This window comes from Ammospiza nelsoni, chromosome 5 (assembly GCF_027579445.1).
Source record: "Ammospiza nelsoni isolate bAmmNel1 chromosome 5, bAmmNel1.pri, whole genome shotgun sequence".
NCBI lineage: Eukaryota > Metazoa > Chordata > Aves > Passeriformes > Passerellidae > Ammospiza > Ammospiza nelsoni.
The window spans coordinates 43,232,481-43,304,569 of record NC_080637.1 but is presented as its reverse complement, the minus strand read 5'-3'; the positions used below and the strand labels follow the sequence as shown (position 1 = coordinate 43,304,569).

The 72,089-nt window shown below is 37.1% G+C and overlaps 2 protein-coding genes across 2 annotated transcripts in view; both read left to right on the top strand.

Annotated features, from left to right (window-relative positions):
- The first annotated feature begins 14,881 nt into the window (after positions 1-14,881).
- DCN (decorin) lies at positions 14,882-53,697 on the top strand. Its single transcript, XM_059471528.1, has 8 exons — positions 14,882-15,121; positions 19,151-19,386; positions 34,668-34,780; positions 44,706-44,919; positions 45,107-45,220; positions 46,341-46,434; positions 50,221-50,359; positions 52,189-53,697. Exons 2-8 carry the CDS (start codon positions 19,179-19,181, stop codon positions 52,381-52,383), a joined length of 1,077 nt encoding a protein of 358 aa, XP_059327511.1. The 5' UTR covers positions 14,882-15,121; positions 19,151-19,178; the 3' UTR covers positions 52,384-53,697.
- A 15,953-nt stretch (positions 53,698-69,650) lies between these two features.
- The window catches only part of LUM (lumican), a 10,265-nt gene continuing 7,826 nt past the window's right edge, over positions 69,651-72,089 (top strand). Inside the window, exon 1 of the mRNA XM_059472275.1 lies at positions 69,651-69,975. The gene's annotated coding sequence lies outside the window, so the exon portion shown is untranslated. The remainder of the gene's footprint in view (positions 69,976-72,089) is intronic.

Genomic DNA, 72,089 nt, shown 5'->3' with positions numbered 1-72,089 from the left:
CCCATAGCAACACAAAACAATGGAAAGCTGTCTGTGTACACATTGGAAAAGGCAGAATCAGAAAATTTTTGATTAGTGACAGAGCTCAAAATCACTAATCAGTAGCAAAATTGTTTGTTATTAATGATGAAAAGCACACTTTCTTTGGCAATTGGCCTAAAACTGTCAAGTTGGGGCAGACTCCCATACCCATGGAGAGGCCAAGATTCCCTGCTGACATTCACATATGAAAAAACAGTCCCCCACTGGAAAAAAAGGACAATAGGACATCTCCATGCTTCTGGCTTCAATTTAAATTCATTTTTTTCTAGTTATACAGCTTCCTGATTGCAGTTATATTTATAGTCATATTCTCTTATGCATAATTTGCTTTATTCTACTAAATATTTAAGCAACTGTCATAGCACAAGTAGTATTTTATGACTCTCTGTAGCCAAGATGCATAAAACTGCATTTCATTTGCTTTCTGTTAATCATTCCCAATTTTTTATCTTTACTCTTTGCTTGTCAGCTATCTGTTCATTAATTAATTTTAAGGAAGAATATAGAATGCTAATACGATTTTATTTATCAAGCCCTAACACTTTTTAGTAACTCAAACACTTTTCTTTTTTGTCTGTTTACAAATGATATTCATTGAGGTCCAGTAGAATTAGCAGCAAAACACTTCCAAAGGATGTTTATAAAGGTAGCATATTTGCAGTGCTAAAGGTGTTAAAAGAGGCATCTTACTGTCTCTAACATTTATCAGCAGAAAAACCATATATTTCATTAAACCATTAATAGTTTGCAGCCATCTATTTTTTTAAACCTACACTGATGTGGTCACAGCAATCAATGAAGAATGATTCAATGGCTTTTAAGTAAAATAAAGAGAAACCATCCATTCAACTGGATGCTCAGCTGCTAGGAAATCATTAGCAAGCTCCAGAAAAATGCCCTAATTTTCAGATATGGACAGATATGGTTCAGCAAGCTTGTTCAGTAATGAGCAAACCAGTACTGGGCTAAGATTTCAGACAATATATGTAATAATATGTGGGTTATGTTTTAGTGTTTAGAGGAAGAAAATTAGTCCCTGCTAATAATTTCAATTTCATTTTGTGTCCACACTTGGGCATATCTACAAAGTGGATCAAGAAATATGAATGTGCATGTCAAAACCAGTGTGTTACCTAATATTTACAGTGCATGGATTGACTAATATTTATGACCATCTTATAAAGTATAATTTTAACTCAGACTAATGCAAGCAATAATTTATCTGTGGGATCCTAGGGGTTGCCTGTCTCCATGAATCATATCCAAAATCTCAAACAGCTGTAAGCATATTTATAAAATGTGAAGTTGTTCCTAAGATTCAGCACCTGTCTATAGAAATGTCTGTCTGAAAAATCATGAGCTGGAAATTGCACACACCTATGGGAATTAAAAGGTATTTAACCAAGACTGAATTCTGAGTTATCACTGCATTTAGGTGCATATAGGGGCAAAATATTTTCAAATATTCAGATATGTTGTAAATTATTTTCCTTTTTTTTCTGTGTTTGTTTTTACTGAACATATATACATATGGAAGTTGGTTCAAATCAACATCTGAATGCTACCTTCTGCAGAAATTGCAACAACTGTCAATATATTTTAAAATCACTGAGAGAGAACAGTTCAAAGGCAGAAATTATCCATCTTTGAAAGGCAAGTCATATGCCAAGAATGTTACTCAAGTTTAGTGACTTTTGCTGTTTTCTGGTTGCTGCCTTAGTCAATATCTCTATATTTTTATGAGCGTTGCTAAATGCAAAGTACATATTCCTAAAAAATCGCAAGGATGGAACACAAAAACCAGACTTTCTTAAGCCTCATTTAAATATATATAATTCTAATATTATTATTTGTACCATAGCTCCTAGAGTACTGATTAGCTTTGATTTCATGTAACTAGATAAATATCTGAAATGAAACACTTCTAGTCAAAACCCAACAAAGTCTACAGCCCTAAATTTTCTATTGTTTCAATTTTTAGGTGGCAGAAATATGTTTTCTGGCATAAAAACTTTTCCTACTTGATATTTAGAAGTACTCCTAGTACACTGAAAAGCAATAAGCAAAAGAGTGATGCTGCCAAGAAGCCTGTGCATTCTCTCTGGATAATTTACTAAACGTGTTTCCACCACAAGTGCCTGGTACTCTGCCCATGGTAATAACATAAAACAGCATCATGAACACACAGCAGTACATCCCATGCTATTTCAAAGATATTCCCTACATCCCTACATGAAGAATGTCAGGCCCAGGAAGACTAATCTGTTAGATACTGGAGCTGGGAGATGTGAAATGGTGGCTTAATTATTAGTGGAGAAAAATGCAATCTGGGCTAAATCCATTATTAGTGAAATTAATGGTCCTTCTAAACATGTCCTGCAGAAATAAAAATACAAATCTTTATGAAAGTGTATGCAAGCCAACACTTTTTCAGTACATGAAATATTTGCTCACTCTTCCGCTAATGTTTTATTCATGCGTGATTTCATAGTAGCTTAAATTTTCTAATACAATTCCCAAAATATATGCTTATACCCAGATGTGTGGTCTCATTTCAGAAGGACAGAATTTTTCCACATGTCCCACTAAACAATCACAACTGAGCTGATGTGCAAAATTGACCTATTTATTTATGGTCTTATTCAAAACTAACTGAAATAAAGGAAGAAAATATCTTGTGTGCAATAAGATGAAGGAATTTGCTATATCCTTTAAATTTAAGCACTCACACAAAAGTTTGTCAAAAGAATCTTTCAAATACAAGAATAAGAGTGTGGTTAAGGAGTTTGGGTTTGGAGGAAAAGAATTATTTCTGATCATTGACACCTATTTTGGGAAATGTGTTTCTAAGTCTTTCCTATTGTAATTTATCTTTAATAAAAAGAAGTTGCAAAAAACCCTCTATATTACTGTATTTCTTACTCAGAATATCACATTCACACAAAAATTTTCCTTCCAAACTATTTGTGAGAAAAAAAGTGTTTCAGTGTTCTGCCATAGGGCAAAAGACATGTATCTGGAGAGTAATGAAAATAGCCTTGAGCAAATGCACTATAATAACATGAACAAATGGCCTATTATAATGCTATTCAAACTATTTTAATTTCTCAGCCTATTAATGCAGTGTGTTTTCTTCCAGCCCCGCCTATATCTGTTCTGTGTCTGTCTGAACAGTATGTGACTGAGAATGGTATTTATTTTACTTTTACATCATACTGGGAAGCGTTCATTGCCCTCTTTTAAATAAGCATTTTGAACTTCCTGTGGCTTGTGGAAAAAAATGTTTTCTTTTAAATTATGTGCAAAACTGGATGAGTTCGGAAGAAAAAAAAACACTTAGTGACTAACTTACTCCAAAGAGCAGAATTATTTGTTAAATAAACCAAATTAAATTTGTTAAATATGTGAAATAAATATTTGAGGAAAAATTCTTATTAAAAAATTCCAAAAAACCATGCAATGCCTATCTAATAAACAGATTTGCCTGCTAATTTATTATTATCTCTGAGACTTCTGCTTCCATTGGGGCCCATCCTACATAAGCTACAGGAGCTTTCCAACATGCCTCTGAGAGCTTCTTACTCTTCTGTTCTTATCTTGGGTTTCTTAACTCTGAGAAACCCAAAAACTACAACAAGGCAGCCCACTGAAATGTCCAGTCAAGGTCAGAGAGCAGAGAGGCTGCTTTTAGTGCCCTCTGTACCACATGCAGGCTTGAAAGGAGTCTAGCACTTAATGATGTTATTCCAGTGTTCATTCCACTCTGTCAGTTTTCTGCCATTTAGAGATTTTTAGGAAGTCCACTTTTTAATTTAGAAACTTGGAACACAGAATTTGCCTTGTAACAATATGGGTTACTTTTTCTAGGAGTTACCTGAGAAATTTGTTGGTGTGAGAGAAAGTAGAAAGAAGTATTACCCTGTGGGAATGTTTAAGTGTACATATTATTAAAGTCTCATTGGTGAATAATGGGAGAAGATATCAGAAAAATATATGTTTCAGGGGAGGAAAACTTTAGTGATCCAATCTGGTAAGCAATAGGTTTTTAATCTGTCTCCATCTAGTACTCTCCTTCCCCCTTTTCTGTCTTATCTTCTGATTTCCTCCTTTAATTTAGTTAATATTTTAATTTATTCCCATTCAATTATCTGCATGATGTATTTTTTCCAAAAGATATGCTTATTCCTAGGTACCACTCATTATTTATAGCACTATGTACTAAAGCATAAACTTTTCAAGACATACATATTTTTGCTTACTGGACTGCCTTACATTTAGTGACATTTACTACAAAATATAATAAGCACAACTACTTTGCCTTTTCCATATCCACCCTCCAAGAAGGGCTTTCACAAGCAAATATCTGGATTGCAAACAGTCTCCCCAATGCCAGAAAAAACCTGTGGTGTCTTTATATGATTCTACAGCCCTGTTGAGTTGAAACTTTTAAGTTGCCTGCCTGTCCTTTCATGCCTAAAAGTCACATAATTGTGTGTCTCAGCATTAATATGTTCCCCCAGTAACTGGTTCATGTGAAATGGATGGCTATAAAATCTGCATCCACGTTTTCATTGTACCAATGAAAAGGAAAACTTGCAAATTTACTCCAGAATTTTTAACTTCACATGCATCAACAAATAGGAATATATTTTCTTTACCAAATTAAACAAACCACAAGATTTATCTGAAATAATATGTGCTTCCCATTAAACATTTACAAATAATCTATGCAAAGCTAAAAAGAACTGAATCAGTCCAATTTAAATTACTGCTGTAAACCCAGTTATAATAGGTTGGACATAGCCTTATATTAAATTTTATTCTGCAATATTTACACCAGAGAAACTGAAGAAATCCAAGCCTGCAATCCCTCAAGGAGAACAGCAGTCTTTGTGCACGTCTAATTTGTTGTGAAGTCTCAGAAAACTCTCTTACTCCATTTGAAGTGGATGTCCAGTGTCATCCATTTGCTGTTAAATGCAAAAGTGTTCAGAAATAACCTCCCCACCATATGTATATTTTTGCTGCTGCCTCCAAGACACACACAATGGATCTTGGCTCAAATCTGATCAGAACTGTTTTGCTGGGTTCTGCTAGTGTTTACTGATGAGAAGTGCCTGTGGAGTCTTTGGAGCAGTCTTCCAGTACCCTGCTTTAAGATTTAAATAAGAGAATGCATGGGAGAATCATAAATGGTTTAGATTGGATGATACCTTAAAAATCATAAATAAAAGAATAAATGAAAAATCAGAACATTTGGATGAAAAGTGTAGCAAGCAAAATAGAGAATTAACAGTTTGGAGAACAAGAAGGAAGTGATGGCACTTCAAGCACAAAAAATGTTGCTGTGAAGAAGACTGTCATGAGATGTCTCACACAAAGTAGAACAAAGTGTGATTGGCTTAATTTGCAGCAGACACTCATGTTTGGGAAATATTGGGAAACCTTTGCTAACCATCAGTAGAGCTGAGTAACTGAGTTAGATGGGAATAAAATAAATGTGCTTGTATAGGAGTTACTTAGAATCCAGGAGAACCAAGTATTGAATGAAATTCTTTCCACAGAATTTTTACATGGAACAGGATGTAGAAAAGTGGTCTGTAGTAAGAATGGAATTTTTCATTGATTTTACATTTGATTGTGTTGGTTGTTTTAAAAATACTATACAACATTAATTTTGATTCTATTAAATATTATTGTACTTTTTCAACACACAATTTGGAAAATCAGATTTCCTCTCTGATGATTTTGTGTCTTTTTGCCTTCAAAGTGATAGATGATTATAAAGACAAAGAAAATTATATGCAGATAAAAAGGTTAATTCTACGGTTTCTAAAGCAAAATATTCATTGATGTAAAACCATTTTCATGGTGATAGAAAACATCCTTTTACCCAGTTGCTGCCTATATGGTATATGTTGTTCTCTAAGAGCTGAGAGATAGAAAGAAGAAAAGGATGCACAAAAGGATTCTTGGACTTCTGAAAAACTAACACAAAAATCCAAAATTCAGTAAGCAGTAGATCTAAACTAAAAATCAAGCTTTTACACATAAGATAAGCCTGGAAAGTCTGGGAGAAGGGCACACTGCAGGTCAGAGATTGGTAAAGCTGTTGCACATGTCACATCAGTCATTTCTGTTCACCAGCTTTATACAAACAAAATGAAACCATGGAAAAAAAGAGGGTTAGGTACTCTGAATGCCTAGAAATTCCGTATTTAATTAAGTCACATTTTGTACTAATTTACTATTAAATTGCCAGCTGCCCTAAGTCAAGAGTTCATAGTCAAAGGAGTCATAGGGTCAGCACAATATTTTTCATGGTCCCACTTATCATCCAACACAAGGCTTATCTATCCTCACCACCAAAACACAATTCCTTCTCATTTAGTCTACAAACTGGCAAATGCCTAAATGCACATCACATCTTAACCAGACAAGATGAAAATATAGCCTTGTGTCTTGGTTAAAAGCTAGAGTATGTAAAAGATAAAATTCACATTTTTCAGAATAGGCCCAGTAATTCTCAGACTGGTAAATATTGTACAAACTTCTGTCACAAAGCTGTAATTTGCCTCTCTTTTTCATTGATGAAAGATATTTAGTATTATTTTTAAAAGTTCTGACCTGAAATACAACAATGTGAATTTTCATCATCTACATCTGCTGATCTTTTATTACAAAGAGAAGGTCATATTATGGCTTTGGTTTTTAGAAATAAAATATACTGAGATATACCTTTTAAGAAAAGCTATAAAAAAATTGTAATCTAAAACAGGCTGAAACTTTCAAGATTCAAATACTTTTAAGAACTACAAAAGTCATTTTGTTATCTCCAGTTTATTTGACAATTACATTTCATACTTTTTTGGCATCACTAATATTGTTCTCCTTTAATCAGAAACATACTGTAATAAATTACGAGTTCACTATTTGAAAAAGAAACCATACAAAGAATGCTTGATTTGGAAAGTAGCACCAAACTGTTTTCAATGAACACAAGAATGGAGAGGCCGTGGGGAAACTTGCAGGAAAAAAGGGAAAATTTCAGTAGATGGTGCCAGCTCCATAACTCTGTATTCATTCATATAAAATGTCTGACCAGCAATATTTGTGGATGGGGGTCAACATATTCAGAGATGAGGCTGTGGGCCATGGGGACAAGGGGTGGCATTGAGATCTACACACAGAGCAATGTTTTGCTGTCATTGCAGGTGGATACCTGGGCTCCACAGAAAAATCAGGTCTTTGAGCCTCTCAGGCTGGCAATGCTTTCCCCTGTGTGTCCTGGGAACAGTAATAACAAAGTGGTGAAGAGATCCCGGTAACCTCAGGTTTAGCACTTCCAATCCATAAAACAAAATAAAGATGTATTAAAGTAATCCTAAACCTGAGTAACCCTGGCTTGTCCCTGCCAGCCTGCTGTAGTCCAAAATACAGATGTTGATTCTGTTAAAGCTGGGGGAATGCAACACCTCTGGGACGCAGGAAGGAAGAGAGGGTTGCAAAATGGAGGCATTCTAAACTATATTTGCTTCCATCCTGGATATTCCCTTAATAAATAGATGATGGTTCTTAGTTAGGCATCTCACACTAGATATCAAGTGTCCTTCAGGCTAAAATTGACTTAACCTATAGCCATAGTGAGACTTCTGGGGAAAAACAAACAAACAAACAAACAAACAAACAAACAAAATAAAGCCACAAAAATAAGGGTTTGTGAGGCCAAAAATGTTCAACAGAATTTATGAGCTACTAGCATTTTCTTGGATGTATTTTTAAAACCTGCTTTTCTCACACCTAATAATTTGTACAATAATTGTTTATTTTCTCTGACTTAATTCCATTGTTTCTTTTGTCAACTCTTTCTCATTTTAAATTGACACAAGAATGAACGGCATTGCAGACTAAAAGTAGGTTAGATACAGCCTGAACTCCTCAGAGAGATGAATTTTCTAATTATGACTGAAAGATAGGCATTTCCTCTTGTGTAGCTGATTCAAATTTTTTGAAGGAGGTGCAGTGTGCAGGAGCACACTGAACAACATTTTCAGAAAAAACTGTTCTAACCTATCCAAGTCTCAAAATACAGTTTGGAGTGGGTTTTGTTTTATAAGTGAACAGTCTCTGAATAGATTTTTCCTTGCAGGCACACGTGGCTTCTTCAGAGGCAAGCTTTCCATCTTCCAATAAAAAGTTGATAAACTCATTTTGAAACATCCTATGTAATTTTTACAATTAAAGCACAATATGTTGATCCTTAAATTTAGTATTTGGTATAATACACTGATCTTTTCAAGAGCTGTTAGATAGCATGGATGCTTTGCTGTTTTCTGTGTCCATCCTCCAGTGCATTATGCAACCCCTGATTTTCAGAAACTGCACTTTGAAAATCAAAATTTGTCAGAGGTATTTCAAAAAACTGTTAGTCACTTTTACTTCAGCCTTTAAGGGTTTGTGTTCCTCATATATTTTGATCGATGAGGATGAGTCAAGAAAATCAGTGGCTAGGTTCTGAAATGGCATAAAACACAGGATGTTGCAATTTCAATAAGAATAGTATGATTTGTGTCTTCTGGAGATGTGTCCCAGCATGCTCATAAATTCATTTATTACATATGCAGATCTAAAAAACAAACCAACCAAAAGACCAAAAGTGAGACAAATAAATGCAAAACAAGAATATTCATAATAAGAGTAGTTTAACTTTTATTCAGCTGGAACACAGCGGATGTGTGCTATCCTCTAAATTAAAATTTTTGGAACATAATATTCCCAAAGGTAACTGAGAAACTAATTGTAAAGAAGGAAATAAAACAATGAGTAATGTAGAAAAAGGTCTAGAAAAAAGGATAGCCTTCTTTATTTTTCTGTTTCCCAATTAACTTTCAGCTGTAATTCAGTAACTGGAGGAATTGCCATCACATTTAAAGTTTTGTCTTGTAGAATGAAACTCTGTTTCATTTAGTAAATCTCACTTTGTTTTATCCAGGTTGGCTATGGAAAATTTCTGTTGAGGAACATCAGTGCAATTTCTTAGTCAGCACAATCTTTTGAAGAGCTCATTTACAAGAATAAAAGTGAAATATATATGTACACTTTAAATAGTAGTCAAAGAAAAGCTCATATGTGGTTAAGGCAAGTTAAAGACTCTTTAGTTGCTTAAGGCAATACAATGGATATTTTAAAGACTCTTCCCAAAATACCCAAGACTTTTATTTTTAGGTCTTTATGTTGTGAATATAAATTTGAAAACTTCTACTGCATTATTTTTAAATGTCCATTTCACCTTTCTTTCCTCTTTAATAAGAAATCACAGTCCATACTGGTAAGTTTTGTGATGACATTTCTTATATTTTCAAAGTCGCCATTTTGTATGTTTGACTGAAGTTAGGATTTTCTTCCTCAACAGATTGCCAAAAATGAGCATTTTAACACAGAGAAAAAGACACAGTGCCTTATGTAAATGTTGGTTTTCTTCCTGTACCACTGCTTTTTCTGGACTTTCCTCAGTAAAGCAATCACTAGCTCCCCCTGAACAAGTTTACTCTGTGATGACTAAATTGGAAATCCAGGCTGACCCTTGTATTCACATGTTTTTCATAATCTGGGAATAGGCTGTTCAGAGCTGCACAGGATGTGCCTCATTTCGAATGCTGGTTCATAACCCATGACTAAAGGAGTACATGCAAGGAATACAGTTACCACATTTGCATGAATTACTGTCATCCTTTTCTAGGGCATTGTGTAATTCAGCTGGGATGACGAAGCTTATCCAGAGCATGATCTAAGGGCCGTCAAAATGAGAATTAAGGTTTGTATTTTTCATCTGAACCTTGGAAAAAGTTGGACTGCAACTCAAGATACTGCAAAATATAGAGAAAGGCCAAAATCTGATGAAAAAACTTCTAAAACTTCTCACTGGAAAGAAAATTAATCTCCTCTTACCTAAACTAATCCTCTCTCCTCTTCAGTCATCACTTCCTTTTTCACTGCCCACACTCCCAAAATTATACTCTTTTCTGGGAAAACATCTTTCTCAGGAACTTGTAGACTCCTGGAACCTTTGCTTATGTCAGCACACCCTTTCTTTCATACAAGAAATTTTATGGAGGACAGAAGGTTGCTGATGCTCTCCTAGAAATCAGGCAGGAACAAAATTTAATGCTGCCTGTCACTGAAGTACAGCAAATGGAGAACCTGAGTACTGATATTGTGTCTATCAGTGTGAGAGCAAATGTTTTTGCCTGCATTTTCAATTTCTTTAATTAAAGGTGAAGAAGCAAAGTCAAAGTGAAGTTCTGAGATCTTTGGTCGACAATCACTTTTATTTTTCCCCTCATTTTTTGCTTGTAGCATGGCTAGGAACTGGTGGGACTCATACGAAGTCTAGTTTTACCTATTTCCTGCATTTTTGAGGGAGAGAGGTAAGATCAATCTGAAAATGTACATCTACACTACAAAAACATGAGGATTAGGCAGGAATGTTTTCTCCTCAAGGGTAGAAGTTAGGTTCAGAAGGTTTGAAATCCTAGTAAACAGTAAGGCTGCATCAAATATGTGGTTAACTTCAACAGCTGCTAGAAAGACCTGGACAACATTATTTGATTCAGGAGAGAATAGAAAAGCCAGTGAAAATGAAAGCCAGTGTCCAGTTTAGGAACAGACAGGCCTTTCCAAAGAAAAGACACCAAAGTGAAGGATATGATCACACTAGTCCTCCAAAGAGAGAGCTCTGTCTTTTGAAGTTTGACTGCATTTTGTTCCAACAGTTGTACAAGTATTGCTTTTCACAGAAGCATAAATAAAATGCTACTGGTAGCACACATCCAAAGTCTGATACATTAGCTCTTTTGATCTGTAAAAATGTGAAGGAGTCCAGGCTGATAATTTCTGAGGTCACAGAGCACTGAAGGAAACTTTCATACTCAGAATATCCAGAAATTACATTTCTTCTCTTTAACTACCTTGTTAGGCTGTGCCTGGGTCAATATTTACCTGGATCAGTGTTTACTAAGCTGGGGTGCATATTTACTCACATTTTTAGTAAAGGGACTTCACTGCTAACTGTGAAGAACAGTTTATTACACTTAATGGGAAGAAATTATTATGCCTAGTGTAGGAAGAAGAGACAGTCTGTAGTACCTAGTGAATGTGGAAGGTGAAATGCTAGGAAGCTGTTCATAAAAGGCCAGGTGTGAGATACCAAGGAGGTGGAAAGAGTTCCCATGAGGCAGCCAAGCAGGAGATCTGTTTTCATCCCTTCCTGATGGGGATTGGCACTTACCTGATGGGGATTGGCACTTAACTCTCTGTTTTATGAGAGCTTTGAGGCAGACTTGCCTGCCCTTCTTTACCACAACAACCACAACAATGCTAACCTGACTTTGATCATCAAAGCTGGGATTTATTAGAAGGCAGCCCAAGAAAATGCCTTCTTCTCTAGTGAAAACTTAGAATTAGTAAGAATCTGTATCTCTGGGACACAGGACACCATGTTCCTGCAGAATAGATCCTGTCCTCCTGCTTTGGTTTCATTCCAGGAGCTTTCTGGATTGCAATAAATGTTACCCATTTTTTCCCAGACTCCCTTAAGAAAGCCTTTCTTTCCACACCCAGGGACAGATTATGTCAGTTCCTCTGAGGAGTCTTCAACCTGTTCTGGCAGCACTGAGTGCCTGCTGGACATGCCTCTCTTCCAGCTCAGCCACATGCTCCAGGAGCAATTTCCCCAGGAAATGCTTTCTCCTTACAGGGCAGCATTCACCTCTTTCCTGCAGAGATTTCCACTGGACCCAGGTAAAGCACTCACCAGCAGGCAGGCCTCCTGCCTTCTTTCCCACCACTGCCCTTTGAAAGGTCCACAAAATAAGCTAAGAGCAAGTGAAGCAGATGCTATCCATCAAAATTTAATAAAAATATTGTTATATAAATAACATTAACATGCAGTTGCCTGTAACTTTCTGGGAATCCGTATTTGGAGCAGCATGTAGCTCTAAAAGTTTGTTAAATTGGAGTAATAAAATCACATAGAAACCAAAACTGTTCTAATGATGATTTTTTATATTGACTAAGCAGTAGTCAAAGTAGGTCAGACTGGGAAGGATAGCTGATTGACACTGGGCCCTGTGTATGACCAAGGGCTGTAAAATTACATAATCACTTAATATCGTTCTTTGGTTGGCAGTTTTTTCTATGGTTGTTTATTTTCTGTGTGACACAGCAGGGGGCAAAGAGTGGGATTCAAGGAATGCTTGTATCAGAAAGGATCCGCATTCCCATGGAAGCACGAAAATATTGTGTGTGCAGAGAAGGGCAACGAAGCTCGTGGGGAGTCTAGAGTGTAAATCCTAAGAGGAGCAGCTGAGGGAGCTGGGATTGTTTAACCTGGGGAAAAGGAGGCTCAGGGGTGACCTTATCACTCTCCACAGCAAACTGATGGCAGGACCTAGCCAGGTGGGGGTTGGTCCCTTGTCCCAGGCAACCTGCGGTGGGATAAGAGGAAATAGCCTCAAGCTGCATCAGGGCATGTTCAGGTTTGACATCAGGAAGAATTTATTCATGGAAAGGGTGGTTTGGCACGGGAATGGGCTGCCCAGCAAGGTGATGGAGTCACTATCCCTGGAGATGTTCAAGAAAAGACTGGACTTGTCACTGAGGGCAATGGTCTGGTTGGCAAGGCAGCGATCAAAGTTTAGTCTCAATGACCTTGGAGGTCTTCTCCAGCTTAAACGATTCTGTGATTTCTTGATTCAAAACAATTATTAGGATATTACATCAATAATCTATGTCATAAATCCTCTCCCATTCAGTTGCTCTGTTCCACCTAACTCCACTTTGCATTTCAGTAAGGGCTGGCCACCTAACACACTAACTCTTCTACTTCTGGGTATCAACAGGTAAAATAAATGTTTTAATTGTTTCTAAAGCTCATAGCATCTTTTCCCCTCTGAACTTCTTCGAATGGACTTCGTGAAAGAAAACAGAACCCCCAGTCCATCCAGCAGACACCTTGTGCTCCACCTGTTACCACCTATATCTTCATATTTTGGTTTGAATCCTAATAATGCCTAAGACAAGGAGAAGGAGAGATGGCTGTTCATCCCCACCCTGCCTCCAAAGAAATTACTGAGGCATTCAATTACAACACCCTTCAACCCCATGACAGATATCAGAACAAATGTATTAAGGCTTTGCTGTGAAAGGATACGAATGGGTTTTGTGAAGCAAACTGACAACAAGTTTACCCTGACCTGTTCCTCATCAAAATCTTGCTTTGAAATGTTTTTAAACACCAGATGCAGCTGGTGACCAAGGTTCAAATAACTGACATTACTAAGATGCAGCCAAGATTTCAGCAAGCCTCGTGGTGACACTTCTGGACAAAGATAAGGCTTTGTTGTAAGCATGAAAGCTTGGAACACCACTAATCATATGTAGGAAAATGTCACAACAAAAACCATTAGCAGTCTTGAATCCAGTGGAGAGGCAGGGAAAAGAAGTTGGCTTCAGAACTAGGGGTGAATAACTGATCCTTAAGTTTTAGAGTGAGCTATATAAGGAATCTGTAATGTAAGATGTCTGATTACACCTTTGTTCTACAGAGACCAAAACTAACAGACAATTACTCTACCATGCTTTCTTCCACCAAAGGAGAACAATTTTAAGATCTGTTATAAGGGCTCTTCTTGAATTTAGATGAGAAGGACAGCTAAACTTTCAAGAGTCTATTATGTTTCTAAAAAATCCTGACTTCTTTTAAGCATCATTTTACAGGCTTTAATTTCAGATTTGCACCTGGTCTTTGCCTAGGGGCAGAAATAAAAAGGATGCAAGTCAAAACACAGAGACACAAGCCTTCAGCATTTAGATAGGACAGCTAACAGCACAGTGAAGTTACACATGTTCACAATGTGTTCAGTTTACTAAATAAATAGCAATTATTGTATTTTCTCTCATTTCAGTTCAGACTTTCAAAAGTATGTAGGAATAAAGATTTTGCATTTTGTCTTCCAGTGACATTTGCATAAAACCAGAAATTACTAAAATAAAATATAAATCTAAACAATAAGTCAGATGCCTCTTTCATCCCATATTTTTAAAAAAATCTCTTCTGTCTCTTAAAAAACCCTAACTAACCAAAAAAAAACCCACTAAAAAAATTAAAATATACAAAAAACCACCAACACAAAATCCAAACAGTTAAAGCTAATTTCCCCTCTGTTTTGCTGTCCTGGTGAGAAGGCAGCGAAGGAAAAAAAAAAAAAAAAGCAAAGTTTATATAAAGCAGCTCTAACCACAAATGTTAGAATCATTTTACTAATGAAAACATGATTTTCCTATATATCAAAATCATGCTGTCATTTGAAAAAATACATGCAAACTCTATTATTAGACAAGAGAATAATGTATTAAACTATATACTACTTAGTTTGACAATGATTATAGCATAAGCAAAGGCAGGTTGATATCTGTTTAAATAGTTTTAGTCAAAGCTAACCCTTTTCTTTTGATACTAATCTCTAGTTTGCCTAACTCAAAGATTAATTTTATATAATTTCCTTGATTTCCAAAATCTATAAACAAGAGAGAGAGCTAAACATTTTTTTCATTAATGAATCGTAAACCCCCCTGTAGTTAAAACCAAGAAAACTTTCCTAAATATATGCTGTGGGGACATAAATAAAGTAAGTAGGATGAATTACAGCTAAGAATCTGTCTTATAATGTGCAAGTAGTTTGGGATTGTAAACAGATGAAAGAGAAATAAAGCAAATGAAAAGGAAAAAGGAGGAAAAGAAAGCAAAAGAGCTGATAAAGTTTCTGGCTGCAATACAGGAGACATATCATTACCATATGATCTAATGTGGGTGTCAGCCTGGATTGTGTTCATTGAGAGAAACATTTTTTAACTGTGCTATGGAATAGAAGCAGGAGGGTTTTCCACCAAGTGACAGTCACTGAGCTGAATTTACCCCCTCCTCCTTTCCACACCTGCAAAGCCTTCTGCCTGGGTTGAATATTTAGTTTAATTACATCTCAGCTTTGAGAGCTCCTGTTGCAAATCCCTGGATTAAAAGGTACGGTTTTTAGTAATTCTCTTGAACTATGCTGCACTAATAGAACTTCGGGCAAGTCTATGGCAAGAACTATTTGAATTTTAAAAGAAGCAAGTTAAAAATCCTCCTAAATGTTTAGTAATGTTAAGTTTTCTATGCAGCACTTTTGTTTCTTGGAAACATGAGAATACATTCTCAAAGACTGTGCAGATTTCCTACCGTTTATTTGACTGTTCTGTCTCTTGTTTTGATTTGTATAAGCACTGCTGTAGTCCTTTCTTTTTCTTTGCTGTAAACTTTTACAGCAGTATATTCTCTGCAGTCCAGTGTTTAGAATCGGTGATATAGAGAGTGTAAAAAATCCGTGTATGCTTACATTTCTGCTCTAAACTGCGCTCTGTGATTTCTTTCTCCTGTGTTTCTTCATATACTTTTCAGACACTGATGAATATAATTTCGATTTCAGAGAAAAAAAAAGCGTAGTAGCAAGTTAAACGGGCTCTGTGTATGCCTTTGTAATGTTAGAAAGTGCTGTGTTACAGGCTACAAACAAGGGAATCATGATTAAAGAAAGTTCTTATGAATGAAATAGTGGAAAAGAAAATTCATGCAGTTGAAACTCCTGTTAACAGAGTTTTATTCTCTAAAACTTCTAACTCCTGTGTTTGCATATATAGACTTTATTGCACAAAATGGGCAAAACATAAAATGGAGGGGAATTTTTTGAATCTGGAACGTATTGTTTAGCTTGTCTTTGTGGAATTTTGAGAGATTTCTGACAGTAGGTGAACTAATAATTTACCCTTAATATTAAGGTAAACTGACAAGAAGACCACCAGTAGAGTGGTGACGTGAACTGATGGAGCATATTTTCAGGGGTATTTTAAAATGAAATGTGGCCAAGCTACATTTCAATCTATGGTATAGACTCCTATGCTTGTGGAAAGCTCTTCTTCATTGTAAACACATAATTAAAGGAATTTTAAACAGTTATATCCTGCAGACATAAATATTGTGTCACAGAATTCAGACTTTTTTTGTTCTCCCTACTCTTTTTTTTTGTAAGTGAAGTGTAAACATTTCTTGGTCGTACAGCTTTGTGTATATCTTTCCTTTTGTTTATGTTCAATTACACACGCAAACAATAGGAATAGATACACGTGTCTGCAGAATGGATGCCTATATGACTGAAGATATCTGCTCCTATATCCTTATCAATATGTGTCTGCTGTTTTCTCTGTTGTACCCTCAGATTATATAATTGATATCCTTTGTTGTCCGGCAGTTTTCCTTTATAGCCAACTCTTTCTGATTTCATTAAAGTTTTTACTAAACAGGCACCAAAGGAAAGGCCTGCTACAAGGTTTAACTGAGATAAATGAAGTCATCAATATTAATGTGAATAAGAAGCAAAGTGTGAAGACACTTCCAAAGTGCCTTTGCATTTGTTTTTCTTTTTTGGCTTTTCTGAATGGTAGCAATTAAACTACAGGATAAGATCCTGATTGTGCATTCTTGGGATGGGTGGTACTTCAGCAGTGACCCTGAGAGGGAATAAAGAAGTTTTAAGTATTTTAAAATGTTTTAAAAACGTATTAATACATAAAAAAAGACTGAGGATGATCTTTAAAGGTCCTGACTGCCACTGCCATTCAAGGACTAGCATGCAGCATTCCCATTTTTATTGTTGTTAATATATATTCTGAAAATTAATTTGCACTGGGGAAATGTTTTATTGGTCATTTTCACAAAGCAGTTTTTGTGATGAATGGTGATGGTTTAGCAAATTTTTCTTCTCATCTGAGATTATTAATAAATTGCATTGTTATTTTACAATAATTTGCACATGATGATTACTCTTTCAAAACTCATATTTTAGATGAAACCCTGGTAACAGCTCACTGCCATGCATCAACAGCACTTTGCTGTGACACCCTGACACGTCCCTGTGCACTCTGCCTGCCTGGCAGGGGTGCTGGAGGGAAAGGGACACAGCCCCAGTGCCAGTGGGGAGCCAGGGCAGGAGGAAGCGCAGGAGGATGATCCACATGGGGACACAGCCTGCCCCTGCTACGTGTCATGAGTTTGCACAGCTCTGGCTGACAGGACCCACTAAAACTCTCCAGCTGATGTTGGGGTCTGTGATCCCCCTCAGCACATGCTGTCAGTAAGGTGTCTGTTCCAGGAACAGAAGTACTTTCCTGTCCAACTAAGAAAACAAATATGTCCCTGAAAGAGGCAACATAAACAGTGTTTTACTCCATGTGGTTTCACTTTGAAGTCTTTGGGATGTCTGAAGATAGTAGACACATGTCTTCCTGTCAGGTAGATCACAGCAATATAGGCTATGATTTTAAGACACCAGCATATTTTATTAGGCAACCTAATCATCTTCTCAAGAAGCAGACCTAAAGGTTTCTGGAGAAATGTACTCTTGGCACCTGTAGGTAGAAATTCATAAAGGAAATGAACTCAGACACAACATATATTGTATCTAAATCCAGTCTCATAGCTTTTTTATGTATTTAGCTTTTTTCTTAACACTAACCATTCCTTTTAGCGTACCTGGTGGTAGCATGTTAGAAAGGCAGGCTTCAGTAAACTCTCACCTAATATCATCTGTCCATTCTTGTCATCTACCTGGTAGGTTCCATATGTCAAAGTAGAGAGGGAGACAGTTCTCCCCTTCTGCCTCTCCCAGTTTTTTATCCAACAATGAATATGGAGCTGAAAATTGCTCTACCACACCCCAAGCTGTTGGATAACTTCTTCTAGAAAAGGAAATAATCCCAGCTAGCACCTAGGCAAGGTGTTTCTAAGATATTGATCTGAAGATGCAAGTGGGCATTTTTGCTTTCATTACAAAAAGCAGCATCTGTATTTAGGACTACACCCTCCACTTTAAGAAAAAGCTTATATATAAATGACAAGTTTCCCTTTGTGTCACTTGGCAATTTGAAGGCAGATTTGGTTTTTGTTGCTTTTTTTTTTTTGGTTTTTTTTGGTGGGTTTTTAAAATCCATTAAAATCAATAAAGTATGAACTCCATTTTATAAATACACAGTAAAAAAATAATATTCAGAAAATTAGCTATTCTTTACAGCTTTGGTACAAAACCTGCAAACAGTTGTGCAATTTCTCCTTAATGGACAGCAAGACAGAGTGTGTTGAAATGCATCTAGGCCTAAGTCCTGAGAACATGTATTTAAGCAGCTTTTCTTGTTAATGTCTATGGCAATACTTACTTGTAAAAGTTGCTCCTGGCCATGAAAGTCTGCACAATGAAGCCCTGAAGTCCCATTAGAAATTGTGCACACAACACTTCAAGCATCAATTCAAATGCTTAGGCAGTGCAAAGCAGAGGCATCGCAGGGTGTATGTCAAAATTTAGAAAGAAAGCCAAGTATATTCAGTATAACACAACATTGTATTCCATTTTATTGTGCTGTTCGAACTAGGAAATAAGTATAGTGCATTTAAACAACTAAAGACCTTCCCCTCTCTTTCCACCCGGTCACTAAATCCTAATCTTTCTCAGTCAGTTTTACTAGGCTATAATTTAAAACACACAGCAAGCTGACGATTAAAAATATTTCTCAAGACATGAAATACTGAACTACAGTGAGTTTGGGAACCTCAGGTTTGTCCCCAGGGTCAAACCCATTGCTATGAAATAAATGCTAATGAAATCAAATAGACTGTTACGTTGGCAGAAGAGAGGCGCATGGAAAATGTGGCTTATTGCTTTGACTCTTTTGCATAACAAAGTTAACAGCGCTGCCTATTCCTAAAAAATATTACTCTAAATATGCTAACAGATGAGTTTACAGTTGCCTTCAAACTGCTCTGCAAAAAAAAAAAAAAAAGGCCTATTGACAAGCAGCTACCAGACTCCTATCACATAACTGTCCTATTTTTACAACTCAGTTTTCTTTTGTTGAGAGGAATGGTTATGCAATTGGTGGATGTGCTGGACCTCCTTCAGGAGGAACTTTGGGAAGCTTTGGGAAACCGCTACTTTTGTTGTTAATCCGCTGCTTTGAATCCTAGGTCCTGCCGGGCGTCCATGAACTGAGCCATGAGGAGGCTGGCTCTGCTCCTTGTGCTCCTGCTGCCAGCATGCTTGGCCAAGCCGTTCCACCAGCAGGGCCTCTTTGACTTTATGCTGGAGGACGAGGGCTCGGCTGACATGGCTCCGACGGACGATCCCGTCATCTCCGGCTTCGGGCCCGTGTGCCCCTTCCGCTGCCAGTGCCACCTTCGCGTGGTGCAGTGCTCGGACCTAGGTAAGCCCAAGGGCACCTGCAGAGGCTCTGTGCTCACACTCCAGTCACGGGCCAGCAGCTGGGATGGTGAGGCTGCCATGGACTGTCACTCCCTCACTGGCTTTTTGCAAAGAAATGCGCTGCAACTATCCTTAACCAGAATTTACAAAGTAGGCCACAAAGCCCTGGCAAGATGGGCATTGTTGTGACCATGGAGGATGTTTGATTTTTTTAAATGTATATTTTGAATGTGTACATTTCATTTGTTCTTTGAAGTGCCACAGATTTCTCTTGCGGAGAAAATAACTTTTCAAAGTATTCCTTCAGATTAATATTAAATAAATGCAGTGAGGTCAGATGTGGGGATGGAAATATTTTAGAAGGTTCTAAATTGTGTGGTCTAAGGTCCAATACCTTCAATCATACTGTCTAGTACCTCAACATAGAAGTCATCCAATTTCCATAGGAATATATAAGCATGAAATAAGCAACTGAATCCTGGAACCAGCTTTTTGGAGTAAAGAGCTTGGAAACTCACCAAAATAATGAACACAGCGTGGAATTCCTTATTAAATATCTTCCTGAGCCACTATATGAGCTGAAACCATGAGAACATTTCTCACAAACTCTCCTTACTCCCTTATGTAAGGGAGGGGCTTGTGTGCACAGTCAGAGTAGCAGGATATGAAGCCATGTCTGCCATCATTTGGCTTTTCCATGCAGAAAAGTCTCAAGTAATGAAGTTGACTTCACTGAGACTGTTCTTAGTTTAAACCAGTATAATTCAGTCTTAGTGTACCGTGCAGAAAATCAATTAGAGTTGGTTTTGCTCACAAGAAAACAGACAAATAGCTTCTCATGATTTTATAGAGCTTTTTTTTTTGTTGTTGTTTTAGTCATCCTAGCTCTTTAAATGCATAGCTGGGTGTTTATTTTTTCTTGTTATGACGTTGGCTTTGATAATTACTGTAAATCATGGCACAAATCCACCAATTAGGACCTGTGTCTCATTGTGTTAGGGGTTGTATAATTACAGAAAGGAGGTGAAACTTTAGCTACACCCCTAGAAACTTCTGTGAATTTATTAAACTGAGCCACGTAATTATGCAACGGATATGTTTGGCAAAGACCCAGTGAACAATGCAAGCCAAGCTGCACGAAACAGAGTGGGCTAACCTAGCCATAATTTCAGAAAGCTTCCACAGTACTGTCCCCCTTGAAAAATGGGGTTTATATTGTCATTTAGGTGTCAGAGAGAGCAAACATGGAGTGGGGAGTGGGGAGTGGGGAGGAGGTTGCCCCACATGCCATGAAAGCCTTAGGTTTTATTGTTGTTACACTTAGTAATGCTGATGGAATTTAAGTTATTTAGAGAACTTGTTCTCAGTCTGCTTCAGTTCTGCAGAATGTAATGAGCTTTCACTTGGTGAAAAAGTAGAGACATTCACACAGGGACCCTTCGCTCCTGTACTTGTTCCTGTGGTCATGCACTTCTTCACACACACATTGCATAAGATATTTCTGGGCTAGTAGAGTCCCATACTGACAAGGAGACTCAGAAATACAGCAATTAATGCCCCAGGTCAGTGTTTCCCAGATAATTTCAAGAGGGGTGAAAAGAAAGAGATATATTTTGAGCTTTCTATATACCCACATGCTGCATATCATGCAATTAAAAGATTGTGCTTTTGGATCAGCTAGGCTGATAACATCCAGCCATCTGGTACAAAGGAAAAGAGATCTCCCTGGGCTCAAAGTATGCATCCCTGAAAAATAATAAATAATATTTCCCTGGCAGAGCTCAAGGAAGTATTTATCAAGCAGTGCCAGCCTTGGCATTAAGTTCCAGCCATCTTTTTCCCAGCCCCAGATGGGAGGCTCATGGAGACACAGTTGTGCTGGCTGCCCTGCAAGCAAGGACAGGAGAGCTGTGTGCCACCTGCTCACAGGCAAACCTGCCATCTACTCTTCTGAATTCACTTCTGTGTGACACACCCGGGCAAAGCCATATTTGTACTGACTTGAGACAAGGCAGTTATTGGCCTTTTGCTGCAAACCGTGGAGGTGACCTCGCGCGCTCCTCAGCTGTGGGATGAAGGACGCTCGTGTTTCAGGGATCAGGAGCACAATTTGCACACATGAAAATAGCAGTGACACTTCTGCCTTTCTGTTAACCTGTGCTCCTGGCCTGCTTCTCCCTTCAGCTCTGGGCTTTTCCAACCCAACCAAATTAGCTACATCTGTCCTCCAAAATTGTCAAATTTAGTTATCTAGTCCCATGGGTACTAGTTGAAGAAAAATTTCAGGCACAGTAACAAGGGTCCTCACAAGGACATATTAAGACTTCCTAAATAAATTCTCACAAAGGAAAGTTGAAACCTGAATCAGGATCCTTTCCCCTACTCACTCTCTGGCATGGAAGGAGTGTTTACAGCCATGAGTCCATGGGTGCAGGGGACATGCCAAGCAAGGCAAATGGAGGACCCTAACATGGGCAGCATATGGAGACATTTCCTCTTCCTCAGCCTGTTTCTTTTGTGCCTAAATGGGCATTTGCTATTTGTAGGTTTTTGCTTCATAAGGAAAAAACCAACCATCTGACACAGGATTATGTGAATAAACCACAGGAGAACTATTGAATCCAGAGTCCAGAGATCAGGTTTGCCCCTTTTATCATGAGCATTGGATGGGAATAGCAAAAAAAAATAAAATCCAAGTTCAATAAAAACAGTGAACAAAAATTCCCAGTAGTCCAATTACACTCTTGTCAGCTGAATTTTTGCATTCTTATAGTCTTAAACTTCAGTCACATCCTCCTAAACACATACCTACAAATTAATTTATTTTTGTTTCCCAGCCAAGAGCTGAGTTGACAAGAAGGATAATGCTGCCTTCCTTCTCACATCCTCAAAAAGAATTCTGTCTAAGTTTTGGTTACTGATGGATCAAAACCAGAACCCCATTGCCTAGATTTCATGAGATGTATTACCTTTGCGAACAGGCTCAAGGATCTTATCAAGGAAGGCCACTGTGCTGTCATTATAAGAGTGCTGCCTTTTATTAATCTACCTCCTGTTGTTAAAAGGGAGCCACAGGTTCACTTTTTGATCATGCTTCACTATGAGGCATTGCTATGCTATACCCAGGCTTTCCATAGGAATCACAGGCATCCTCCTTATTAGAGCACAGTACAGGTGGGGAGTAATTGATGTAGCTGCTCAGAGGCCACTTTTCCTGCTCTAAAGTAATATATACAGGGAAGATGTGCAGTCAGCTGGGCAGGCAAACACGCCTCAGAAACCCCAGCAAGGATTAATAGTTCTGTTTAAAGTCTCATCCTCCCAAAGGGAGTCTCAAGCAAAGTTCATCCCAGAGCGTCCTGGTCGGCAGGAGGATGCATTTGTGATTACTCATCCCTGCAGCAGATGCAGGATGCTTCATAAGCACACTCAGAGGTGGTGGTCAGAGCTTTCTTTCACCTTCAGATAAGTCTGGCAGCCCATTCTAAAGGAGCAGTGTCTCTATACAGGATGCAATGAGATTGCCCTCCTTGGAGAGTTACAGGACATACTGGGGGGCTCTCCATCTGTGTCACTTGGAGTATCCATGGAGGTTTTGTGGTTTCCTAAAGGTGTGTGAGAGAGACACGCCAGCAAACAAATATCAAGTGGTATTACTTCTAAAATTCAAATCTTGCCCACACCTCAGAAATGCAGGGTTTCTCCAGCTTATATAAAGAAGAGTACATTAGAGCTTGGCATGGATGCTGGAGGGTGTGTTTGAAAAGCACTTTGAGATCAGGAGATGAAAGGTTCACAGATATGTAAAGTATTATCAGTAATTATTATCTGGTAACATTAGGCAGTTTATCTGAACACATAGAGTGTCTCAACATATCAACTGATGGCTCTTCTACACTTGAACCATCGTAACATGGCAATTTATTTGTTGGCAAAAGATAATTTATCTCATTGTAAGAAATCTTCCAGAAATATCTGAACAACCATTTTCTGATTTTGACTTCATGTGAGAATCTCATTTTTCACTATAAAGGAAATTATCTCCTTTACAATATACCATGTTTTGAAACATAATCTTTAAGGCTAAATGCTCAGCTCAAAATCCTATAGGTAAATAAACATGCAAAAGAAAGCATGGATTCTTAAGTGACCAGGCATTAACAAATACAATTTTTAAATAAAAAAGTTTTTGTGAATTTACGTCATCACTGATGGGCCTTTAGGACAAGTTATTCCATTTTTATGGTTTTTTTTTTAATTTTTCTTTTTTTTTTTTTTTTTCTTACAATAAAGATTAAAGTCTTACTCCTTTTATGTTTAATAGAAGCTGATACTCTCATGAAATCCCCTGGCTTCATAGAACTGGATCATTTACCAAACTATTGTTATTAAAAAGGAGCCATGAAATCTGGGAAAGTATTCTGTAACTTATACTGAGAATAGCATCTACACCACAAGACCCTGGCCTTAAAACTGACATTCTTCAGCCCAACATAACTAAGGCTGTCAGCAAGCACAGGCCATTGGGCATTCCACATGCTGACTGGGTGAACTCTTAAAGTGTTGGATGTCAGACTGGAGGATCTATAGGAATTATCATAGGATGTGAAGGATCTGAGAGTGGTCTGCTTCCCTTTCATAGTCATTGGGTGAGTTAGGCTGCCCATGCAGGGGTTCATCCTGCCTAAGGTAGATGTCAGTGACAGAAACACTCCTCTTGGAGAACCAAACTGCCAAGACAGGGCAATCACCACTGCAGGTTATAAAACTTCTTTCAGATTAATGAAGTTATGTTTTTTTAAAAAATTAAGGCAAGGAAAAATAAACCCACATTGCCGTCTTTGTTTAGTTATAAATTTGGCATGGATTATTAATTTTTTTGTATATGCTCTGGTTCAATACAATTTTGGGGACGCCCTGGAAGTTAAAAAACATTAATTAAAGCCCTGTGCTCAGTACATTCTGAAAATGTATTAAATGAAGAACCCAATAATTAGAAAACACTCTTGAAAAATTGTCAAGAAAAAAAATATTGGCCTGGATGTAGACTATTTCATATTAAGAATAAGCCATTATCTTTGCCAGCATGGCAGTAAAAGACAGGCCTTCTTGCACCACCACTTGAATTACTGATGTTCCAGTTTCAGCTGATAAACCTGATCCTAGATGAAAATTAAGCCTCTCTAAGTACATCCCTTCCTATTTACTGCTTACTCCAAGGTAACAGCGACCAGTTTTGTATGTTTTCTTTTTTGGTCTAAGTGTTTTTAGATTTGTTTGCTTGCTTCAGACTTGGAAATGCCATTTATGAAATCCTGGTGGCAGGAATGGAAATGCAGACTGCCAAGTCTAAGTGATACAAGAAGTGACTGTTTTCTGGCTTGCTCTGTCACAATTGTTCATTTCTAAAATCTCCCAATGCCATAATAAATAGCTAATAGATAGCTAGTAAAATGTGAGTAAATTCAAAGTGATTATAGGTCATTATAATGTTTAAACCATGCTAAATAAGCATTCCTTACATGACCTAGTGTTATGGACTAACAGGTGTGACTGGTATGTGTGTTATGTTCTTAACACATTTGTAGGGAGTGTTACTTGGTAAGGGATATAGCTATTTTAAAAATACCTGTGTTTTCACAACAAAAAGCCTTAGGTATTTAATTGTGGAGGGTTCTCAGCAGAAGAGTTCTCAGTAGAAGAGATAAAGAGACCAAAAGCTCCTTCCCAGTGTTCACTGAGAACCCATAGCAACAGGGAGGAGATCTAGGAAAACAGATCCTGTGTGAAAGATAACCAATGATAACAGCCAGAAACTTCTGGTATCAGCACCCAGGTCTCCAGAAAAACTCTGTTCACACAATCTAGTTACCATGGTATTTTGTAAATCGAATTTTAAGCAGATTTTCAAAACACCAGTTTCAAACCCAAATTGGATTGTCCCAGCCTTATCAAATTTGGATTTGGTGGTCTATAATTTGCTTTACAAATGCCCTGAATCTTTGATTCAAAGGAAGTGGTCCAAAAGAAGGTAATCAGGTTACAGGAAAATAAAATATTTTTCTGAATATATTTTATTCTTTTTCTAAAGTTCATATGAAAAACTATCTTTTTCAAACTATATTGTCATTTTTTAAAATCTATTCATCCTGTTTTCCATGTCTGCCCTGACAAAAAAAAGTATTTATAAATGCTGGAATTATATGTCTCTTTGGCTGTATTGTATTTAATATGCTTACACAGAGCACTGTTGTCCTTTACATTATGAAAGCAAAGTAGATAGATAACCACAGAATCACAGAATATTCTGAGTTGGAAGGGACTCATCAGGACCATCAAAGTCCAGCTCCTGGCCCTGCAGAGAACAGCCCCAGGATTCACACCGTGTGCCTGAGAGTGTTGCCAAGTTATTCCTGAGCTCTGCCAGGCCGGTGCTGTGACCCCTTCCCTGTGGAGCCTGTGCCAGTGCCCAAACACCTTCTGTGTGAAGAACCTTTTTGAATATCCAGTCTAAACTTCCCCTGACACAACTTCAGGCCATTCCCTCGGGTCCTGTCACTGATCCCCACAGAGAAGGGATCAGTGCCTGCCCCTCCTCTTCCCATCATGAGGAAGTTGTAAATTGCAATGAGGTCTCCCCTCAGTCTCCTCTTCTTCAGGCTGAAAAAAAGAGTAGAACTTGCTATAGGGCTTCTCTGCAAAGACAGAGGTGGAAAAAATAAACACTGAAACACGGGGATCTCAAAACCAAGGACCACGCCTGCATGGGTTTTTTGGGAGGAAAAAAAAATATATTTGTGTTGCAGTTTTCAACTTATGGAGCCAATTAAGAGATTCAAACAGCTCTCTACAAATGACCCTGATTTTAGTGAGATTTCATTTGCTATGCAGGCAACTCTACTGCAAACCTCACCTGCAGTAAATAGGAATTGAAAAAGGGGAAAAGCAGTATTTAAAGAATTTATGTACTCTCTGCATGCATACTCACGTGAGGGCGCATCCAAGAGGGAACCCCATACCATCTCTGTGTTTGTTACCTGTGACATACCTGGAGTGTTTTTAGTTTCTACAAAAACCTGTTAAGGAGTGACTGCTTACAGTTTTAATTTTAATAAGAAACAGAATGCAATAATTATATTTTACAAATAGCAGTGAAAGTGAGAGACCACTTCTGCCCACCTAATGGCAACTTTAAGAATTAATGGCAAAAAACTCAAATGGATAAATTATTATAGAAATGTCACAGCTTTTAAAACATTTGCAAGTTTAAATGGGGCTACAGTCTGGTCTTGTAATACAACATTATCACAACAAAAATGTGCAATAAAACATCTCAGAACCAGTTTCTGCACCTCCTCTACCACTTAAAATGTGAAAGCCTAGAATGATTTCAGTTTCTATGCTAGAGTACATATTTTCCCTTCTACTCTTCCAGAGTGGACCTCAGAAACTAAAGAGTTTGTAAATTAATTAATATTTTAGGGTGACGTGGAAGAAAAGTGTCTGTAGTGATGCAATAAACAAACTCATTGCTGAATATCTCTACCTAAGAGATATAGGAGCAAAGGCAAGTAATTGAATTAAAATCTTAACATTTTCAGGATTAGGGGATAAAATTTACTTTCTCTTCTTTATTCTTTCACTCTGCGGCAGAGTTTACATCTTTTGGGCTGGAGATGACTGGTAGAGTTGCAGAAGACCTGGGGAAGCTCTATCACTAAATGTCTCACAAAATAAAAGGAGTGACAAAGCATATGTGCCTAAGAGTTACAAGGGTATATAAAACACCTCTAGTAGAAAAAAGGAACTAGCAGGTCTGTAGATTTCCTGATTCAGTCAGGGAATTCTCTTCCAAAATTTGTTATTCACTGTGTCCAGTCATGACCACAGCAGCTTCTTCCATTTTATGATTGCATGACAACAATTCTAAAACATTTATGAAAAATGGCTGTGTTATGTTTAGAAGTACCTGAAATAACCAGGAACATATCTCTGCCCTCAGGTTATAAACTAGGGCTGTGTAATGACCATGTGGTCAGAACAGGAAGGGGTAAGTTTGCTTGAAACCAGAAAAGACCTCCCCCAAATGATTCTTTATGACATTATGGTAGAGCCAATTCTGGTAAATCTCAAGGTAAAAATTGAGGGAACTATCCTCAAATTGCAATGTGTTGCCTCTTGCTAACTTAAACTGCAGCAGAGGTAAACATCAAATTGCATTACTCCAAAGGGTCATTCAAAACATAATTTGCTATATAATGCTCACTTTTCTGAGTCACTGAAATGCTCTCTTATGTCTGCTGAAGGAATAAATGTTTCACCTTACTGCGTGAGCACTTGTAGATAGCACATCTGCCTTGCATCCCCTTTGAGTAAAGCCATTACACACATGGTGCTGGCAGATTGCATGAATCACACGGGTCACTTGCTGCTCTCTGATGGGATGTTTTATGTCTGCAACCACAGCAGTGGGAAATGTAACACTGATGATTCTAGGAGTTAACTAGAAAACTCATAATACTTGATTTTTGTTTCATTTAATGTCGTAATCCCTGAAGTCTAAAGATTATTTCAGAATATTTTTCTGCCTATCTAAAATGATAGGATTCTTCAGAAGTCATATACATTTGAGACCATTGTAATTAAAAGTCAGAAGTAGAAGTTACATGAATTTTAGCTTCAAAAATGTATCATTACTCTTAGGTATTAACTTTTGGAGCCAGGAGAATAACTCTATCTGTACCAAAAATGTTATGAATTATGAAAAATAATTCATAGCAGCTATGCCTTGCAATATTCGTTATGCTTTGAAATATGTGTTCACTACTCAGAGTGGGTGGAGGTAGAAAAGAGCAGAGAAAGCCACGCATTCACTTTTATACCTTTGCTAGGGCTTTTATCATTATTAGCACTATCATAGTGGAGAACTATGCATTTGATCTCAGTGTGTGTGATTTCATGTCCATTTTTCTGTGTTTCTCACCCTGTTCTGGGAAGCAAAGTTATAAGTACTTGGGGGAGGAAAATACTCCATGTAGTAATAGGTCAGCAGGTCTACCCTTGTGAGAGGCCATCTCAGCAGGGAATGGAGTTTGTTTTCTTGTTCTTTCCCATGGGAAGGGTCAGACATATACAAAACCTAAAATGGATCTTATGAGACTTTCAGACTGCCGAACAGGAAAAGTATCTGAAAAATGGTTGTGAATCATCCTCAAGAAGATATATTTTAAGAACCTTATTCATTCCATAGTGGTTTTTATATCTAATTTATTAGCAAGAGAGGAGAAGGTAGAGAAGAAACTTTTAGTTTGAAAGTGGGAGAGAGAAGGAGGCCATGGATACTTGTCTGTAGAAAAAGACAATGGTTTCTTATTTCATGGATGCAAATAATGAAATTACTCCTATTTGCAAATCCCACACAATAGAGAACAAATTTCCAGTAAATACTGTAGCACATTGCCTGAGAAAGTATCAGCAAACTTTTCTAAGTCAAAGCATTCAAGGCAGTTCCTTGCCATCCTTCCAGCAAGCAGTCCTCGGATCCAGCTATTTTTCCGTGACTAATTGTCCTGACCCTGTAACCTTGCCTGTTTCCTCATGTGCCCCAGAGTCCACTCGGGGCATGGCTGAGGTCGTTCACCCTGGGAGGATTGCTGCCCGTCAGTGGGATGCAGCAGAGCTGGGCTCGGGGCAGGAGAGCACACAGCAGAGAGCAGAGACAGCAGCTGGAGAGGCTGCCTGCACTGGGAGAGCCGCCACTGATGATCACGGCTGGGAATTACACACAGCTCAGCCCAAATTCCTCAGCTGGCAGCAGCTGCCTGCGGAAACTGAGAGAGCCTTGAAACGAGCCCCATTTTATGGCCCCTGTGATAATAATCGTAAGTGTTGCAATGTAGTAACACATGTATCCGAGCTAGAGCCTTCAGATGTCTCTCTGCCTTTTGGCCCGTGCTCTCCAGCTGGGAAAGCAAAGGTTTATTCAGAGGAATGAGCCCCATCCCTGCTGCTTGTAAAATGGATAGGTGAAGGAAAAGTCTACCAAAATACCCTCAAGACAGCAAAAAAATCAAACCACAAAATTGTAAAAGCTGCTTATCACTGTCACTGTTCACATATTTGTGACTTAGACTTTGTGGTCTCAGTCTGGGAAAGATGCAATTGTCAGGAAAGCGTCCTCATCTCTGGGCTGCAGACTCAGACTTCTACTTGCTTGGTTTCCCTCGCTGGCCCCATAAATCTTGCATTCCTTTTTTGCACAGTCGTATGGCTTCAGAAGAAGTGTGGCTCCATGCCAAAACACAGACTAACTTGTGGCTCTCGCTGCCGAGAAGCTGGAGCAGCGGGCTGAAACCTCTGCACAGCCAGGAGGGCTCACAATTCTCCTTTCTCCTTTGTGGTTTGAAAGATTCCATGGCCACTTGATCTCAGCTCCTGTAGCTGAGCAGGTTATTCCTTCAGCTGCAGAAATAATAAAGCCTGCTGTGTACACCAAAACCCATGACATCCTGACACTATTCCCAAATTCCTGCTGCATGTCCCACACCTGTTTGGCCGGCTGAAGAGCAGCATGTGCTAGCTGGGCTGGTGCTGTGCTACCCAGGAGAGGGCTAGCCACTGATTGATTCTCTCTCAGGGCCCAAACAAGGGGTGAATTATGCCAGTCTTGGCCCTTCTCTGCCTAATTTCCCATCTCATAACATCTCCAGGCCCACCAGCCTTCTGTCCTCTCCAGGAGGGGAGGCTATCACAGCAGAGCAGCCAGACACTGCCATTTGCTTAAGAAATGATGACAGAAGGCTACACCTCACAAGGATGAGATCCCACAGAGACAAGCTTGATTTCTGCAAAGTTACCTTCTCCAACCTCCCACTAAGCAGGGATTCCTGGTCCATGTAACATCTCCCCACCAAAGGTGACTGTGGATGAATCTTTCTTGTGTGAGAAAGAAATTGGTTAACAATCCAATTATTCTGGATTTTATTGAATAAATTTTGATGGTGCATGTTTTCTCAAAAATCTGTTCAGTAGCAAGGAAGTGTTCAAAAAAGTTAGGAAAACTTCTGTCATGAATAATAAAAGCTCATCTTATCCTAAGAAAAGAAAATACTCAAACTTCCTTACATAATTTTTTTTGCCATTTTGTAGCTCTGTGGCTTATTCTGTTCTTCATTTTAATATGCATATACATTTTTACACAAGTAAAAATATACTGGTGGGAGTAATTGTTTGCTCCAGGTTGACAATGCAGAACAGTAGGAAGTTTCTGCTTATAAAAATTCATAAGGGATATGAATAAGAGATCTGAGCTGGGCTGCAGGAACTGATGGCTGTTAAGTTTCTATAAGGAAGTAAGGATTTCTCCCAAAGAAATATTTTAGTGCAAATCAAAAGGGCATTTTGACTAAAATACATGAACTGGTTAATTAAACATCTTTTCTTTCCAGGAGCTTTAAACTCTTAATCTCAGTGTAAACAAGAATTTTGGAAGGGTGGAGCTATACCGTTTCCTCTTGTTTGTGAATAAATTTATTTTTAAAAAAATTATTTATCAACTTTAATTTTATTCAGCAAAAATTTAAAAGAAAATATATGTATTTTATACATATAAAATATGTATAAATACATAGATATATGAATATATGTATTTTCAATTTAACGTTAGAAAGGCAGATGGATCTAAATTTTTAATAAGTTATAAGTTAATTTTAGGAACTAGAAACCTGAAATTCTTCTGGGGAGTTAAATACCCAACTGTGTAGCACTGATTATTGACATAAAAGCTCAGACTGCTATGAGAGATTTTCATATGGCTTTTCAAGAAGCAAGTTTTAATGTACGGAAACATCACAGCTAAGAGCTGGAATATCTGAGTATACTGTTCTTAAAATGATGGAGAGGAAACTCAATTGATATTTTCTGACACCAATTTTCCTTTTGGTTGGCATTACATAAATTTCACCAGAAGTTATCAGTAGGTGGGTGTGTGATCACACTGTGCAGCATGGCTTCAGAAGTACACGGGCATCTCCTGAGTCTCTCAGAAATGAGTAGTAAGGACAGCCCACAATTCCCCTCTAAACTTCTGTCTCCCAGACAGAAGAACCAAAAAAATCTCTCTGGGACATGACAATTCTATCCCAGGAGCCATCTGAGCTTCCAGTGGGATTACAATTTTGTCCATTTGATTTAAACTCTGCCTCACTGTCACGTCAGTTCAGGCTCCCCACTCATCCGAACTGGCTGCTGTTGACCAGAAAGGTTTGGAGCTTTCCTCTCCAGGCTGGGAGCCTGCAGCACAGGGGTGAATTTGCACTACACCAGTGCTCCTCCCACATGGATCTCTCTGGAGGTTCAGCAGCTTACACAGAGACCTGGAGCTGCAGGCTGAAGCACAAGCCAAGGTAGATGTGGGTCTGGTTTACACCTCAAATGCGGTTTAGTCCTGAATTATTAAATGCTGATTTTGCAGGTCAGTGTCCAGGTTCACACATTTATACACTCTTCCTCCACTGAAGAGCTTTAGATTATGCAGGTTTCAGCTGAAGGATGTATTCAATTGCTTTCACATCAGTGAAATGCAAGATCTCCACAGCAGCTGGTATGCATCCTGTACTCGTCTACACTTTGCTCTTCAAAGCCCACACAAATCAATTAAAAAAAAAAATAAAAAGAAATATAATGTCTATAGCTAGTTTTGAAAACATTTTAAAAATCAGCTTAAGGAAATGCATTACAATATAGGTGGGTTAGGTAATAAAAAAAGCTCAACTCTTCAAGGGATGGCAACTATACTCCGCATGCAGAGCTATTATTGCATTGTACATCCATCTTAGTTTCTAGTACAAGACAGGAAAATTATGTTATAAATAATTTTCAGAAATGGATTTCTGATTATCAAATTTGTCTTATCTTTATAATAAGAGACATTAAAAAGTCTAACTTTATTGCTCTGAGAAATTATCAGTTCTACTATGTTAATGAATAACACTTAAGCTTTTAGAAACTGAAAATTACAGCTGGAAGTTGTGGGGGAAGTTTAGTCTCTGGCAAATTATCCCTTCTGTAGCAAGCCAAGTGTTCCCCAAGTGCTCTTACAAGGTGTGTTCCAAGGGCATCCCATAAAGCATGGCTGCATAGCTCTTGCACCCTTTTGTCTGCCATAACCCTTACTGGAGGTACCAGCCTACTAATGCTAACATGCGGACAACCAGAGCACACTAATGCTACTTTGAGTATAAGCCATTAAACCCTTCAGGTTAGGTTGTTTTGTTTTTTAATATGTGAAGAATGCTAGAAAAGTTGCTCGACTGTAGGAAGTTATAACAAAATTATGGTCTGGAAAAAGCAGAGTTTTTGGGAAAGAATTTTATAGTTGCTGACATCAGTCCTGTTCACTAAAGACAGAAACTGTCCAAAGACAACCAACATGCAAATTATACAGTATCATATTCTTATATGTTTGGAACTCTAGTACTACACTTCTGGAAGTAATGAGGGTTTTGCAACTGTTGAAGTAAGAACCAAGTCCATGCCTAAATGAGGAAAAGTTATTTTAGTAATATGAACAATCTTAATCTGTATCAAATATTTGTGCACTGAACACCAGTAAGGTAAACAGGATGGGATGTGAGTTTTGGCTGGTGTCAGTTTATGAATCTTTTATTAGTTCATCCCAGGCCACATGATTCTGCTTTTTAAAACCTTTGAAATCTGGTGTAATTAAAACTCAGATAAATTTTTATTGCACTCAGTTTTAATAAAAATGTGGTCAGAATATTTTAATATTTTTTATCTTACCACACTTTTCTCTTTACATATACACACATATATTCTAAGAAAGGATTGAAAGAGAATGAGCTTTGCTACACACAGCAAGATTTTGACAGAGAAACCAACATTCTGTGTGTGAGAACACATGTTTGATGAGCAATAAGTATCACAGAATCACAGAATTGTTGAATTTGGTCATCAGCTCTTGAGACCCTCTAGGCCACTCCCCTGCTTAGGGGGGTGCTTGGGGTGTATCCAGACAACTTTGGAGCATCTCCAGGCATGGAATCCCAACAGCCATGGTGGACAAAGCAGTTTTTCCCTGGGAAGCATTTCCCACTGTGTTTGCAATGCCGTGCTTTAGTATACAGGGATTAGTGTACAGGTTTAAAAAATAACATATATAGGTATATATCTTTCGTCTGAGAAGAATATTTTGCAGTTCACCATCATTCTGGGGAGACACTGGAAATACTTGCAGGAGATCTTTCCCAGAAGAGTTCAAAAAGAGCTTCAGGTATACTAGTTAAAACCTTTACTGGTAAAAAGACAATTTTACCCAGAGAAGTTCACTTCTGATACATGCCCATATAGAGACTTTATTAGTGTCTAAAAAAATTTTCCTAACAACTATTCATTTACCATTTCACATTCTGTTAAAAAAAAAAAAAAAAATAAAAAGCTAGTTAGGAAAGAACATTTTAATTTTGTGGTAAATCAGAATGACTGTAAAAGATTTGTTTTATTCCAAGTCACAGTATGAAAGGAAAGCTGGGTAAAGCAAGTGTTATTTAACATTAAATAATTTCATTTCCATGACTTCATCAGACTTACATATCAGCTATTCAGAAAATAGTCCCAAAGAGAGTCTTTAATTTAAACTGTCTGATGTTCTTTTGGCAGTTGTAGTGAAACCAAGAGATTTGTTCTCCAGAAAACTTGGACATAGTTTCAGTTCAGAGAAAAGGGGGGAGGTGGATTGGTAGTTTGGGGTTTTTTTAAGGTGGACTTTACTACAATTTACTCAGTTACTGTCAAACAAACTATTTTTTCTGGAAATTATTATAATTAACTATCATACTTCCTTCAAAAAGCCTAGTACACTTTAAAAGCAGGAAAGGTTCTCTGTTTGCGAAAGCTAACACCCAGAGAAAATAACAAATACTATGTCTCTGTCCAAAAGAATTTTTTATTCACACAATTCAGTGGAATAAAACATGTTAGAAATTATTTCCCCAAACTAAATCCTTTGCTTCAAGCCATACCTCAGATATTTTCTCAGAAAAGGCATAATGGAAATGTGAATAAATAAATGTTGGTTCAACTTAGCATAATAAAACTCTCTTTGACTGGCTGGAGACAGAAACACTTTCAAATAAGTCTTCACAAGCTGCTTCAGGAAATTAGTTCTAGAAATGGTGTTTACTGAAAGAAAAATGCTACTAAGAAAGGCACTGTCCCTTGTTTAAAGTTTCTTCCAAAGTTAATTGTTCTTTTCACTGTCACTAGGTCTGGAAAAGGTGCCAAAAGACCTACCCCCAGACACAACCCTGTTGGACTTACAGAACAACAAAATCACTGAAATTAAAGAAGGAGATTTCAAGAACCTGAAGAATCTTCATGTAAGTCTAAAAATGAACTGGTATTTACCAACAAAAATGGGGAGAAAATGTGACTTTGGCCTGGCAATGCATTTTTTATTGAAAACCAATTAAATAATTTGTGATCTTCCTCCACCAACCCAGCCTATTTATTTCTATCCCCATTTCTCTCCTGCAAGCTTTCTTGCCTAACGACAGAAGTTTCTCAGCTCTTTTCAGCTCTTCATGCCTGTCTCCTGTCCATTCAGTCCCTTGATCTCCCATCATAGCTCCTCTCACATATTTATTTATGTTCTCGGTCTCTTTGGCACAGTTACTTGGTAATTTCCATCTCAGCCCTGCCACCTCACTCCCTTCTTACTGTACTCTTTCCCCTCCTACCTCTGAGCTCACAGAGATTTCTGTGTGCCACGTTTGTCAGCAGACATTCTGCACTAATATTAATTCAAGAATCTTTCCAAATTACTCTTCTGCCCCTGGACTACAATGAAATTATGTTTTTGCAATAACCTTCTCCCTGCAAAGCTCCATCCTCATCCTTTACCTGCCAGTCTCTTCTAACACTTCTGTCTGGTTTCCTCTTTGCTGAAATATTTTCCTTCCTGCTTTCAGTGACTGGTTTTTTTTTCTGGTTCACCTCTTCTTTTCCAAGTTTCCATAAGACAGCTGCCTTCCTCTCTGTTTCTATTTTTTTTTTCTCTGTCTAAGGTCCTCCTCCCTGTCTATAGTTTTTATCAACATTTTTAAATACACACCTCATACTTCTGCCTGAATTTTGTTGAAATATTTTTCCTTACAGAGCAGAAAAAGGCTATTTTCTCTCTTTGAAAGTAATATCCTAATTCAGGCATACACCTGAAAATATTACTTTCTAGGCTTTCAAAAACTCATTTTATTCTGTGTATTCCTCCATTTGATCCTTTATTATTATAAACAATATCTTATTTGGCTTTTCTTGCCTGGCTCTTTACAGCCTATTTTAATTCTATTCTATTCTATTCTATTCTATTCTATTCTATTCTATTCTATTCTATTCCATTTCTTTCACAAACAAGAAGCCAACTCCCAATTTTTTATCCCTAACCGGTGCCAATATCATCACTCAAAGAATCACTGTTTAAAACAAGAATCTACATTCAGCCACTCATATTTGGAAAAAAAAACCTATAAAATTTTACCTCTTTTAATTTCTTCTAAAGTTCATCTTAAATATTTGTTCAAATGCAACATCAAGAAGATAATTGTAAAAATTATGAATGCCAGACTGTCCATAATGAAGGGATCTGCATGAGTGAATCATGATGAGGTTCATGTAATCTAATTTTAGCATAGGTGTCTATAGTTGATCTAGTTCCACAGATAACCTCTAAAGACAACAAAACATATTTTTCCACATCACATTTCAGCAGTCTAGCTTTAAGAATGAGATAATTTGTTCCCCAGATTTTTTTTTTTTCAGTTCCCTTCTTTGGCTACAGGACAGATTTGACACTGTAATTCCTGCCCGTTTGCTTTGGTTTTCTTCCACCTTGGAAAGAAGTCCTGTGTTTTCAGTGAAGTTTATCTGTGAGGTGCTAAAAGAGACAAAATTCTTATCAGTGAAATTAATCTTTTGGCAGTCCTTCTTCATGACACTGTATTAAATGAGTCAGAGCATGGCATTGCAGATGAAAATCACTCTCCCAGTGACTTCTACACACTTGGCATTTGGTCCAGGTTTCAATTGCACATCCTGCTGTGAGCTATGCTGTTGTGAACTTATTTTATGTCATTGAAGTTAACTCTAAGGGGTTTTCTTTATTTTGTTTTTTTTTTTTTTTTGGTTTTCCTGTTTTCTTTTTCTTTTTTTTTACAACAAATACAATTTAATAGTGAATTAAACATATAACTCCTAGGGAAGAAATTATTTGTTTGACCTACTCACAAAAGTACCCAGGAGATGCTTAAGGACCACTGGAAATCATGCATTAGCAAAAATTTTAACATGTAACCTTCAAAACTGCAATTTTCCTGGATTTACTCAAGAACAAATAATGATTCTCTCAAGGTCCCCTTCCAACCCAAACCATTCTATGATTCTATGATCTCCTCCCCAAAAAATAATTAAGTCATGCAGTATATTTATGTAACTAGGCACCATCTTTGCTCTCAGCAGGAATATTTCTGTGTAATATCTGGGAACGATTCCCATTCCCCAACTTTCAATTAAATATTTTTCAGAGGGAGTATTGTTTTCAGAAAGTAAAACTCAAAAGCATTGTTACTGACAGAGCTCTATTATCTCATTTATTTTAAAGATATATGAGTGTGTGAGGCACATATAAAAAATGCATGTGCTTTTTAATCTTATTTCCAGAGAATCATGGCTTGGGTTAATGCCACAGTTGACAGTGTGATGTTCAAAAATTTCTTAGACTTTACTAAACTTTCTTGTACTCTACTAAAACAAGAAGATTACTAAAATTTCTGTGACAAAATCTAAAATTGGAAATTGGACTTAATTGCTTGCATGAATGATCATTTAAAGGAAAAATTCCTTAAACCCCAATTTTCACAAATAGCTCTTGAAAAAAATGAGCAGCTTATAGAGTTTTTTACTTTTAAATAATCCATTAAAATACCTTCCTAATACTGAGAGATGTCACCAACCACAAGTGAATCAGTTTTAGAAGTGATTTTCATGAACAAGTTGGATTGAACCTAAGGTTTGGCTGGTTCTAAAATCCAGAATAAGTAGCAAGAAAATAAAGGTTTTACTCCTAACTTGTTCATGGCTTCTCTTTCAGAACAAATGTAACTGCTTATGCGACACATCACTGTGTAGTGACACAGCATGGAGGTGAAAGAGAACATAGAACCTACCAAAATATTTTTAGTATTGAAAATTTTCCTGAGTAGATTTCCCAAGTACAGCTAAAATTTGCAGCTGTGGAAATATGTCAAGCAATTAGAAGAGGGCACAGCTAAAGGAATATTTACCTGCAAATAATAGATTTCTGCCAAGAAACATCACAGTCAACAGTTACAGTGCACTTGATATTTTCATAGCTTTAAATTATCCAGGAAAAAGGGGCTAAACTATTAATGTTGTACTATTAAAACTCAGTGAGACTTCACTCTATTTGAAAATGAAAGATTGTTTGTTTGTGTGGTTTTGGTTTTGTTTTTTTAGCACAGGGATTGAGAAAACAGAGGAAAATGTGAAGACTTTTTAACGGGCTGAGGACCGAGTTTCACATTTTCAGAAAACTGTCTGATATTATTATATAAAAAAAGCTGCTTATGACTTAGACCTGTGGCAAAAAAGTCAGACAGGAAATCCATTGGAAAAGCCAGGAAAAAAAGTCTCCATTTCTATGAAACAGTAAGAATTTTCCAGGCAGACTGACATTTCTGGATGGAGTTCAGTACTTTGACCCCATGGACACAATAAAGAATCCAAAATACTGCATGAGCAAGCTCTCATGCAGAGTAAAGGAGGAGCCTGCACAAACAGCACATGGAGTTGCAGGCTGTGTGGCAAAGCCAAAGCAAACCAGAAGAATGCCTGCACCTGGAAAAAGAGGTGAAAGAAACTGCTCTGTGTTAGATCACTATAAGAACAGCACAAACAGCAGAATAGTGACTGCATACTTCTCCAACAAGAATTTTTCAATTGGCAGAGTGCTAGTGTAGTGAAAGAAGATGAGTGCACTATTGGCCTGAAATCAAATGGAACATTACCTAATTGAAGCTAGCAGAACTGTTTAAAGCCATGGCTGTGCATACAAAAATGCTAAACTAAACTTTGTTTAAACTGAAGGAAAAGATCTAAGAGATAAAAGATTTAAACTTGGAACTTAAAGTTATGACCACACTAAATGTGCAGGCAGAGAAACTGAAACTCTTTTAGTAGTAACAGCAAGTGGAAAATTAATGTATGGCACTAGAAAACTTAATGCCATCCTTTTTTTAAAACAAACAAAGAAACAAACAAATAAACAAAATAAAAATCCCAAAATACACAAACAAAGCAAACCAAACCTAAAGAAAAGTCTAAGATCTTTCAGAGATACAGAAAACCCCTGAGATCAAAAGAATCAATTAAATAATCCATTCTTCTGATGATTCATTACATTTTCAGTTCCCTTTTCCCAGGCATTAAAAGAAGTTAACACCTTGTCTCTGTAAATCACAGAAAGAAGAATCAGTCATCACCATCCTACTGTGGAAAAACTAAGACAGATATCTCTGTCCAGCTTCTACCTCTGAAGCCAGTTCCTATTATCATGAGTGGCATGACTGAGGTGCAGCTTTAGGTTCCTAAAAACTATTCAGAGAGGGGAACAAAAAGTTAATCTTTCTGAAATACGGCACTCCCTTAGAGAATTTTCACTTCCTCATATTCACCTTTGCATTATGCTTAAGAAACAGTGAGATTTTCCACAGAAACAAGTATAAAACAGACCACATGAACAGAAAACATTTTTCTTGTACAATGGATAAAGATTTTTTCATGTGACGAAAAAAACCAGGACCAAATATTTGAGGTCCTTAAAATTCTGGAGAGAGCCAGCATTCTAGGCTAATAAAAAAAAGGAAATTTTTATGGAATATAACAATTAAAAAATCAGATCAATTGTAATAAATTAAATGAATGATTAAAATTTCTTGCCACAGTAGACAAGGACAGGGTTGAATGAGAAAGGAAAATGCAGAACCACCTGTTTCCTCATCATCTGTGTAAGTCATGTTGCATGAGAGGTACCAGTGAGAGCTCAAAGGCCAGGCAAACTAGGTCTGCAGCAGGCTCCTTTGTTTGGTGAGATTATTCAACAATGTCCTGTGCACATGATTAAAGTGTTTTCCACAGGCTTCTGTTGTTTGTACTGACAGGCTGCTTCTCCAGTGCCTTGACATCTCCTTCCTTCACAATTCATTCATCTCTATTGCTTCCATCTCATCCTTTTTTCCTTGCTTTCCTTAGCTATGTCCTCTTGATCCTAGCTTTGGATGATTAGAGAAAAATAACAACTGCATTTCTGTGAAGTTCTGGTTTTTGGGGGTTTTGTTTGTTTGTTTGTTTTGTTCTTGAGTTGTTTGGTTTTTTGGTTTTTCCATAAATGTAAATACGTCCTTAATAATTTTGAAGAAAGTCTTCCCTCTATGTTCAGGTTATAAGTATGACTTAACTTAAAATGTAAGGTAAACAAAAGGGATGAATTTTATTATTATTTTTATTGGGATGCCTGGCTCCTGAGGTTAAAGTTCTTAAGATATAACTGTTCCTAGCAGAACTGTAATAAAAAACAGGTAATAATATAATACATAACCCAGGAAATTAAAGAAATTCCATTGGGTCAGGAATTGACTTTTCAGTTGAAACCCTGAAGGATGCATGCATCAGTAAAGAATTGATGTTAGATAAGAGTTCCATCCCCAGCTGGCAAAACAGGTGTATCACTATGTAATATGGCTGATGAAAGTTTGCTGGTAATTTTCCATTTTAATTCTGGTTTTGGCAAGGGTCTCACTTCTAACTATACTAAATTAAGATGAATGGGGATTGAAACGCCTCAGAACAATCTCCTGAGTTTCTCATATAATGAAATTACACCAGAAAATTTAATTCATCACCCCTAGACAGGGCAAAAATTGGAAGTTTTAGTAACCACAACAAGAAGAACCCTATGCTAATTCCAGCCTGCCTGCCACACGCTGCCTCTGCAGCTTGTCAGGCTGTATTTTGACAAAAGCCTGCCAACAAGGATTCCAAAATTTTCCTGAATTGTGAATCCTCCTTTTTGTGTTGGGAATGAATATTTGATGTAGAAACCAGGTCAGAGGGAGCTAAATGGCCAGGCTCCCACTGACTTCAACGTAGCCAGGGTCTATTCCTGTCATACAGTGGTTTTTATTTTTCTCCTGACTACAGAAATACCAGAGGTGTTTCACTAAAAGAGAAACTCATCTTTGGAGCAAAGCTTAATTTTTTTTTCCTCTCTGAATGCCGCTTAAACTGCTGGTCATGATAAGGTGGTGCAATATTACAACTGAGTCAATGTTTACTGTGCATTTTACATGCTATATTATGACAAAGGAAAAAAGCTTTATCTCAGGTAAATGAGGATGGAAGTTGAGTTTTCTCTTATCCATGGGAAATTGCTATGAAACATCTAATCCTAAAAAACTGATGTATTAGTACTTGATGTATTTTTGCCTCTTTCTTTTTCTTTCTTTCTTTCTTTCTTTCTTTTTCTTTCTTTCTTTCTTTCTTTCTTTCTTTCTTTCTTTCTTTCTTTCTTTCTTTCTTTCTTTCTTTCTTTCTTTCTTTCTTTCTTTCTTTCTTTCTTTCTTTCTTTCTTTCTTTCTTTCTTTCTTTCTTTCTTTCTTTCTTTCTTTCTTTCTTTCTTTCTTTCTTTCTTTCTTTCTTTCTTTCTTTCTTTCTTTCTTTCTTTCTTTCTTTCTTTCTTTCTTTCTTTCTTTCTTTCTTTCTTTCTTTCTTTCTTTCTTTCTTTCTTTCTTTCTTTCTTTCTTTCTTTCTTTCTTTCTTTCTTTCTTTCTTTCTTTCTTTCTTTCTTTCTTTCTTTCTTTCTTTCTTTCTTTCTTTCTTTCTTTCTTTCTTTCTTTCTTTCTTTCTTTCTTTCTTTCTTTCTTTCTTTCTTTCTTCTTCCATATATTTTTGTATCCATACCAGGTCATGCTGAAAGCTGTGCATTTGTTTTCTCAGTCACTTTTATTGTCAATTCATGATGTGCTTCAATTTTTTTGGACAGGGGAAGTTAGGATTAAGGGAATATATTTATTCTAAATGAAATATCCTTTTTCCTCCATTAGAAGTGAAAGTGTAGAAGAGGGTTGATTTTCAAATAAGGGCATCAGTTTATGTGACTTTTGTTCTAGGATGTCTTTTCTGCCAAATTATCTCACACCAGCAGCATTGCAAGTGGTATCTGTAACCAAGGGCTCCAGCATTCTTGAGCACTTTCAGGATGACCCTTATTTTTCTCTCCAAGTGGTTCTTGCCCTGTACAAAATTTTCATGTCCTTTAACACACTGAATGTAATGTCCCATGGTGCCATCTGGGCTTTATTCTGGATAGCTGGTCCTGTGACCTGTTTTTGCCTAAGATCCATTCCTCTGTAACACTGCCTGCAGATGTTTTCCCTAGGTTTTTGTCCCCTAGTTCTTGTTTTCATTGACCTCTAAGTCCCCTGAGTTTTTAATTTTATTTTATTTTGGTTTGGTTTAGCTTTTGTTACATGCAAACCATACGGGACACATTCTGAGGAAAGTAAACAGCCTTGCTGCAAGGCTAATAACTTAGTTCTTTAAGTAAGGGATATAATAGAGGCATTGTGAAGTGGGAAAGGAATCCAGGGCTATGGCTTGCCAGGTGCTATACTGGTGTGTTATCCTCATCATTTGTTGTTACTCTGGGAGACAGCAAAATGTCTCTTACAAACTGTGGTGTGTGGGTTTATTTTTCCTTCTTTACAGCTGCACAACAATGGAAAAATAATGCAGGTTTAAAATACTGGCAGCAGGGACTTGCAGAGAGGGCTCTAAGTGGGAAATATTATTCTGGTACAGAAAAAGTTCTAAATTCTGGCTTGTGTTACTTTCCCACCTTATGCCACCAAACACATGTTCCCACTCTGAAATTAGTGGCTTTATACATATCTTTGATAGAATACCATCATTTCTAAATGAGAGACTCCTTGAGTGTTTGAATAATAAAAAAATCTGTTTCTCCAAGATAACATTAACATATTCATGGGAAAGCATTGGAAAAGCATAATTCTAGGTACCTAGATAACTTCTGGGTTTGGTCAGGGGTATCAGTTCCACTCTGAAGAGATATAACAATCTGTTACTCAGAGAATATTTACAGTGCCTAGCTGAATGTATTCAGCTTGGTGTCCATCAAGAAATATTTGACACCAAGTCATCAGCTGTGATACCTGTTGCCCAATTTATTTTTTTTTTTTAATTTAAAAGATAATATAGTTAAAAGAAATGCAAAAAAGGCAGTCTTTTAGCTGAAACAAATGTTTAATCAGTAAAAAACAAGATACAGGATAAAAATTTCAAATATTCATAACATGAGCCAAAACTCATTGAGTGTTGACTTAGAAATCTATGAAAAAAATACACGGTGAAATTAATTAAAAAAAGACCAATGTAATTAATAATTAATACTCTACAGGTAGCTGAATCTCACTATGGGCAGAAGCTACATCTGTATCACAATTCTGGCAATCATGAATCAGAAAACCACTCCCAATGTGTATCCATGTGTTCTCATGTCAGATTTTATCATACAGGCCCAAATAAAAGGGAGTTGGTGCCAGGGCCTCCACTGACCAACATATTTATTTTGGGATGGGCTTACTGTTAGGGAAAAGCTCTGCTGAACTGTGGGCAACCTCTTCTCCCTCCTCTTGCATGTGAGTTATTTCTAGCTGGCGCCCCAAATTGAAACCAGCTCTGTTCAGCTTTACGTGCACTCAGTGAAACCATGTCCAGGACGCACTGCTGGCTTTGCCTAGGGTGATCTGCAAGAGTCCATCAGGGGAAAAACACATCACCATTTTCATCTTCCATTCCTCTTTCCAGTTTCCATGATGGAGAGCTGCTCTCACAGAGGCTGATAGTCTTGTCACTGTTTTAATACTTAACTGATTATGGAATGTCAGACACTCCATTTTCCTCCAAGAAACAGATTAAAGTGTAATTCTGAAAATATTGAAAATATGAAAACACTCTGAAGTTCACTATAGTATTTACAACAATTTTTGTCTTCTGTTTCTAAAACTAACACAATGGAGGTGGTGAAAAAGATGCCCTATTAATGAATATAAGTAGATATTATATCAATACTTAAATGGCACATTCTACATAATCCACTGCAAAAAATATGCAGCGCTGTAAATCTGATAAGTAGATAGCAAACAGATCGAATAGTAAGAATCATTCAAGTGTCTATTATATCTGAAATAATCTCCATTACTCTGTTATGTCGTGACAGTAACGAGACCCTCTCCCTTTTTGTGTCATGGTTAAATCTATGAGATTTAGAAGTAATGTAAAATTTCAGAGGCATGCAGAGAACACCTGTTACAGATAAGAGTGCTTTCATGAAGTTCTTTCTCTGCTGACTGTATAGAGAGATAATCTTAGAGTTACCCTGAGTCTAGATATCACAGTTGTGAGAACTGGATTAGGCACTGACAAGTAAGACCAAGTACGTGTGGTCCATGATTCCCAACAGCAGGGCCTGGAGCTTGATGCTTCAGATTGTTCCCCTTCCATACAAAATTTTTCATACCAAAAAGATAGCTTATATCTCTGAAAAAAAAAAAAAAAAAAGGTTGTTATTTGTCCAAAATCTAGTAAGTGCTGTTTTATAAGAATAAGAGGAATGAGGTGAAGTTATGCATATTTTTATTAAGCTGGGCTGTGCCTTCACTCTATTGAGTAATAGAATTTCCTGTTCAGGAGACACAGGTTAGAAGGGTTGTGTGATGATGGATAAGGTATAACAGTATCCTTAGGATAAACAAAACCAGAAAAAAAAAAAACCAAATAAAAATTGTATTTTTTGTGACTGTTCTGTTCTTCCCAGCTTTCAAATGGAATGATTGTACTTATTCTTAAACATAAATTATGGATGCTAACAGAAGCTGCATTGCAGTCCCAGCAATGAAGTAACACTTGCATTTGTTCTATAGGACTTATGTTTCACTGTTTCAGAAGTTTATAATCTTTTTTTTAGTACTGAATTATATTTACTTCAGCTCACCAAATTTGCCATCAGAAGACCTCAAAAGGCAATAGAGAATAATAATAATAGTAATAGTAATAGTAATAATAATAATATAATAATAATAATTTTAAAATGTTTCACCACAAAAATAACTTCCCTGGTGGTCATCTGAGATCTCCTTGATTATTACTCCACAGGCATTGATCCTTGTCAACAACAAAATCAGCAAAATAAGCCCATTAGCTTTTGCTCCTCTGAAGAAACTGGAAAGACTTTACCTGTCCAAGAACAACCTGAAGGAACTCCCAGAAAACATGCCGAAGTCTCTCCAGGAGATACGGGCTCATGAGAATGAGATCTCCAAGTTGAGGAAAGCCGTCTTTAATGGACTGAATCAAGTGATTGTCTTAGGTATGAGCATGAGAAATTTTAACAAACACAACTGAGTGTTTTTTTAAGATGCTATTTGTAGTTTGATCAGTGATTATAGTAGAAAGGCAACAAGTGCCCCAATAAATTGTGCCTCCAAATTAGCTTTTACCTGAAGAATATAAGTGCCTACACTGCAGCCCAGCTCACAACCATGTTTTGTTGGCAGAGCTCGGCACCAATCCAATCAAGAGTTCAGGCATTGAGAACGGAGCTTTCCAGGGCATGAAGAGGCTCTCCTACATCCGTATCGCAGACACCAACATCACAAGCATCCCAAAGGGTAAGAAATTCCATTAGTATTTCAGGAAATTGCACAGGTATAACATGAAAACTTCTACTCAGTTGGGAAAAAAATATTATGAAAGCTTCTTAAGTCTGTCCTTAAAGTATGTGGTTTTAAACCAGATTACTTTTATTAGTTTAGAAAATTTTGGCATTCGGTTACAAGAAGCTTCATGAGAGGTGCACTGTGAAACGTCATTTTATGTTATTTTGCTTTTGTTGTCTCATAGCTGAAATATAAAATGGAAGAATGTTTTCAGCCTCCAAGCCTGGTTATTGAGCCTGATTAACATTACACAACTGTAAACTCATGTAGAATTAGCTGAACTTGTACAAGCATAAAATCAGCCCTCCACAAGTCTGTGGGTTTGAAGCCAAAAATAATGTCCCTATAACAAAACAGAAATCTTTGCTATTTTTCAAAGTCCTTAATTGCAAATTCCTAGAAAATAAGAACAATTTCATTATAATTTATTAAAAACAAAACAAACAAACAGGAATTATTCTAATACAGATGAAATGATATTTAATTTATTCATACTTCAGTCAACAGATTGTTTGGAAATGGCTGAAAACTTTTTGAGAGATAATACTGATTTTTTTTTTCTTCCCATATTTCCTATTCTGGATATTCTTTTGAGGGATCTCAGTTAGGTAAAATGTGTTTCCTCTTTTGTTTTCCCTGATAAACAGAATTTGTAAATTAGTATGCACCCTAACTAAAATGACATTAAAATTATTTCACCTCATACTTACAGCTGCATTTTCTACTGCTGTTTCTTGTTAAATATCTAGGTGACACATGTTTGCACACTTAGGTGTATGGATAGTCTGGCTAAAATGAGAGATCTTTATAGGTCCCATTTACATAATCATGAAGGGTAGAATTAATAAATGAGAAGAATTTAATTTTTCAAGAGTTAACTGTTTTATGACAGTTAAGTGTTTAATGACACTAGGGTTGTGAAAGCTCTTTATTTCATTTAGTGAACAGTTCATGGGCAAGTTTAGAAATATTATTTTGTCAACCGTGAAAGAACCTTGTTATGGTACAATTTTTTTTTAAATATAAGAACCCAGTTTAATCAAAATTAATTTGATGGTGTTCTCTTTTTCAGGCCTTCCTCCATCCCTTACTGAGCTTCACCTTGATGGTAACAAAATCAGCAAAATTGATGCTGAAAGTCTCTCTGGACTCACTAACTTGGCAAAGTAAGAATTAATTTCTTCTTTTCACCTAAAATATTAGTTGAAATTGCAATGATGACACACACAATTATAAAGCATAAATCTGTCCTTCGTGAATACTAGAATCATTGAAATAATCATAACTTAGCAGGAAAGGCTTCTAAGGATTTGTGTGGTGATTGAAGAGAAGAAACACTTTTTTTTTTATTTTCCTGACAAAACTTTTCATCTGTTTTCAATTATGAGTGCTATATGCCCAGGATAACTGTTTATTTGATTTACAAAAAACAAAAAAACAAAAAGAAAAGAGAACAAAATGCACACACACAAAAAAAAAGCTGAACAAAAACCCAGAACAAAACAAAACAAAAACCCCCAAAAAATCCAAACAAACAAGAACAATTAGACTTTTTAAATTATATCATGCTTCTTTCATTTCATGTCCATCTTTGGCTTATGCAGTTTTCTTGGAACACAGCAATGCTCATGCAGTTTGCCTGGAAAATGAGGAAAAAAGTACATGGGAACCAAAACTTCTTTCAACAGTGGTTCCTTTGTTTCTCAAGAAGGGCAAGTCTGCAATGAGTCCAGGAACATGATTAAGAAAAAAAATAATAAAATTTAATTGAAAAATTGTTACTGTCAGAGTGACTTTACTCTGCTAGTCTGTGGTTATGTTGATGAATAAGTTTCTCTAAGTGTAGGAAAATAAAAAGGGAAATTCCCAAAAATCCCTTATACAGAGTGATTTGTGAATTCATTCACATCAAAAAACATGTATCAGAGCAAAATGATCCTTCACTACAAGTAATTTTTATAATTTAATATAAAAAAATTACTATGAAAATGGTTTTTAAAAAGACTGATAATCAGACTTCTAACCAGATCACTGCATTAGTGGATTTTCATCATTCTGCTTGCCATAATGAGGGTAGAAAATAGAAATCAGAGAGAGATTACTGAGTAAGGGGTGTTTAGTTTACAACTATTTATAGTTGCTTGAACAGTAGTTCAATGCAATGAAGTACATAGTAACCTAGTACTTATTTTGAATCTGAAAATTCCGAGATATAAGTTTAGAACTGCTTTCCAGATCTTATAAGTTAAGACATTTCATCTTATGTTTTATGTTAATATTTCATCACAGACTCAAAAAGAAATCTGTCCTAGATTTTAATGAAAAAATAAAAATATTATAAATATGGATTACAGGACTATGGAACAGTTATTGTTTGTTACAGAGGCTTAGAATAGATTATAAGATTCTTCAGAGAAATTATGAAGAAAACTTCCAAAACCAAAACAAGATGATAACTACTCAGGTAGAGAGTATTTACATTACTGGGGGTTGTGGGGCATGTGAGCTTTCCTGCAGATGACACAGTTTTTCTGTTTTTCTCATTCACACTTGGAAGACACCACAGGCAGCATCACATGGACAACACTGTTGGAAGTCTGCCTTCAGGCATAAAGTTTTAAACAGCAGGTGCCAGTGGAGTCCTAAAAATATCTAAGCTTGGGCTGCTCCTATTGCGGCTGTACTGTACAGCACAACAAGATACTCTGCTGACCAGGATGTGGAAATGTGGAGCTGCTCAGAGCAGGCTCCAGGTTTTAAAGCACTCTCTGCCCTGTGCTTAAGCAGGCATCCTAAGCATAGTCAGAGATGCTCTTTTGCAAAGGTGAGAGGTAAGGAAGAGCATGAACAAGGAGCACCTTGCACAAAACAGACAGATGGGGAAAGGAGGGAGCTATGGAAGAGCTCTAGCCCACCATAAAGAACTCCAGCTTTTTTTTAATATGACAAAGTTTTCAGAGATATTAGAACAAGGTCAGACAATCCTGTTCAAGCCTACTCAAACTTGACAGTCTAATAGCTGCCCTAAAGCACAAATAAACTTTGAGAAACAGGTTATTTTTCTGGCTGTGTTAAGGAATTTTAAACTGTAAAACAAGATCTTGGTGTATGTCAGTTCATTCTCTTTTGAGTTTTCTTGCATTCTAGTAGATGCACAATATTTGTCATTTTTGGTGTTTTTACTTGTAAAATTATTCCTAAGTCTTTCAAAAGCCTTCATTGAGTGATTCAGTGAAAAACCAATAATCTTCTGAAAGTAAATCCAAAAAAGACTTTGCTGATTACACGTAGGAATGAGTTCCAAGAAAACATTCACATTACACATCCTTACACATTATGTGTTGATATTACCAACATCTATATTCTAATGAAACTTACTGAAATGGTCTAGCTTCAAACAGTGGAAATTGAACCAAACAAAGGGAGTTTTTGATTAGACATTAGGAAAAATTTCTTTACTGAAAGGGAGGTCAGGCACTTCAACAGGCTACCCAGGGAAGTGATAGAATCAGCTTCCCTGGAAGTGTTCAAAAGGCACATGGATGTGGCTCCTGGGGACCTGGCTTAGTGGTGAATGTGGTGGGACTGCATTAACGTTTGGACTTGCTGGTCTCAGAGGTCTTTTCCAACCCTAATGATTCTATGATTCTAAACCCATAACGATAATAACAGTGCTGAGCATCATGAAGTTTCTTTCAAAAACATAGCGGAAATGATTCAGCGGGGATGTTGGAGAAAAAAGGTGAAAAATTATTTGAGAATTTCTTCAATTTTGAGATATGTTTATGATGATGCTCTTCAATGATTTAGAACACTTGGATGAGATTTACTGAAACGCTGGGAAAATGTTACTTATTCACTAATGAGAAAGGAAGTAATATATCAAATGTATGAAGCAAGAATGATTTGTGAAATTCTTCCTTTCTTTTCCTATGGGAAGGGCAATGGAGACCATATTCTTTCCAAATCACCCTCTGTTTTATACAATAATATTGACTTACTTCATCTGCAAGCATAGCCCCAAGTGACTGAGAGTTTTTGTAAGACATTTAGAGGAGATGTAATTGCATATAATTTCATTCCTTCTGGGATTTAGGTCCACTTCACTACAGACTCCCATAATTTCATTCTTTCCCTAGAAGACTGTGCAAAGGGACTATTTTTCTTCAATAGACCAATGTGAAAGTCAGAACTGGTTTTCTTGGTACTGGTCTCCCAGGTTTGACACATCTGCTTGTCGACCTGCGTATGTAGAGAGCACATATTTAGATATGTGTCAAACAAGAATTTATAGCCCTCTGAAAAAACATGGAGGTTTTTTTTCCAATCTTTTCAAAGATATTCACTATGAGTACCCATCACTGAAGTCCATTGTAAGCATTCTGTAGAACTTCAGAGAGAATTGCTATGTAGGATTCAATTCCCCAAGCTATGCTAAATCTTGGTATACCCTATTCAAAAGAAAGTTCATTCTAATAACTTTTAATGAAAATTCTTCATTATCAAATTCTAGCTAGGAGAACTGTGAATTGATTTCTGAGTGAAGTAAATTCATGTTATGTAAGTGGGAGCTCACATTAAACTCTCCATTGTCAGTCAATAGTTTGAAAGCATTGCCATATCCAAATTAGTGGGATAAGACTATTTGCATTATATGTAATACTAATTAATACTAGGAAACTTCTCATCCATAAAGATCAAGCAAGAATTTTCAGTCCTGTAATTTTGTTCTAGTTTCAGGCCCTGACTTCTGAAACTGCTACTAGCTACAAGAATTACAGGCTATTAGATAACTGTGAATAAGGCTTCCTTTAAAAGTACTCCCCCATAGCAAATTATTTTAACATGAGGTCTCTTATTACCTGTATTAAATTCTCTTATCAATTAAGCTGTTAAGAAGTCTCAGAGCATTTTCCCCCTCAATATTAAATTTTTTTTTCAAACTTTTTCAGACTGGGTCTCAGTTTCAACAGTATTTCTTCAGTTGAGAATGGCTCTCTTAACAATGTACCTCACCTGAGGGAGCTCCACTTGAACAACAATGAACTTGTCAGAGTACCCAGTGGACTGGGTGATCACAAATACATACAGGTAAAGTTTATCATACTGTATCAGAGAGCAATAGATGAAAGATTCTTAATAGTATTTGTGTGTTTATTCAGTCTTGAACAGAAATGTGCACAGGATTTTTAACTTGATGCTAGTTTCATAAGCACTTGAATTATGAAGGAAATGTTGAATACAATAGGAAGACTCTTATTGCAATTTTTTGGTGAAAATGGTTATGGAGGTGTATAGATCTGGAGGTGTACATTCGTTGTGTCTGTATGTCTGAAAGGCCACAAAAAATATGGTATAATTTTTGAACTTAGGTTTCCTCTTTACTCAAAAAATAATTTCTAAGACAATTTCTTCTGTTGTTTTTTTTTTTCATTTCTACTGAGTGACGTTTTGCAACCTTTCCCAATAACCTTTCCTTTGTTATCTCACAAAACAGTGCCATCAGGAGGACAAACAGACAAAATAGGCACTTCACATCACCAGAATTTCTGAGGTCGTTTTGACCAGATATCTAGAAATATTGCCTCTTGGAAGCAATTCAAATCTGTCTTCACCCAGACTAAGATTTTACAGGAAAGAAAGCTCTCAAAGAATGAAGACTCCTAAATGTAAATTGCCCCCTTCTTGTTGCTTGGAAAAATGCTCCAGAAGTGATGAATCTGGAGCTGAATAATATTCATCAGCTACTTTAAATTGTCATTAGTGTTACTTTGGCTCTGAGTCCTGTATAGTTGCACTCATGAGAATGAAAATATTAGAGCTGGAGAGAAACCAATTGGCATCAAATATGGTCTCTGTATGATGTCGTTATAGAGCACGACACAACACAAAGTACCACGACTCCAACAGAAGGGTGCAAGAGAGATTTATTATAGCAACATGTTGCTTTTATACTTTTTCAAGATATTTACATTCACTTAACAGACACATTCACTGCCCATTGGTTATAGGAAAGAAACAAAGTTTTCAGTGGGTGACCAAGGAGCCATGTCATTCTGTGAGCCAGATAGAGTCCGTGTCTTTTAACTTTCTCTCCTTCATCAAGTCGCCATGGTGACAACCTTGGTGTTTTTCTCAGGAGAGATATGGGGGTTTCCTTTATCTTCAGGAAGCCTTTGCTGGCTCACAAGAACAGCACAGAATGTCTTCCCTACAGTATACAGTGCATGCTCCAGAGCCACAGTGCTGTATTCGTAACTTCACATCTTTGGCTCCTCTTTTGGTTACAGATCCACCAGCTGACAGCAACATTATTGTGATGATGCTCACAGGGGTCCCAGGATGAGGGAAGAGACAAGAGTGTTGACTCCATATTTCAGAAGGCTTGATTTATTATTTTACAATATATAATATATTAAAACTATACTAAAAGAAGAGAAGAAAGAATTTAAACAGAAGGCTAGCTAAGAATAGAAAAGGAATGATAACAAAGGCTTGTGACTGACCAAGACAGTCTGGACAGCTGGACTTTGATTGGCCATTAATTAGAAACAACCAACATGGACCAATCAAAGATCTACCTGTTGCATTCCACAGCAGCAGATAATCATTGTTTACATTTGGTTCCTGAGGCCTCGCAGCTTCTCAGGAGAAAAAATCCAAAGGAATAGATTTTTCATAAAACATGTCTGTGACACATTATTAGACTCCTTGCACAGTTTGTGCACTTTCTGTAGAAATTATGTCAATTGGGTATATGCTAGGTATTTCAAAAGGTAAACAGAGTCAAGGATTTGTTTGGAAAGAAGACATATTTGCATAATGTTGCCAAAACGCATATGAAGCATTTAATATGAAGTATTTTCTCTTATTTGCCACGATAGCTCAATTTCTCACTTCAGCACTTGTATGCTTTTCAGGTGGTCTACCTTCATAACAACAAAATTGCTTCCATTGGCATCAACGACTTCTGCCCCCTTGGCTACAACACCAAGAAGGCCAGCTACTCCGGCGTGAGCCTCTTCAGCAACCCCGTGCAGTACTGGGAGATCCAGCCCTCTGCCTTCCGGTGTATCCACGAGCGCTCCGCAGTACAGATCGGGAATTACAAATAGATCTCTAGGGATGGGGGTCGGTTGTGTGCCAGCTAAAGTGTCTGTCCTCATAGGCCTGTTCAAAAAACCGTTGCTAACAATTAACGCCAAATGCCAGAAACTTCACTTTTAAGTGGAGATGATCCATTGATGTGGAATTAATGAGACATAACAGATGTACAAGAGCGAGCATACCACCAATCAGAATTGCCCACTGTGCTTTAAACTGACTTACTTCAGCCTTCTTTTCCAGCATGCTTTCTGTGGCATTTTTCAGTTTGCTGAATGCTGCAGGTTTTCAGATTCCACTGTATAGGAAATTCGGAGTAAATATTTGTCAAGTTATGATTTATTAAAAAAAAAAAAGACAGTGATTGAGGTTATTTTTATAGCCACACACAGAGAAAAATAGCAGAGGGGAAAAAAGACTCTCAAATCATCTTGAGACTTGAGAAGGTAAGAGTTACCTCCTTTAAATTTATTTCAAGCCCTGGAGGTTTAAAAATATCCACTATAAGATAATTCTGAATGTATCTATTTAGCAGAGGCAAATAAAGTTGTTGCTAATGTCATTATTTTTGAAAAAAATAAATAAATTTGTATTTTACACATAGTTCTTTAAAGTTTGCCATTCTTCTAGAGCAATGCTATTCAGAATTAGCCTAACATCGTCCTAATGAATAAAATATTGAGTAGTCTGCAGTAAAAACCTTGTAACCTATATCTGGAGCTCGATGACTAAATTTCTCTAGAGCAAATCCTTCTTACCTTAGTCACAAGAGCAGTTTTTATGACTGTACTGCCTTGCAGAGTATGGTATAAGGGTTCAGTAATTGTTATCAGTCCATGTATTTATCTAAAAAAACCCCATAGCTGTTCACTTTTCACTTGTTCTTCATTGTACATTTATCAACATCCTTTACTGGTTTTGGTTTTTAAAAAATGGAATTAATTGTGAAGTAGAGATATGCAGGCTCCTCTGTCCAACAAAGTTGTGGAATTTTAACTATAGAAGCAAAACCATAAGTATAGGAATACATGAAGTGAAATAACTGCTATTGTGGACATTGTTGAGACATCATTTGTAGATGCATCTATTTAGAGTGATTTGGAGCCCTCTGTAAATTGGGATTCTTCAACCCATACCAGCGGGTAGCAAGCACATCAAAGGTAGGCTGTACATATCTACTGTCAATCTTCAAAGCTAAACATATACTCAATAAAAACATCACCTGAAAAAAATCTTCTGCAGACTCTTAATACTCCAAGGTCAATCTCTCTAATTTGTAAAACTTATATGTCATTTATATTAAAGAATAATGTAATACAGGCAAACTCCAAAGTGTTTGTCTTTCTTCTTTTGTTTTGATAGAACAACATACGTGTGTCAGAACTTTAAATAAGTCTTGAAAATTGAACATCTTTGGCATAGTGATAGCTAAAGTAAGAATAAGTTATGTGAAATTCTTTTGCCTCAAGGAATTTTTTCATGCCTGACTTTCATAGGTATTTTTTCAGGAGCAAACAAATATAGTCTTTTTATAGCTGTCATTTATTCAGTAGTAAATGATTGGAAACAATATGACTCACTATAACCACTACACAGCAAAAAGCATGTTTGCACTCATCTGAGCTATCTTCTTCATATAGTAGCCAATGATTTCTCTGCTTCTATCTGTTTTCCTTCTGGATTTCACATTTTAGAGAGTTATTTTTAAATAAAACAAACAGTATATGATATCTTTCTGTCACAGGGGGGAAAACACTGCAGCAAATCATCAGTTACGGGTTTTTTCCTTTTGGTTCTTGGTTGGATGTTGACTATTGTGCAGAGACTTCATGAAGAAAACTAAGTACTGGCATTTCAAGAGAGGACAAAGGCACTGTCTTAGCCTGAAAAACTCCACAGAGTTTGTAAGTACATGGTAACAGAAAGATATTCACACAAAAAATAACAACAATTACATAAAGCATCATGTAAACATATGCACAAACTCTCCATTTCTCCATCCATAGTTTTAACATCTCACATACTAAGGCTTTTCTTTCAAATTAGAACAAACTTCAACAAGTCCAGAAGAAAATATCTGAGTCTGCTCCTCCTCTGTAATACCCTATCAAGCTTGCTGCTGTCTGTGAAAGTGGAAGTTATTTCCCATAAAATACATTCACTTCTAACAACCAAAGGCTGCAAAGATAGCAGGACTTCCCTGATTTCCAGTCTTTCTCAATAAAACAAAACAAGCAAATCCTGTAACAAGAGACCTAAGCAAGATAATGAAAAATTTGAAAGGTAAGCACACTGTAGGTTTTCCATAAATTGTGCAGCCACACCAGTAATATTTGACTGATGGGATTCTATCCATGCACAGCATCTGCAGAGACTTCAAAGCAGTGGGAAGCCCAATACTTTCAAAACTGCTCTTCATATAAATAAAGAACAGATGGTTCTTCCACTTAAAAACAAAACAAGGAAAGAAAAAAAAAAAAAAAGAAAAAGAACAAACACAAACAATCTATAAACAATTGGGTGGAAAGAAATAAGAGAACTAAAGCAGAAAAATTTTGGGTCTTGCAGTGCATCCTCAACTTCTTTGTAAAATATGAAGACAGTAGATGGTCACAACTGTTGGACTCAAACACATAAAGAATAACTAATACCTTGTTTCCTGGTGCAGCCTAAAGCAAACCTTACTGCCAACAAGGGTCTGGCCATCTTTTAGTCTTGTTTCTCCTACAGTGCACCAGGTTATGGACAGTTGTCATATACTCAATTGCTGATGTATAAATGGCATTAAATCTAATTTCATTTCCAGGAAAGGACCAGCTCTTAAATCCTTGGCATCAGTGTGTTTCTCTCATTTCCAAGACTGTATATTTTTTTAATTGCCTCCACAAACTGTTTCTAAAATCATCTAAGCACAAGGTTTGGTAACAGATCTTTGGCCCATAATTTGGTTTTGGGGGCCTTTTTTTTGAAGCAGGGGGCAGGGGGTGGGGAGGAGATTGGTTGGGGTTTTTTGTTTTGTTTTTTGTGGGGTTTTTTGAGCTGCTAGTGAACCTCTCTTATAATCGATTTCTGCCTATGTTAGCTGTTTTTGAAAACTGAGAACATTTTCTACCTCACACTCACTCATGTGTAAAAAATAGGAAAAAGCTGAAAAATTGTGTTTGTTCAAAGCAAGCATTAACTTAATGTATTTCTAATATCATATGCAAAACAATTAAAAAAGATTACAAACTTTCTGATTCCATCACTACTCTGAAGTGCCATCTAGTGTCACAGAGGGACAGTAACAAAGGTACTGTTAACTAGAGAAAACCAAAAGGAAAAGGTTTATGAAGCTTTATGAGAAGAGGGTACTTAAATTCACATACTCTGTTGTTTTGGTTTTCTCTTTTTATCAAGTCAGAGATGCAGAGCTGTGAAATCAATAGTCTTTTTGTACACCCACAAATACACTTGCTTTGAACAACGATGTGTTTTTGCTCATTCTTTCTGTATGCACACATTGCTCTGAAGTCAGTTTTGCTTCAGAGACTCGCCTACATCTGTGTTTTCTGTTTTGGTTTTTTTTCTGAAGAGTTGCCCTAATTTAGCTGAAAATAGTTCATTCAAGAAAAAGGAAGATAAATTAAAGAGTCATGTTAGTGACAATTTGCAGAGCACTGAGGGGAAATATGGGCTATGAGATAGAGGTTCAATATTAATTGCCTCATCTTCAAAATGAAATTATGAAATGCAAAATAGTTGATAATTTTTAGCATAAAACTTTATCTTAAAAATGCTCCAGCAGCTCCATCTGCAAAAGAACAAAGTTTTTGTGGATGTCCTGAAGAGGCACAAAAACTGTTGAGCTGTTTGGATTACACTCAACACAAACACTCAAACAGCTAGACTCATCAATGGCTGCATTTTAAGTGACACAAACCAGCCTTTGGCCTCCTGCCCTGCTTCCTGCTCTGGAAGTTCAGGGCTGTTACTGTGCCATGAGAGGATCAGTCTGCACACAGGCACTACTGAAGGCTGCTTACCCTGCCTGTTAAACACCACACTTTCCTTTCTGAGATTTAAAGAAGTGGTTTCTTCATAACTGCTTTGTCAGGCAGTTCTCTTTCTCAGTGTGTACATTATGCTGCTTGAAAGCTTTGGAGATTACCTCTATGTGGGTGTCTTAAGTCAGCAGACCAGAAGAATGTTAATGCTCTGTTACTGCCTGCTGGAATTGAACTTAAATCTGCAGGAGAAAGAATGGGGAAAAAAAACTATGAGAAATTTTATTTTCCTAATTATATATTTATTTATATATTTCACACCTCTTTTTAGACTACAGCAGAAAACGAATAACAAAATTATAACAGTGTGATGAGAAGCAGTGATGGTTGTGTTTCTATATCCACAAGTATTTCTGCAGCATGAAACACAGTTAAGAAGCTTTTGAAAAGCAGCATTAATTGTAGGCCTTGCATCTGCAAACACTTAGCCACACAAATAGCTTTAATAGTTTCACTCAGAGGAGGTGAAAAAATACAGATGGGCATCAATTTTGAAGGTAAACAGAAAAAAAAAAGTCATCTCCTTAAATATAAAAGGCTGTTTTAAAACAAAAAAATCCAGAACTGTCTAAAACACCTCAAATGAGAAATTTTTCATGCCAGGAAATGTCCCAGGTACTTCCTTTGGCTCACTCCCAGAAGGAGAGAATACTTGAAAATTATTATGATTTCTAGTCATAAATGACATGATATTTTGTTTAGATGCACAAATATTAATTCATAGATGGGATGATGTTGTTCCTAGCTTTTTGCAGAATGGACAGTGGAATATGTACTGCTTTATTCTGGATATTCCCTGGATGAAAAGATAGAATTTACCCTCAGAAATTTCACTGATGATACAAAACTGGGAGGGAGGGCTGTTGGCTGATCTGCTGAAGGCTGTGCCTCAGTGGGACCTTGATAGACTGGAGAATTGGGCAGAGAGAAACCAATGAGGCTCAACAAGGGCAAATTGAGGGTCCTGGACATGGAGAGGAATAGCTCCAAGTGCCAGCACAGGCTGGGGCTGACCTGCTGGAGAACAGCTCTGCAAGGACGGGCCTGGCGTCCTGGTGGGTGACAAGGTGACCACGAGCCAGCAGCGCCCTTGTGCCCAGGAGGGTCAGGGATGTCCTGGGGTGCGCTGGCAAGCGTGTGGCCAGCAGGCCGAGGGGGATGATCCTGCCCCTCTGCTCAGCCCTGGCGAGGCCACTCCTGGTGCTGTGTCCAGTTCTGGGCTCCTCGGGACAAGAGAGAAAGGGAGCTACTGGAGAGGGTCTGCAAAAGTGATTGAGGGACTGGAGAATCCCTCTTATAAGGAGAAACTGGGAGTGCTGGGCCTGTTTAGTCTGGAGAGGAGAGACTGGGAGGGGATCTCACCAACACCTGTAAATATCTCAAAGGTGGGTGCCAGGGGAATGGTGCTAGACTAATTTCAGTGGTGCCCAGTGACAGGGAGAGGAACAGTGGCAATAAATTAAATGACCAGAAGTTTAATCTCAACATTAGGAAAAACTTGTTTACACTGAGGGTGGCAGAGCAGTGGAACTGGTGCCCAGTGAGGTTGTGGGGTCTCCCTCTCTAGACACATTCACAACCTACCTAGACAAGTTCCTGTTCAACCCGTTCTAAGTTGCCCTGGCAACTCTCAAGGTCCCTTCCAATTGTAATTCTGTACAAATTATTACAATTTACAAAGCTTTCTATATTCATATTTAACATGAAATCGAGCAAAATTTTTCACACTCTTTATGTTATTGTCTAACCAGCATTACAATATATATTTTGTGGTAAATCTAACTTACACCTTTTATTCATTTTTAACTAGTGTATTAAAGCATATATTATATTTGAATAAAAAAGTTTTAAGAATTTTGTTGCTATTTTTGAAATTACAAGTTTATGCACGTTACATTATTGCTTCCAGATGAAGACTTTAATTGAGATTAATTAGGCTAGTCCTGCTCTACAGAGTAATTTTTGAAAGTGTTCAAATCCCTAAAGTCATGGAAAATAGGGACCATGTGTCTGCTATTAAGCACATGTTAGAAAGTCCTTTTAGCAGGAAAAACTCAGAACCAATTAAAGCTAATCATGTAGGATTCTGATGCTGGATCCTTTAATCTTTTAATATCAAGGTATTGAATCTTTGCAGGAATCAAAAGCTTGTAAAGAATAAACCAAATTCCAGAGTGCAGAAAAAAAAGAAATTTCAAGATGCATAAAATAATCTCAACATGAAAGAAAAATTCTAACTACTGCTTGCCTATGCTAGAAACTCTAGACAATTGAAATGCTTCAAAAGCATTTCATATTCCCTTCTGAGAATAAACCTTCAGAGGTTTGCCCATATACATCATTCTAACATGGAAGAAAAACATGGATACATTACAATGAATTCTTGAAACAAAGCACTGACTTTGAAGTGTTGGCTAACAGAGAGAGATTGAGAGATCCCAAACCTCGAGTGACTTCATATTCCATCATGCCATCAAGAAAACGAAGCAAAAAGATTAGCCTTTTGGCTATATTTAAGATTTCTATCCTTTATTGCTAATTTTCAACACCAAATTCTTTAAAGACATGCCAATCTTTTATATACAGGGGAGCCTCTGCATGTGTAGATTACAGACAGATAGAGAAGACTGTGTGAATTTCCCTTTAACAGTTAGAAATAATTGGATTGTTATGGAAAAACTTAAACATATTAGCTCTTTACTGCTGTCAAAGGACTAAATTACAATGAAGTGGCTATATTCCCTTTGAACTGCCTTGTTAGAATTCTGACACACAGGATTGTCACATTTCCTACATCTCAGACAGTGAGAATGGCTTCACACTATGAAAAAAAAATGCACAAGGATTTTAGATTATTCTGCAGAACTGGGAAAGAAATAGCATTAATATGAATTGAAGAAGACATTTACCAAAGCTCTGTCCTACAGAGAAGGAAGCTGAGGATGCCTCCACCCTCTCTCGCCTTTCAAGTGAGTCATTTGAGATAAAAGAGCTTTTCACCCCTTGGTGACCTCATGGACAGCTTCTGGGCTGGTATGAGAGCAGGTGGTACCTGAACACACATGGACCTCATGAGCACCAAAGCAATCCCAGCATTGGTACAGACTGGGTGATGAATGGTCTGAGACCATCCTGCAGAGAAGGATTTTGGGGTACTGGTGGATGAATAATTTGGTATGAACCAGCAGTGTGCACTTGTGGCCCAGAAAGCAAAACATAACCTGGGCTGCACCAAAAGCAGCATGGCCATCAGGGAATCCAGGGAGCTGATCCTGCTCCTCTTCTCCACGTTCCTGAGGAACCCACCTGCAGTTATGCATAAAGTGCTGGGGTCCTCAGCACAGGAAAGAGCTGATGCAGTGGGACTAGAGAAGAGCCACAAGAAGGGTCAGAGGGTTGGGCACCTCTCCTGCAAAGGAACTCTGAGAGAGCTGGAACTGTTCTGGGGGAAGAAAAGACTAAGGAGAGACATTTTTGCAGCCTTTCACTAAATAAAGAAAGCTTATAAGAAAGAGGCTTTTTACCACAGCCTGTAGTGAGACAATATAAGTTGCAATGGTTTTAAGTTGAAAGATGGTAGAATTAGGTTGGACATGGGGAAGATTTTCCTTAAATTAAGGCTGGTGAGACACTGGAACAGGTTGCTCAGAGAAGCTGTGGCTGTCTCGTCATTGGCACCGTTCAAGGCCAGGTGGGATTGGATTTTGGGTAAGCTGGCCTCATGGAAGGTGTTGCTTATTACAGGGAGGTTGGACTACATGATCTCTAAAGGTCCCTTCTAAACCAAACCATTCTGTGATTCCAAATGCAGTATCAGGGCCCTGAGTACACCAGTGGGCTCTTGCTGCCATGACCATCTCTTCTGCAGCCTCTGTCCACCTAGACTTCCACCACTCATTGTCCAAGAGCTGCATTTAAGCTCAATTCCTTGTCTTTTCCCTGAGCTTACAGCTGGGTTTCAGCAGGAGGAGAAGGCAAGCTGGGAGCCAGCACTCACACAAGGCAGAGAGCAGCCTCAGGACTGAGGTAGCAGTGCCACAGCACCCCACGAAGCACAGCAAAGCTGTTTGGGTGGCTGTAACAGATGTCCCCTGAGAGGGCAGGCTCGAGGTCGAGCTCAGATTGCCAGTCAATGATATAATGCCAGGTACAAAATTAGGAACAGCATTCCCAGAGCAGAGCTAGGACTGGGATTCAGCCAGAATGCAGCTGCTGGACAAGAGGTGTCGGCAGTGTGGTTGGAGAATGATGAGTGATGAGACTGGAATAAAATCTGCATTATCTGAGTTAATTAGGAACCCAAATCCTGTTCTCCAAAGCCTGGAAGCCTCCAAAGCCTTTTCTAAAAATGTTTTGATGTATGTGACAAGTCATTAGCGGTGGCTTTCAGAAGAAGGATTTCCTGCTAATTGGTAAAGCAAACACCTTCTTCCCTTCACCAAGCTTTGAATCAAAATATTGTGGGCCATCATCTGCACATCTATTCCCTGCTTGCTTGAAAGACCAGCCCTCATGTGGGCTCCCTGGAAGAGTAACCATTCTGAGACAACACATATCTGATGGTCTCAGGGTTATTCAATTATGGTTGTATAAAAAGGTCCATAATAATGGCAAAGATTTAACTGCTAAAACACAGTGTAAAACCCTTCCCTTTATGAGTGAAGTTATTACAAATATGTGATCCTAGATCTCTCTATTTTTATGAAATTGAATAGGAGCAATGGGTTTGCTATACCACAACTGAGTAGTTATATTATCTGTGTCTATCTAGAAGCTACCTATTTGGTAAGAAAATCAAAATTATAGTGTTCCTCACCGGTACTGCTGTGGCTAAGTTTGTGTCAGCAGTTCTATGTGAAAGCAGCTTTTCCACTTAAATATTATTCCTCTGCTAAATCTTGGAATCAGATCTTGTTTCTCAAGCATATTTGTTTCTCCTTTGAAAATTAAAAATAGTCCATAGTATCTTCTTCAAAACCTCAGTGTAAGGCAAAAGTGTATATAAGTACCAGCACACACATGCACAAAACACACACTCATAAATTTTGACAAAATGGTGGAAATCATGAAATTATAATTTGATAAAATTATTTCAGGGTATGTCCACAAATCTTAGGACCTGAATGTCTACTTTCTTATTGATGGCTTAGGTTATATTGTAGAGTCTAAAGCTACATTTCTATTATTAAGTGAAATCCTGCCATTTTCAAAGCCTGTAACATGACTTAATCCCATCTCTCTTGTAAGGCTTTCTTGCCTCATGAAGCTCAGTGGCTTAATTTAAGCTCTCTGTTGAGAGTGATAGCTCCCAAATCCTGGCTAGGAATTATTTAGTTCAGGCTAGAATCATGCAAAAACCCATTCTGGTATACAAATATTGCAAAGAATAACTTGGCAGTTTCAGGGACATTATGTGATTTACTAGTCTAAGTAAAGCCTAAAGAAGAGAGAAGTCAACAATTTCCTTTTATACAATATTTTTTTTTCTAACATTAATATTTTTCATTTATCTACTCAAATATTGAAAATGCTTTTAATCTGCCTGTTATCTGAATGCTTTCCTTACTTTTTCTTAGTCAGTTGTAATGCTTTCTGCAATCCTTCATGGTAAATTTTATCTCTGGGTTTTTATATCTTTGAACAACTGATAATATGGCATTGTGATCTGACTGAGACTTGGGAAGAGTTACAGGTTGTAGTACTTTACTTTCCATACCCACAATCTAGAAACAATTCCAACCCAATTGAGAAGAGAGAAAGGAAGGCATTGACTCTGAGTTAGCTTTCTATCACTATTCCAAAAGATGCAGTATCTTTCAAAATGCTGTTCTGTTTTGTAGCATAATGTATTTATGTATTTATATATAATATATATATGTATAAAAATTAAAATATTATGGAAGCAATAAAAGGTCTACTGGGAAGCTAAAGGGCCAGATGTTGATTCCAGTTTTGGTCCAATTCAGTTTACCATTTAACAAACAGACACATGCTTCTAAAAAAATACAGATATTGAATTATCCTAATACAATAATTAGGTGCTTGCTGAAGTCTGACAAAACACAAGATGAAGAAAAAAGTTAGTCTAAGTAGACGTCTGAAATCTATGGGAGGTGAACAAGTTTAATTGGCAAATGCTGTATTCTCCTTAAAACATTGCAGGATGAGGGAAAAAGTGCAGCTGGGCTATGCTTGAGTTGGATGAGATCAGCTTAGACACATTTGAATGGCACATTTGTGTCCAGTCAAAATAAGTTCATGAACACCTGTGATACAAAATGTCTTTAATAGTTTCTCTCCTTTCCAATGCATACAACATATACAGCTATATATGAAAAGCTTTTCTTGACTGAAAAAAAGGAAACTGATCAGTGAGGCTGCAGGGGATGGTCTAATGGAATCAGAGAACTGTCTTCTAAATTTTTATTTGACCTTTCAGAGAATTGTTTATTTTAGCTTTTTTTACTATTGCGATTTTTAGAGGTGGTAAGAAAATGGAAAATACCTGTGGGTCATGGCTGCTTGCAGTCTTGTACATCCCATTTTGCTTGGCTCTATTTTTGTGACATTTCATTGCAGATATTCTGCTGAATACACAGCTAAGAGAAGACTGCGGAGAGAATTGTTGGAGACTACTCTTCAGACAGTTTACACAAAGTGAAGCTATTACTTAGGAGACTGATTATTTCCTGGACTGGAGCTCCAAGGGCACAATTTAGCTTCCAAAAGATAAGGGTCTAATATCATTCTGGATTGCTTATATGTGCCTGGCATCCTGCTGCTGCCTCAGGACAGGAGAGATCTCAGAACTCCTTAGCTGTGCAGATCTCCTAAATCCCTTAGCTGTGCTGTGTGTGCAGCCCAGGCCGTGTCAGAGAGCAGTTACATGTCCTTGCACTGCTTGACTGAAACCACAGGCAACTGCCTAAATGCACATGTCTTGCTATTTAACCACTGCTGTTTAACCATTTCTTTGCTTTGCCGTCAGCAACCATTTGAAAAGGGCACAAGTGTTAAAGTCCTGTTCCATCATCTACACAGGTGAGTTGGACACCTGAGAGCCTCTCAAATAATGCTGGATGCCTACCTTTAGGTAAGTGAATATGTTATAGTGTCTGTGTTGACAATTGACTCACCCTCCAGGCTCCACAACTGTTTATTACATCCCCACTGATCCTGAGCAGTGCCTGGACTCATCACACATGTAGACAGACACCTGTGTTTGCTGTCTCTCAGGACCAAAATGTCAGATTCATCACATTTCTGACACTATTTATAATAATAGATAGATTGCATCTTGCAGAGAAGTGGAGGCAATCTTAGTGAGATATAACGTGGAATAACTTTTAAAAAAAAAGTAGTTTTTTCAATGGGAAATTTGATTTTGCGAGATGCTTTTAGCAGTGTCATGTGGCCGTGTAGTAAAGCTTTTGTAGAGTTTCTCAACACTGCACAATTCCTAAGACAAAAGGCATTTCATACAGCATGAGGTTAATCCACTCTGGATCTCCTGATAAAAATAAAGACAATTAAATCACTGGATTGGAATCTGTGGTTGCCAAAGCTGACCATTTAATATGGCCAAAAGCATGTTTCCAGCCAGCTCTTTCAGAGGAGCTCAATGTCCAAACAGGAAAAGGATGAAAAAATTACTCTGGAAGGAAAAAATTGTAAGAAAATTAAAAATACTTCTTCGTATATCTCTTGTTTCTTGATATAACACCCCCAAAAGGCCAGTTTTAACCATAACTTGCTTTATTTCACTTGATAAGTAAAATGTTAGAAGAAGGGAAAAAATTATGAGACGTGAAGAAAAAAAAGAATGGTTAAGATTAAATGTGTCCCTGTACGTATTATTAATAAGGAAAAAAATAAAGCAGTTGCACTGAATATGTCAGTGACAGATCCACAGATAGCATGGCAGAAGATAGTTGGAAGAAGATGGAAGTTTTGATGAGGAAAAGAAATTCTAGTAATGTTATCTATAATAGTACATATTATACTCCTACTATACATATATATAGTATACATATCTATCTTTACTACAACTAAAGAGACACAAGCCAATGATTAACAATGGAATATGAATAAAAATAATTATTGTTTGCTGCATTTGGAAAGGAGTAGATCTGCTTTTTCAGACTGATGCACTTTTACTATATCATTTTCTTTCTAAAGGAAAGAAAAACAACAAAAATGTTTGATAGTGAGAAATACTTTTAGATTTGGTTGTCACAAGTTAGTTTGTACTTAAGCATCTCAGGAAGAGTTGTAAGAGTTGTTTGGTTCATTTGTTTCATTTACACTCCATTTTCATGAGCCTGGGAATACCAGAACACTGATGGGGTGTTACTGTTCATGGATTTTAAATAGGTATAAGGTGTCTCTACCTCAAGGCTATTAATCTGCCACCAGTCCTAGGGAAAATAATGCAAAAATCTCATACAGCATTCAGGGGGTAATGAACTAAGTGACAGCTAATGTCAAAACAGATACTAACAGGTAGCCAATGGTATAATAGATATCTATCAAACTTTACTTGCTGATGAGGTTTTAATTTTGGTAAAAGCAGCTTCTGTAGTTGCAGTAGATTTGTCCAAGGTGCTTCAGTTTAGAAATGACAATGGGCAGTATTTTTAAAAGCTGCATGTTAAGTGGCTCCCAAAACTGTCCCACCATCATGGCAAAGATGATTTATGACAGTGCATCTGTTTAAGTCCAGGGTCACATAAACTAGCAGAAGGTCAAATGATATATTCTCATTGTTCAGCAGAATACGGATGAATTAACATCCCTGCAGACCTTAATCTGTAGTGATCTGAATGCAAACAGACATTGATAATGCTTAGATTCTGGGAGGTGAATGATTTTCAAAGCAGGTCTATGTTGGTACAACATTAGCATATACAAATAATAGGTGGTGAACTAACCAAGTTGGCCAAGTCCAACTCTTCCTTTTCCATAACTTATCTGTACTGTTCCCAATACAGAACTACAGAGATTCTGCTATAATTTTTACCTGCAACCACAATTTACTCACAAATATAACAGCTCCTTGAGATACTCTTCGATTCTGGACATTGGGAAGAATTTGAGTTGTCTCATGCTCCAAGGCCACCTAATTTCCTTTTATACATGTATCAGCAGATTTTAAATGCTATGACAAAATATACAGGATATTTAAGGAGTCTGGTTTAAAAACAGACTCTGGTCTTCGTGTTTAGTCCTCATCAAAAAAAAAGCTTTGATCAAACTTTGGATCAACTCAAAGAAACTTTTCTGTTGACCATTTGAATCAAATCAAAAACAGTCTGAAAAGCAACAGAGAGGAGGATAACAGTACAAGAATACAGACACTGTCAAGTTTGAAGAAAAACAGTGAGCAGACTTTCAGAAGGACAAAAACAAAGATTTGTGCTCAACTAAAATATCTGTTGCGGTCTGCTAATAGGTTGTAACACTGTTACCATTTTTGTAAGTTTCCATAGCTGGCATTTCCTTTTTTGGAGAAAGGAAAAGAAGGATTTGGATCACCACAAATTTTGTAATGCTTATAATATGTGGTCTAACACTTTCCATTTAACATGTAAGTCCAGTGTAGAGATTGAAAAAATAAAATTTCAATTAGGAGGAATGGAAGTTTTCAGATGAAAAAATAAGCACCTACAGCCTCCAGAACCTGGAACTGAATTGTTTGTAGTGGAACTCATTAAATATGAGTCAGCCTTCAGTAATATTTTCAAAATGCTGCAGAACTTTACAGAAATAAGTAACTAATTGTTCCTGGAGATTTGTGCCAATATCATATTTTTCTTTATTCACTATATATAGGCTAACAGGCTGTATATTCACTGTTTAGAGACATAGAAAACATCACGTAGAAACACTATGTTGCCTCTTTATAATTAAGTGTCTTACTGCATGGTGTCCATTGAAGCCTTTGCCTTTGATGGAGGTTTCTTAACACCTGCTGCAGGTAGCCAAATAAAATAAGGTAACCTTCATTTCATCTTGAGAGTAATATTTAGTTTAAATTCTGAGTGACCAGAGGAGGAACCTCATTGTTCACTTCATATGGCAGTGTGAAAAGTTCCATGATGAATTTTTCTGGAGCTATATATGTCCCCATGGCAAAACCACCCTACTCCTGATACTGGGCACACAATTCTCTTGGTTCTGTGCACCAGGTGTAGGCACAGGTTTGAGATGAAAACAAAGCAGCAGTTGGTTTAGATAGCAGCTACTAAGTTTCGGTCATCTGAGTTTTTTGGGGAAAAGGATATTAAATCCTAATAGATTGGGAGGCACTTCCATTTATGCAGAAGCTATAAAGAGGGCAGTTTTACAAGAGACTAAAAGCAGAGAGGATACCACTGATGAGTGTAGAAACAAAATAGTGACACTGTAACTCAACAATATTTGGTGGCTAGATCTCAGCCAGTGCAAATTGACTTGCAGTGAGCTCTGCTTTCAGATTCTTTCATCACAACCCATTAGACTTGGCCATTTCCAGCTATGAAAATATGAATTTTAAAAAACCTAAAAAGGAGCTTTGTATCACATTAAAAAATATTTCTATTCATATATCACAAGACAAAGAAAGTTAGATTATAATAGGTTTTGATCATATTTCCCATCAAAGAAAGATGAATAACTACAAAAGAAAATAAATTTTGAAGAAAAACTGGAGCACAGTAGTTGTAAAAATGAAATACTAATATGTCCTGACATCATCAATGTGAAGCATATTTATAACCACTTTACAACTTAGATGACATAGGTGAATTTACATATTACTTTGTGTATTCCTTAGAAATTAGGGAATTAAACGCTGTTTGATGACTTCTGAGACCTACTAAAATAACCCCTGCACAGAACACAAAATAGGACCGGAAACCAAGAAATCACCCAGCCACAATCCCACCCTCTGTTGCAGAAGAAGCCATACCTTCATCTGCTGGGTTGTAGCACCTACCTGCTCCCCCAAACAGGTTTATGAGGTGATAGCTTCATGAGTTACAACTGTAAGATAGGAAAAGCATCAAAATTATGCCAAAGGGCAGTATTAAATAACAGATTGGAGAGACAGTAGAAATCTTATTAAAAAGAGAGGAAAATCTATTGGTTTTTTATCTTAACCTCAGAAGGCATGTGATTCTTCATCTTGACTGTGCAATTTCCATAGCTAATTTAAAGCAGTCAGCAAGACAGGAACTATATGAATGAACTAGTCTCAGCTGAACTTTATGTGACCCAAGCTTTTACCATATGTTAATTTCAAAATACCATCAGTTTGATCAATAATATTTGTAAGCTATAAAGATATGCATGTTTTGTATTTCTGTTATCATAATGAGAAAAAGGATGTATACTTGATGTATAGAAAAACTCGTTCATAAATACAACTGTGCCAAAAGCATATCAAGCCTGGATAATCCTGAACTTGCAGCCAATGTTTAATTCTATTTGTACTGCAAATGCAAAACTACACCTATTACTGAGGGTTCAAAATATACATTAATTTATCATAATATTTGGCTTGTCCACCAAAACAAATCTGTAGTCAGAGGAAGCCAAATTAATGCCTTTCCTGTGATTTTAAAAATTCTCTTTACAAATATTATGCTCCATTGCTCACCTTGTTATATATTCTTCCATAGGGCAAATCTCAATATTACATTAAATGTTATCTCTTTCTGCATGATTTTTTTTTTTTTCTATTCCAACTGCTGAGTGCTGCTTGTTGCTACATTTGCAGTCAAGTCACAGTTGAGGTTTCCTGGGTCAACTAAAGCTAATGAAGTAGTTTTCAGATAAATATCATTCTGTGCATGAGAAACTCCATCTGGTCTCCATTTGTCTACATGCATAACAACAGCAGCTTTGTCCACTTGTACGTTTCTAGTCCTGATACCATGCAGTTTTTCACTTAGATTAATTCACAATTGTGATCCCACTGCTGCACATTCACTTCTTGGCACCATGCAAGCAGTAATGCAGTCACAATCTGTCACCAACCTGTTTCCCGGAGTGCAAATGTTCTCCCACACCAGGGAGGCAGGCATGATGTCAGAACATCAAAAGCATAACATTCCCTCCCTGTGGGCTGCACTGGCACGTGGCACTCTGCGCGGAGCAAATTGTTTGCTGATTGGGGCATTGCAGAAGCACAAAGGTCTGGAAGTGTTGGTTGTCTTTCCTGCTCTTGGTGAAGGGCGCTGGCTTTTCCCTGCTCCCAGGAGCCTTCACTGCTGTGGAGACTGAGATGCATCAGCAGCAAATTTTGGGAGAAGCTCATATCCAGGCTTCTCTTCAGGAAACTGATAGGGTTCTCTAGCCCAGACACATTCTGTACTACAACTTTTCATAAAGATAATAAATTGAAAATGGACAAAATCTCTGAATTTCTACCCCAACAATTACAATGCAAATAAACACACAAGACACTTTAAAATGGCTTGTGTGTGCTTTCTATCAGCACATTTGACATTTTCCCCTATCCAAATCTATCAAAAAAATATGTTTCCCATAAAAAGGAAGACATTCTCCATTTAGAGATAAGGGAAAGTTCTTATGGGAGCATTAAGATCCACTTTAAACTGTTACTTTCTTAATGTAATTTTTTTCGACATTGCCTGGTGAAAGTAACATCTCATCCAAGCCTTAAGATACATTCTTGAACTACATCCATGGAATAAGAAACAGACAACATAAAGCTGAGTAGTTCCAGATTCTGAAAAGCAGGAGAAAACTGTAAGTGCAAAATGAACGAATGTATGGAGTGAGTTTACAGTAACTACTCAAAACCCATTCCTGGGATGTGTTTTTATTAAACAAACATACATTCGACCACCAAAGAAAATCTCCAGACCAAATCAATTCCAATGATTTGCAGAAGAGTCTTTGAACTCAAATATGTAATCTTTGAACTCAGTATGTAATGTGGAAAGGGATATGATTCAAAGATAATTTTGAATCTGATCCTCAGGCTAAAGTTTTCATTAAGGATATTTTACTGTGGTCATAAGACAGTTAAAGAAAAAGGCAGAAAAATGAATGAGTCACTTGGCTGAAGAAGAACAGCAGCATTGAGGTCTGAGTGCTGTGTGTTAGCTCATGTCTAGCAGTATAAAATAAGGTGGAAAACAAAAGCCTGTTTGCAATTTCTTTTACAATATAACGTTTTCCCTCTGAAATACAAAAAAAAAAAAAAAATTCTTGTATAAACCTCTGGCTTTTTAACTTTCTCAGGTTTGTGAAATATCATTCTCTGATCCCACAGGAGGAACAGATGGGTTGTCCTTGTACAAAATATGGTATCCACCTGCACTTCATTAGAGAGCTGCATTTTTGTACATGCCACACCACAAGATCACCATGATGACATAGCAGCTTCAGAGAACAGCGTGACTAGGGCTTTTTTTTTTTTTCCCTCTTGTAACACAGAGGATCTGGCAGACTTTTACCTCCTGACACTGTTTAGAGCATATATTGGTCGATACAGCCTCTTATTGCATCTGCTCTGGGAATTAAGGAAAGCAGCTTGAAGGCAGTAAGGTAAGTGCTGCTGCATGCTTTAACCGTAATGTTCAGCTGTTTAAATGTAGCTGCAATGGGAACATGAAAACATGACAGGATAAGTTTGCCAATTTGTAAATTGAGCACAAATCAACAGTTTCACTGTCGATTCACTTTCTCAGTTTCCTTAAAACAGCTTCACATATTTTGTACATCAGTGCTGCAATTTTTTACTGCTTTGTTCTACATCGGAATAAGATTTGACACACCATACAAAGAAGTGTGTAAGAGTACTCACTGTTTACTTTTTCATTCATAATATTAATGAGAGCTTTGTAAACCCCATTTGCTAAATCATTTACTCCATTCTACAAAAAGACAATATATCCTGATATTTAAATAATTAATCACATAAACAGTGAGAGGGAAACAGTAGATATTTTTAAATTTCTAATTAATTTTAAAGCACATTTTAAATATACTAGTGAAACTTAAAAAATATGGTCTTTTGCAAACTGGGTAAGAAGTTGAGCTACAGATATAAGGTTGATTGACTGTTAGTTTTATATGTATTTTGTTGCATAATAAATTAATGATTAAGGAAAATAGACATGGTTAAACATAATTTGAATAGTGTTTCTAAATTAATGTTGGAAGCGTTTTCCCAAAATTATGGATTTATCATTTAGTATGTTTTGGCAAATTGCCTGAACAACTTCACAGACATTTTCACAGGTATTTTGCAACACAACTACTTAGAACAGGCACAGGTAATTAATTAAAGCATGTTTATGTTGCAATATAAAAATGTAAGAATGTTTTCTGATTTTATATTTCGGATTCATGTAGTTCAGTGCAAGAAACAAGCATGATCTATTAACCTTTTACACTTCTGACAGTAAGACATTCAGACACCTGAATGAGAAATAAATTAATAAAACAAGTTAAATAAATTTCCTATTTACTTTGCAATTTTATGGTGCACGTAGGCTCATATGGCCCTGAACTATAGAATTGTCACATAAATTCTAAAACGTTTTGATAAATTAATTCAAAACACTTGCCATCTAACATTTTTAGTTACTTGAAGGGTCCTGCAGAGCAGCAAACTTTTTACTCTATTTAAAGGACTGTATGACTATGATATCAATACTGAAACTTAGCATTACAAATATAATTTGAAACCAGAAAAATAAAAGAGTTTGAATTTAAAATGTCTATGTTATTTTAAAACTATAAAATTAAGGAGGTGTGTAAAAAATGTCACCATAAGGCCAAAGAGTGTAGTCCAAGGAGTTCATTACACTCTTTTGATACTTTGAATACAGAAGTACTTGAATTCCTTTTTTTAATGTTTAGTACCTAAATAGAACTGGATTTTGAGATGCATTGTGTTACTGCAGTCTTTGCTTTCAGATGAACTGTACTTATTTATACCAGCAGGGGACTGAAGGTTGAGCTCATGTTCATGTTGCATGTTCTCATGAAGTAATGAAAGACAGGCAAAGAAAATTACACTGACAGCTACTATTTCAATGATTATCCTAGGGTTTTTAATTAGGTAAATGTGATGGGACCAACACCATGGAGATGATATATTATCAGATTTCCTTTTCTGGGGGACAGCAGTTTAATATCTAGCAGTGGGACTTTATGGGTTATTGAGTAGAGGTAACATAAGAACATTTTTAAGAAATTCTTTGTGCTGTACTGCATGAGATCAATAGGCCCTCCCTAGAGATGTTTTAAATGAGATTGTTATCTCACTAGAATATAATATGGCTTTTAAGAAGTCAATAGGAAGAAAGACATTTAGAATTAGGAAAAATTTTGTAGCTATGGCCCTGTACTTTAAGTCCTCTGTGTAACAATTCCAATAGCAAGACTAACTTACTCTGCTGGAAAATTGCCCAGATCTGAGATCAATGCCTTGTGGTCTGTTTACAGGCTTCACATACTTTCTGAAATTCCTTGAGAAAAAAAAAAGAAAGGTTTTAAGGATTTTCTTAATCCTCTCAGTCTCTGAACAGTAGTTGAGTACTTGGAGCCTTGTCATTTACTAGTGAATGTCAAAGCTCACTGACTTTATTGATACTTTTCCAGCAGAAGATCTATCTAGCCAGTTAGAGATATAAACAAGATACTAGTCTTCA

Bases quoted from the DNA above. Each gene is read 5' to 3' on its own strand.
- DCN (XM_059471528.1), top strand. From the start codon at position 19,179: ATGAGGAGGCTGGCTCTGCTCCTTGTGCTCCTGCTGCCAGCATGCTTG. The intron at 44,920-45,106 runs GTATGAGCATGA...TTTTGTTGGCAG, and splicing joins GAATCAAGTGATTGTCTTAG to AGCTCGGCACCAATCCAATC. The intron at 46,435-50,220 runs GTAAGAATTAAT...AAACTTTTTCAG, and splicing joins GGACTCACTAACTTGGCAAA to ACTGGGTCTCAGTTTCAACA.